This window comes from Triticum urartu, chromosome 2A (genome assembly GCF_056163025.1).
Source record: "Triticum urartu cultivar PI428250 chromosome 2A, HENAU_Tu73, whole genome shotgun sequence".
Taxonomy (NCBI): domain Eukaryota; kingdom Viridiplantae; phylum Streptophyta; class Magnoliopsida; order Poales; family Poaceae; genus Triticum; species Triticum urartu.
The window spans coordinates 662,705,318-662,777,406 of record NC_141874.1 but is presented as its reverse complement, the minus strand read 5'-3'; the positions used below and the strand labels follow the sequence as shown (position 1 = coordinate 662,777,406).

Here is a 72,089-nt window from a genome sequence, read left to right as displayed (position 1 = left end):
GAGTAGTGGAAGGAAATGAAAGTTTGGATTCAGTTGAGATTTCTTTTTAAAAGATTTGATTTGAATGAATTAGTGCATGATGTTGTTTTGAGGAAATGCTGATTTAATTGAGTTAATGCACGCTTCAAATAAGTCGGCTGTAAGACGCTCGCGGGTGTAATATAGTGTTGGTGGTAGTGAAGCGTGATTACCAACTCCCTCTTTTGGAGTAGACATACACGGAGTATCGTATAACTGTGTTGCTTAAATAGCCTAATACCATGATATGCAACCCTTGATACTCCAGTAAGAAATTCTGCCCTGTAACGTGAAGTTCTTAACCAGGCAGGACACAATAGCACGACACATGAAAATAACCCTCCGAGTCCGACCCATGTTTTCCTTGCTTCCTCCAAAAGAATTGGACAACTGACATTGGAGAGCCAGTTGGTTGGTTCGATATCATGTATCACAAGATTCCTAATGGGTGAACTTCAGTGTCGAAGACCCACTCATCGCAGTATAAAGTTGATGGATGGGAGAATGTATGTGCTTCCAATTCCTTATGATACTGGACGTGTCAATGGCCTCTAACTCTAACTGAAATTTCCAATACATCCCATTTCTAAAAAAAATTGTCCGCACCAAGTATCGGTGTTGCACTCATTGTGCTGGACATTTTTGCTCTCCTATTAGACTTCCTCATATTGACATTATGTGTGATTGCCTCACACTGCCACACGCCTGTAAAAAGAGAAGTGCCTCTACCATAGTTTCAAGCATTGCTTCTACTATAGGAGGAAGGTAGTTATTTATAGATTGGGTGTGAGTGCAGACTTCATTGCTTCATCAAACTCCACATGCCAGCTGCTGCCTCTTATTTTCCTTATTACCAGTGTGGCTATTGTTTTTGTTTGTTTGCAGAGAAGGTGTAGTTATTGCCGAGGAATTAACATCTATAAGGTGCATTAGGGCATCTCCAATGTATGCAGCATCAAACCATCCCAAACCTGGTCACCACCTTGACCATGGTATGAAAATATGGCCACGTTTTTCCTTTCAAAATATTCCAATGCACTATGGTTTATGGTTATGGACGCCCTTACAAATTTACATGTTAACAGCCCTGGGCCAAATGGCGTTAAAAATGAAATACAATACACAGATAGCCTTTGCAAATCGAGATTAATTTCCATCTTGGGATGCCCAAGCAGAAAAATAGACGCGCCACCAAACATGTGTATAAATCAACAAAATATTGAAACACAGGGATAGTAGAATTGTCAATTTATTTTTGACACTGACCCTCCTAAATAAGCACAATAATTCCTTCGGTTTTTTTATGGACGATCGCTTATTCATTTTAATTCCACATCGTTACTACATTCCACGAATATATTCTCACCAGGTAGCACAGAAAACGGTCTGCAAATACAGGCCCACATACTTTTTTTCTCTTAAATGCAGCCACTGTTTCCAAAAGTCCTAACAAAATGTAGATACTGAAAGGAAACACAACCCCTTTTATATATCATATAATCAAAACAATAAGGATACAACTCCAGGAGAGCCCCATGAAAGGAACAACCTATGGACACTAAGTTACATATGTGTTGCAAATCAACAACGCACGGAGCATAGGCAAGTTCGAAGATGAAAACTTCCATGGGGCTTCTGATCTTCGGTTATACTCTGAAGGTTCAGCATGCCCCAAATTATCCATGATGCTCTACCTACAATTTGTGTTGCCTAAATAGCCTAGTGCCGTGATTTGCAACCCTTGCCGCTGCAGGAAGAAATTCCCATCGTAACGTAACGTTCTCAACAAGGCAGGTCACAATCACACGGCGGATGCAAAAATCCTCTGCTCTGTTGTTCAGGCCTACCCCTGTTTCCCTTGCTTCCTACCGAACGGTCGGACCACTGGTGTTGCAGTTTCAATTGACTGGCCGTTGCTACCATGTGTTGGAACGATTCTCAAAGGGTGAGCTTCAGTGTTGAAGACCCACTCGTCGAAAGATACGACTGACGGAGGGGAGAACAGCAGATAGAGGTACTTGAGCGTCTCTGCTAGGAAGAAGGTCTGCATCTTGTCGTCCTTTTCACCACTATTCACCTGAGATCGAAACATTGCAGTAAGTTTTGTTAGTGTAAGGCAGGTGTTTCCAGTGGGGAAATTCAAGGATGGAAGGTGCCACTAAGAACTTACATCTCTTAGTCCCACATATCCAGATGCTATGCGGGAGTTCTTCTCAAATGCCTGGAATATGTCCCATCCCCAATCTTGGTATGTTTTGTTCCCCGTAAGGCGCCACAGGTACATGAGTGATTCCACAGTCTCGGGTCTCAGGATATTCCATGACGTGCCCACGTTCATATCCTATGAAGTTGGAAAGTACCACTAGTTGATGACATTGTTTTTAACAAAAGAGTTGATGCCATGGTACTGGATTGCTAGAAAGAAGATAAGGGCCCACACACTACCTGTCCAGCATGGAAATAATAATTCTCTCCAGCCAACTTTGTGGGAGTTGTTTGGTAGAAGTTATAACAGGTCCGAGCAAGCTATAAAGAGAATAGGAAAAGGAAATCAGATGGACAAACAGAACAAAACCATATGCAATAGTTAGAAATATTGGATACGGAAATGAGATTCCTTAAGAGGATTTACCTCTTCTGCCAGATTCATAATTTGTTTAGCTTTTTCAGGCCCATAACCAGAGGCTCCAAGTGCCAGCATACCAGGGGCGAAGCATGCAAGTTCATCCATCTGTGTCGGTCACAAGCTGAACCAGTCAGAACTTTAGAGAGACAATGCCAGATAAGCTTTAGAAAGCATCCTGCTGAAAATCAACAGAATGGAGATTCTTTACCTTGTGAGATAACGAGCCACCACTTTTCTCGCAGATATATGTGTAATTAGAGGGTGTAGTTTGCCTGGTCAAGCTTATTAAACCTTCCATTGATGTCTCCCACATTTGTCTGAGTTAAGCACCGCAAATGGAAATATTAATCACGTTACAAAGCAGAATAAATAGACTTTTCACTAAAAAATGATGAAAAGGATTATGATGAATTGTGAAGTCAAGCCCGCACCTGTAATGTTTTACGCTCTCGGTTTTATTCCCCTGAATCCAGACCTTGAGCAAGTACTCGTAGAAGCTGAAACGTGCATGCAAATATGAGTTATTTTTATCTTTTGGAGTCAATATCAACCGAACATGTGATAAAAAAAATTATCCATGGTCCAATAAGATAGATCAAACTTGCTTAACAATTTGCACAAAATATTACATGGTCGAATGGCAAAAATAGGGCACCACTATTTGAGGAAGAATACAATTTGGTTCAAATAGTAGGACAAATAGCATTACCTATCTCCCATAGCACCGAATGTTATTGTTGAGTATGATGCTTGTCCTGATTGAGGATTTATGTAGATAGGAAGTAAGCCGTCACTTGGATATATCTTCTGAAGCTGACGGATGACATTTTCTGCCTAGAATCATATTTTGGCAACAAACATGAGAGATCAATACTGAAAAAAAGAGGCCAAAAAAGAAGACATATAGGATGCATTTGAATGTATAAACATGCCAGACATACGTGGGAATTTTACTAGCAAAAAATAGCAGTAGATTGGCACTACGAATCCAAGAAGAGAACTTCCCACTCTTGATTGTGGCTGGTAGCTATGTTTTGCACAAAACTAGCTACAACACTTAGTAACAAAGAATTGTCCCAGCAAATTACATAAAATTGGTACGATGAGTGAAATACTAACCTTCAGCTGATATTTAGGATCTCCGGTTCTCTGGGACAAAGCTATAAATTCAAGCTGCTCCGTTCCAGAATCCGCAAGGATACTATCACCCTGCAGAAATAATAAAGCATATGATTCATTGTCCATTACAGAAAACAAAATAGGTTCAGGTGAAATGTGTCATAAAAAAGACAATATTTGATAGTAATTCTCAATGGCAAGTTGTGCCGCAGAGATCAACGCTCAGTAGCCTGTTAATGACTTGTGTATTTGAGCATTGAGGCTTGAGATGGATTTCTAAGCCTGGGTATAAAATTGAAGCTTACTGGTTTGCTGGTAAATAAACATGATTGTAATATTCGTGTGTTTGGAAGGAACTTGCAGCGGCAGTAGGTACTTAATGGAAAATAGAGCATCAGTTACTCACGTTGGTCCATCCAAAATTATGAGCTCGGCCATGAGCTAAGTTGATTGAATTATAAGGGATACCAGATGTTGTATCCCAGGCAGGTAACAATCGATCAGCGATATCCTTCGCCTTTTCTAGAAATACTTTGTCACCCGACATATCATATGCACTGAGGAGACCTCCAACAACCCTAAATACGAATATATAACAGAAGCTTAGACAGTTAAGCTAGTAAATCATAATGTGATATGGCTACATGGCATAGACCTATGCAGCCAAATATCTGCAAGAATACTATAACAAAGATAAACCTTGTAATGCAACCTTATGGTCGTTTCAAAAACGCTTGCGTCATAATCCTTGTCAAAGCTTAATGACTCTGCCACCCAGCTATTATCATGAAATGGACACAAGTCAGATCAGGAGTATGACATAAATCACAACAAAGTATTCAAATGGCTGCAAGGAATAGTATGATGTGAGATGATACAAAAGAAACGGAGACACTAAAGATCTAATACATTAATAAAATATTAGTCTTTTATTGCATGGATAGAACAGATGAAAGCCATGAAACCAATAGACTGCCCAACAAAAAGATAGTCAAGAAGACCCTTCGGATTATCCTGTAACATAGAGGGAATATATGGACAAAATACATAAATGCCCAATAAGCCTTGTAATAGCCATGCACCTAGACAAGCCCCCTTGACCACCCCTGAGGGCCATGAGAACTATGGAATTGCTAGAATCATATCCTATTAATTGGATTAGTCCAATGCATGTTTTTACATTAGGAAGTTCAAGGTAACATAGCCTAATTAGTTAAATGCATATCTTTATCTCCAGTGGACCAGATAGAAACTGTCTTAAAAGATTGGTAGCTTTAGATATCCTTGTTGGGTGGCCAGCTATACAAGCAGTGTTGTTATCTCTTGGCACCTCCTTATGGTGTGCCTTCCATCAACAGGCCGACAAGCCACTCGATACCAAGGTCATCCAATTCGAGTATATAATGAGCTTCATTTTCAAATTAGGGAATTCATATCTATACATCATGTAATAATAAAAGGAGATGACGGCACAGCTTCGTGTACAGAACTGAACTTTCATAAAAGCAAACTAAAATCAAATGCTAATTTTGGTAATGGATGAAACGAAAGAACCAGCTGCAGCATTTTGAAATCTCTGCATGGTTCAATACAAGTGGAACTCACTCTCTGGCCTTCTGAAACTCATCTCTTAGGCCCATTATATACAGTGTATCTAGCGAGTCCACAAGAGTTGCCCCGAGACCACCAAAGCTATTAACACCATTCTTTGATTGCGGCTGAAAAGGTGAAGAACGAAAACATTGTGGAGTTTTTCGAGACAAATTGAAAATGAAAACAAATTATAGAGCAGAATTACTAAAATACCTGAAGCTCATCCATTCCCCATGCATACTTTACATAGGAATTCCAGGCATGGAGCATAGCATCCTTAACCTTTTCCCTCCTTTCATTATTAATAGGATCAATCTCTACAAGATCTTTTCTGGGAATTTCAGTTGCTGGATTTTCCTCCAGTTGAACACCAGCCTTCCTTAACTACATAGACAGAAAATGCGCTAAATTTTCAAAGGAAAAAGAATAATGTTGATTAAAAGGAAGAAAGAAAGTAAACCAGCATGGAAGTTACAAATATTGCAATAGTACATACCTGACCATGCAACTGATTTATTTCATTTTGTAATTGGGAAATCTCAGACTGCAACACAGGAAAACAGAAATTAGATTAATACAGTAAATAAGGTTGAAAAACAAGCAATGAATAATGAAATATAAAATGACAGTCAATGCCTTTCTTCAAAAAAAAAAAAGAAGCTGAACTGCATGTCTACGGAGTACAGATGGTACCAATTAAATGAAGCGGCAAGAACACATTTATCAAGTGCATCCCAAAACCTCATCCTTATTCATTCACATTTAGCAGTCATAGTTATCATGCCAACAAGCACAATTCAACTTGGCCACATGCTGCTTTTGGATAGCGCTAATTATAGTGATGCTCAGGTTCTTAAGCTTTACATTTGACAAGGAACTCAAGTGATATAGGAATGTAAGAGGTATATGCATATTTAAGAAAGATTTATATTAGTCGAATTAAATCAAATAATATGTCACAACAGCCATACACACGCAACTCCCAACTATACCTACTGATCACAGTAACAGTGGCAATGAACTACAATAATCTAATGCCACACTATACCTTGCCATCCGTGATGACGTCAAATACATGAGCCGTTACGAAAATTTCTTGACTGAATACTATACCTTCATTCACTCTCACACAAGAAGGGCACTACAATAGAGAAAAGACCAAATAAATAGCATTTCTAACTAGCAGATGGGATATCAACCTTACATCCAATTCAGATTTCACTCATCCGGTTACTGAGAACTGGATCAACTTAACTAGCATATCTAACAAACGGTAGTATAAATAGTACAGCTCACGTGTCGCATACTCGCATCCACCAAATTATTTAATTACTCATAACAAGTCCCAATGAACATTTGTATCTTGCCAAGCTTAAACCAATATGAGTCTCTATATGACTATACTAACATAATAGGGCAATCAGAGTTACAGTCACTCCTCAGAATACAACAGCTATTCAATGAACAGTTTCACTACAAACCACAATCATAAAGTTGCATGTGCCATATATAATAATGTTCCAACTAGTATTATGTTCTCCAAATCTACACCATGTAGTAATTGAGAAACATGGCAAGGTCTGGATTATTTCCCCGGATTAACTAAAACAGTTAAGGTCTCCCCGCCTGAGAAAATTCTAAGCTGCTAAAGTACCTCACTGTACCCATATTCATCCCACTAATTCTAGGATTGTAAAGACGTACAATTCTTCGCCAAATTTACAGTCAAAGCTGGAAAGAAATCTAAACTAATACCAATAATCGTTACACACGTATAGTTGAGCTATAGCCTAGTGGCCCCTCATAAGATCCACTCGCTCAAAAGATCAAATCTCAGACAAAAGCGTCAAGATTCAACCGGACTGCCAGATCCTCGGCACAATCTCTCCCAAATGAACCCCAGATAGGCAGACAAGCCTAAACCCATTTATCCCGACGGCTCAAACCACAAGTCATCGCTAAACCCAGATCCAGCGCCCAACCAGCGCCGCGACGAATTCGAAGCTACTTGGCCGCAAGAACCAAATTCAATCAGATCCCCGCGGTTCCGACCCGGATCAGGGGAGAATTCTCCAGGGGCGAGACGGGGGGAGCGCACCTCGTACTCGCTGACGAGCGATTGGCGGTCCCAGAAGGCGAAGGTGGCGGCGACGAAGACGAAGAAGAGGAGCGCGAGGCGCTTGGGCCGCTTGAGGTAGTAGGCGGGGTTGAGGTACCGCCACGCCCCGGACGAGGAGGAGGACGACGACCGGCGAGCCATGGCGGAGGCCGCCTAGGGCGCTCCGGCGAGGAGGTCGTGGGGACCGAAGCTCGTCGCCGTCTCCCTCCGGTGACGTCGCCGGGGCCGCGCGCGTGTGCGTGCGGGTCGGTCGTGCTGTCCCCGCGTGGATGTGTGTGTTTCAGTGTTTACTCTGTCCGTCAGTGTTTGACAGTTTGAGGGTCTCGGCGGTCATCGCTCAATGTGGGCCCTACTCTACTTCCGGTAAATAACCACTTCAATCGAGAAAAATCGAGAAACAAAAAAGACAAAGCCCCCGAGCGCTCACAGCGATTTCGCACATCCGGCCGTTCATCTCGATTTTTGATGCGTTTTGGACCGTTCGATCTAACCTTCGGACAATCTGGACCGCCGGATCAAAACTGGATGCTTTAGCAATGAATAGTTCCTCTCGTTCGTGCCACTGCCTGTAAATTCATGCCCCGCCAAAGGTATTTCCGTCATTTCACATGGTTGGAAAAATATCCAATAACGACATGGGTGTGACCTAGCACTCCCTCACTCGCGCTCGCACTCTTCCTGTCGCGCCGCCGCCTCCGCTTGCCCTCACGCCCTTGTGTCGCCGCCTCCGCTCGCCCTTGCGTCGGCGCGTCTTCTCCTTGCGTGTGCGTGCTCGTCCCCTTTGCTCCTGCTTCCCTACCATTGCCCCGGCGCCTTCACCGGCTGTCGCGGATCCAGTACGAGGCAGGGAAGGACGTCGTCGCCCTGTCGCTTATGGCGGCACCCGGGTCGGGCCTGGGTTGTGCAGAAGGTCAGCACCTGCGGGCAAAAGCAGTGGGGTCTCCATGGAGGAAGGCTCGTTGTCCTGAGAAGTAGGAGTAAGGAGGTCGTGCTGCGGCGAATGGGGGCGAGGTCGGCCATGGAGGGAGGCTCGCCGACCGGAGCACCAGGAGCAACGAGGTTGAGGTGGTTCAGGTTTGCCTCTATCTTCTCCCCCTCTCCCTCTGTCCCCTCTCTTATTACCCCCTTTGTCTCGTGGATGAGGGCATCGGTGCACTGGGAGGAGTGGATCACTTCGCGCTCGGCTTTGTTGTCCCAAATGCTCATTCGCTACTCCCACTCCCAACGCCTCTCCCTTCCCTTGCTGTGGTTTTTTGTCTCATTGGTTTCTTTGATGGCTTTGATGCAGAGCTCAGATTCGAGGACGAGGCCATACTCATGCAGTCGATTAAGGTGACGTTTTCCATGGATTCTATATGTTTGCTAGGATCTTTGAGTGACAGTGCTTAAAGGAGGTTTTAGAAACAAAATCACGTTTGGACTAAATACCTAGGCACATATTCCCGAGTCTATTTAGTTGTCTCAGTAAGTCATTTGGTAAATTGTTTCTTTGTATTCATTATAGTTTGTCTGCAAGTGATGATGAGTAGAAGGCTCTGAACTTTGTTGGAAGTCAGCATACATCTATATATTTACATGAAAAAATGTGATATTTTGTTTGGGCATTGTCCTGATTTAGTCATCAGAAGTAGTGGGCAGCAAGAACTGAACATGCTGGTGCATGGTGGAGTCGTGCTAATGCATGGCGGAGTCGTGCTAATTCAGTAGTGGGCAGCAAGAACTGAATATATAGTGTTAGCATACATCATATTACTTAACAACTGCTTCTAGGGGCACATAGTTCCAAAGAAATAAACACAGATTACTGAGGAAACTTGTCCATAGTAAGACTAAAAGTGCTGAATCGCAAACTCACCCGCAGCCAATTTTGAATTCTTGCGATAATGTCTATTTTTGCTTTCTATTTGTTTTTTAGGTTCAGATTACGAATTCTTGCATGATGTACAAGTTCCGACCGAATAGTGCACCCTCAAAATTGTGTTTTGTTATGCACGATGCGAGATTTAGTAGCACCACACCTAGATTTTGAATGGCTCATAGGAAACTGTATATGGCTAACCTATTATATGGCATTCTTAATTTTGATCTATGTGCATTACTTCTAGATAAACTTCTATTGTGGCACCATCACATGGATCCAACCACACTAAAATATGATGATGGTCTTGCACAAAAAGAAGAACGGTGGTGTCGCATAAGCATGGCTCGACCTAGCCTTGATCATGGAACCCTCTCAGGTGTTCCTACTTCCTACTATCCATGCTCCCTGAAAACCCAACTTATTTCACCACCAGCTCCAAAGCAACGATAGAATCTAGGCATCGCCCTATATAATTTTATTGCATATTGCTCAACTCCTCCTTTCTGAATTTGCTGACAGGCGTGTGTGACTACACTTGCTATGCATATGTACTATAGACAAGTCGGTTATCCTACTGTAGTACTACCTTCCTCCGGGTTTTTAAGGCCCGCCGACCGATTCTCTAGGACCAAGGTGCCCTCTTTTTCTCCCCCAAAGCATGCAACCCTTCTCTGCCTTGCCCGCATGCATCCAATGAATATTGTGCATGCACCAACCTGTTTCTCTCTCTTGCATGCATGCATATGCATGCCCAATCAGCTCACCGGAGACGCCACAGATTACGAGAAAAACACAGCAGCTTTAAGGCACAGGCTTAGCAAATGCGGACGGGGCAAGATGGCTGACCGGACTTCTAATCCCGGACGGAGGTAGTATGCAGGTTTATGTTTTCCTTCCACATGCTCATTGAAATGTTCAATGCTCATCGAAATGTTCAATGATATGCCACTTGGAATTCGGCCCTCTTTAACCTATAAGCATCAACAAGGTCACATAGCCTTCAATATTTCACAAGATATTCTCATGCTTGCTCTAGGTTTTTTTTATTTGCAGTAGATCATTGGTCATGACTATATTGTATCAAAGGTAAGAATTCCTCGTCTAGATGTTTGCAAGTAAAAAATACATTTCCTCCCGATGAATTATCAGACAGACTATAATATCTTCTGAAGACTAATTTTGAACATTACATATACATAATTTCTTTTATGGAAAATATTCACATACAAGAAATGCTATTAAATTTTGGATATCCTTATGTTCCTAAGATTAGCTATTTGGGATCAAAGCGCCTTTCCACATTGTTTTTCTGATTTTTGTGATTTCTGATGTTCAGGTCGAGGCGAACTTGAAATGTGGCAACCTTTGTATGGCCAATGGTTTTGTAGACTTTGGCGTCCGTCGCCGGGTTTGTTCCGCCTCAACCAGGATCTTCTCGGCCCTGCTCTGATGTTGTGAAAACTCATGCATGCCAACAGCTGCCTCCATGCTCTAGTTGCCGCAACGTGCAGGTAGCCTCTCCGTTATTTTTTCTTGACCTTTGTGCTTGCTCTGCTAAAGTTTTACGCGTATGTTTGGCTGCTTGCTACTTGCAAAGAAGTTGTATGAATGGCAGCAGGGTGTAGCAACAACCAACATTAGGTCGACTCAATCCCAGCAGCAAATTTCTTTGTTGCTCTATTATATATTTATATTCAACCATATATATGTTTATATCTTGCTGGTGATGCATTTGTTTTCTAAATTGATATTTCAAAATAAGTGCATTGATCCTCGGTGGTAAGAAAATTTTACTACAAGTCCAGTTTATTTAGTGTTGCAGAAAAAGTTGACTACTGAATAGTGATGCATACTAGACACAACTTATTTGATTCCCATTGCCGTATATCAACCTAGCTGATCTAAAGATGACTATTGATGCTTGGGTCGGTCAAGCTTGTTGGGTAGTGATTACTGATGCTTTAGGCGGTTACCATGTTTGCTTAAAACATTGTTTTCTGGTTGAGTTGGCTAACTAACAGTATGTCATGTGTCAGTTCAAGAAGTTAGCTCAGGCTTATGAGGTTATGAATGATCCCGAGAAGCTGGGAGGTGGAGGAATGCATGATCCATTGAACATCTTCCGGTCATTCTGTGTATAAGATAGCTACATAATAGTCTTACTCCATGAATATGGTCATTTCGTGTAGATTTTGTCATATTGGAATTAAAAATGAACAAAACAATTGTTTTAGGATTGAGCGTTAATTCTCTATGATTTCACATGGATAATTGCATTTTGGGTACATATATACTTTCAGCGATGCCATAACTTTAGTTAACTCCACGTTATAATTTCAATGATGCTTTATGAGGATCTTAAGATTTGTCCGTGATGGTTATTTCTTACCGGTAATGTTCTTTTATTTACGTTCCAGATCATGGTCTTCTTATCAAGATCAAGAGGTGTTGAGAAGAAAATTCTTAGGATGGATTCGTACACTCTGCGTACATAGGGTAGTACTTTTGATATTTATGGACTACCTTGCTCCTATCTTGAATGGTCTATGCGGGCTTGCCCCCTGTCAGCAGGTGAATTCGGCATTTTACAAACTCGACTTGTGTGCTTCCATAATCGATAGTCCTAATTGATTGGGTGGAGAAACTGATTCATGTGTTGTATGGACCTCAGAGAATTATGGATATGGGTGACTACTTGACTCTTGCCTACCTTTTGGATGGTTGGTTTGCGTTGAGTGTGTTGTACTGTCCTTTGAAATTGCTAATTCCAAGACACACTTAGCCATTACATGCATTGTCCTAGCTGGAACATGACTTAGGACAGGTCATGCGTGGCAAGTTGCCCTTCCTATGTCATGAATCTTGACGCTTTGTACTGAATTTTGTGCAAACCAGTTATTTGTCTGGCTTGTGTTTTATTGTAAATCTTGATGCCTTATACTAAATCTACTGGACCACTCCTAGACACTACTAGATATTCTGCTTTATATTAAATATTGATGGTTTTTATTGAATCATATCCTACATTGTACTGTACTTTGATGATTTGTATTGGATTACAATTACATCCTTCAGTGATGAATACCAGGCGCTCGATTATTAAATCACTATACTTTAGACATGCCCTTTGTGCCATTTTGTGGTAATGACTAAATATGTCATGTTTGCCATACTTTTGGTATATATATGCTACCTTGCCCTTTGGTAATGCTATGTTTTTGGTGTATTTATTATACTGGTCTAATCCATTCTGAGTAATCACTTTGATTCCCTTTGGTAATAGAGAATATTTTCTTTAAGCTCTTGATTTAATTCCCTTTGGTAAGAGAATATTTTCTTTAAGCTCTTGATTTAATTCCCTTTGGTAACAGAGAATATTTTCTTTAAGCTCTTAATATATATCTTTGTAGTGTTTGTGATACTAGTCAATGTGTACGTGCAATGCACATTAATTTGCAAGTATATTAAGTACATGTGGATATTAAGTATAATATTATTTACGTGTTATTATGTGATTAGCACTATATTTGGCATGAAATTAATTGCACACTAAACGTGTTGAGCGCTCGACATTGAAGCAGTCTAGGTCATTGGATTGACATGATTTGATGGCCAAGATTAATTGGATCTGCCCCTTTAGGTCTTTTTATATTGGTATAGATATACCGAACATATTTATTTCAAGTGGTTATTCTAATTTCCTTTGGCTGTACTAAACGCTTTGTTATATTGAAGTTTTAGGCGCGCTTCCGATCTAGTATTGAAGAAGAGTAGCCAATAGTCCAATACCATGCCTTCGTCTCTTCTTTATGTTAATCTTAATACCATGCAAAAGAATGAAAAATCTTAATGCCCTTCTATTATTATTTTTAAACAGTACAATCGCAGATGGTCATATACATGCACATATACTCAATCCTATAAAGGCATGTATACACCCTATTCCTATGAACACTTTGAGATACTCATTCAGAGCAATATCTTGAGATTGAAAAAGTCACCACAGACGCTTCGTAGTCGACGGAAACATCACCTCCCACTTAACGAACATCGTCGGAAAGCCTACAACAGAGACAGGAAAATACCCTTCTACTTGGGGACAAAATTCACAGTGAAATCCGTGGTTCTTTGCAAGTCACTGGAGTGGATGAATATGTTATGGTCACGGGAATGTGACCGTCAAACGATCTTTTCCTTAGAGAAACTGCATACTATAATGTAACAACAGACAGAGTATAAATATAAATATATACATATACAAAATCTATCGATAGACTGAAAGAAAACCATAGCCATGAAAACTTTACAAAAATGACCTCCATAAAATGGTTAAAACAAAATGGTCATTCGGGGTCCCTGGAAACTACCGATCCTATGGCCGCCGCCAACTCCCAGCGTTGTCATGACACACACCGAAGGAGGAGGCAAGCCTCCAACAGCCCTAGATCCAAGCCATCACCATCAGCTTTTTATGGCTTTGAGAGTTGATGAACATGCTCGCTCCTTACAACAAGGCACATGTCGATGTGGCATGTCGGTTGATGATTGTCCTCATGCTAAGCCATATCTAGCTTCGCCGCTTCCCCTGTTAGAGACGAGAAGAACGCCGGGATCGCTCCCCATGGACCACCAATCTTGCTGCAGAGCTAACATCTTTTTCCAGTTGTCATTGGGTGTAACATATTAGAGTAATTCTACCTAAATAATAACTGTTATTTTTATTTTGCATCATCATGCCATAATTCAATTGTGCATTATTCTCAATTGCATCACAAAAATGTCAAACACACAAAACCTAATTATTTTACCATTTTATTTTATTAGGCTATGATCTACACCATTTTATTTTATTAGGTTTTAGGATGAGATAGAACCCCAAACTTTGAACATGGTCTTTCCACAATATCTGTGAGCCCCAAAATCATTTCACAAATTTTGAGCAAGCATATCAACTAGACATAATTCAAACCACCATTATGCCATTTCTACAATTTATTTTCAAAACAAACATCAAACCTTGTCCATAAACCCTAATTATTTTTTTGGAGCTTCGAAATATTCTAGAGAGATACCACATTAAAAAAATCAAATCTTTGGGAGTTCATTTAAACCTCCAAATAGTTGTAAGCAACCATAATTCTACATTCTGTAAAAAGAGAAAAAACGAGAGGAGGTGTACTTGGGTCGGCTTACCTGACTGTTCATCCTCCTTTTGTCATCTCCCTTGTCATCTTCTCCACAGAAAAAGAGAGAGGCGTACCCACCTTGCCCAAATCCCTAGCCCTAACCTCTTCATCCATCTGTTGCGACGGCACCACCATAACTATAACCCGCGAGTGAACCTAACCACCACCCTCGCCATGGCATGCACCAATAAGTAGCCAATGTCCTCCTCGACTCTGACGAAGTTGTCTAGAAGAAACGCGGAATCGTATATGATGTCTACACACGCGGAATCGCTACAAGCCCCTTGCATGTGCTATATTACTCCTCGATGTCTTCTTTTGGTTGTCAGCATCTCTCCTCCGATTTCCAATGACCTCGACCACCTTTGATCAAACTCAGTGCACCATCGTGTTTGTGGTATAACTCCGGCCAAAATTCCTCCCTTCTCATTCTTTTCTCCTACCATAGTGGCATGCGCCATGAGGGTTATAGGTAGTCGTGTCGGCAAGCCGATCGCCGCACATCAATACTTTCTCTGAGTCGTCTAAGCTCATGGGTTTGCTCAGAAGGTCTTGTAGATGCCTTAACACACCTTAGATCGGTTAACTACGAGCTCTTGCACACTGTTGCGCGAACACCGAGCGCCACCACTGCGGACCTCGTCATCGGCATGGATTTCGTCGTTGTAACGTCGTGTGTGTTTGAAAGGATTGAGATGGACCTAGAGGGGGCTAAATAGGTACAATTACAAATTTTAATTACTACCTATCAATTGTAGGCAATTATGTGGAATATAAAAGTGAACCTACCAATTGCCAAGGTGATTCTAGCGGTAGCAATATATTCAACAACAACTCGAGAGATGCAAGCAAGCACAATATGATATAAGTAAAGACAAGGAGACAAATAACCAGAAGTAAAGAGTTGGTATTAGGGATAGCCGAAACTCCTGAGACACAGATGTATCATGATGTTCACTTCCTTGGAGGAAAGGTAGTCACCGTTGGAGGGGCAAATGTTACCATGGAGGCACACCAACACCACGAAGACTCATCCCTATTTTCCTCTTGATATAACACCATGAAGGCAACTCTCAACCACTAGTGCACTACACCACAACACTTAATTGGGGGCAGTTAACTGCCGGGAAAAGTAGCTGAACAAGGGCAAATGAACTGCCGGGGCGTTTGTTACTGCCAGCAGAAGTACCTTGAGGCACAGAAACTGCCGTTAGAACCTGAGCAACGCGGGCACAAACCCTGCCGGTACATTTTAAGGCACACTATCTGCCGGGACAACTCAAACCTGGCCCATTTACTGCCGGGGACGCTCTTGGGCGCGAGACCGAAAATATAACGGGCCTGAGCGCGCGCTGGCGAGGGAAAGCACGCGAGAAATGAAATTTTCTGGCCCAAATGAATTATTAGACGCGCCGGCCCTCCACAGAGGCCGCAGCCGCCCCCAAATCAACGTCCCACTCCTACCCTCGACCAGATCGCATCTGCCGCCGGCCGCCCCCCCACCCAACCACAGCCGCCGTCGCCCCCCCACCACAGCTCTACCGTCGCCCCTACCCCGACCACCGCCGCTGTCGCCCCCAACCACCCCACAACAGCGCCGGCAAGCACCGCCGCCCCCAACCACCCCACTGCCGCCGGCCGTCCTCCACCCAGCCAGAGGCGTCGTCGCCCCCCACCACCGCAGCCCCGCCGTCGGCCCCTACCAACCCACCGCCACTGACCGCCCTCCACCCCGACCACTGCCGTCGTCGCCCCCAAGCACAGTTGGAAATATGCCCTAGAGGCAATAATAAATTGATTATTATTATATTTCCTTGTTCATGATAATCGTTTATTATCCATGCTAGAATTGTATTGATAGGAAACTCAGATACATGTGTGGATACATAGACAACACCATGTCCCTAGTAAGCCTCTAGTTGACTAGCTCGTTGATCAATAGATGGTTACGGTTTCCTGACCATGGACATAGGATGTCGTTGATAACGGGATCACATCATTAGGAGAATGATGTGATGGACAAGACCCAATCCTAAGCATAGCTCATAGATCGTGTAGTTCGTATGCTAAAACTTTTCTAATGTCAAGTATCATTTCCTTAGACCATGAGATCGTGCAACTCCCGGATACCGTAGGAGTACTTTGGGTGTGCCAAACGTCACAACGTAACTGGGTGGCTATAAAGGTACACTACGGGTATCTCCGAAAGTGTCTGTTGGGTTGGCACGAATCAAGACTGGGATTTGTCACTCCGTGTGACGGAGAGGTATCTCTGGGCCCACTCGGTAGGACATCATCATAATGTGCACAATGTGATCAAGGAGTTGATCACGGGATGATGTGTTACGGAACGAGTAAAGAGACTTGCCGGTAACGAGATTGAACAAGGTATCGGGATACCGACGATCGAATCTCGGGCAAGTGTCGTACCGATAGACAAAGGGAATTGTATACGGGATTGATTAAGTCCTTGACATCGTGGTTCATCCGATGAGATCATCGTGGAACATGTGGGAGCCAACATGGGTATCCAGATCCCGCTGTTGGTTATTGACCGGAGAACGTCTCGGTCATGTTTGCATGTCTCACGAACCCGTAGGGTCTACACACTTAAGGTTCGATGACGCTAGGGTTATAAAGGAAGTTTGTATGTGGTTACCGAATGTTGTTCGGAGTCCCTGATGAGATCCCGGACGTCACGAGGAGTTCCGGAATGGTCCGGAGGTAAAGATTTATATATGGGAAGTCCTATTTAGGCCATCGGGACAAGTTTCGGGGTCATCGGTATTGTACCGGGACCACCGGAAGGGTCCTGGGGGTCCACCGGGTGGGGCCACCTATCCCGGAGGGTCCCATGGGCTGAAGTGGGAAAGGGATCCAGCCCAAAGTGGGCTGGGGCGCCACTTTCCCCTAGGGCCCATGCGCCTAGTGTGGGGAAACCCTAAAGGAAGAGTCCTAGGAGGGGAAGGCACCTCCTAGGTGCCTTGGGGGGGAGGGAATCCTCCCTTGGCCGCCACCCCAAAGCCCATCTAGGGCTGCCGCCCCTCTAGGGGTGGGAACCCTAGAGGGGGCGCACCCTCCTCCCTCTCCCCTATATATAGTGAGGCCTGGGGCTGCCCATAACACGCGATCTGATCTCTGCTTGTTGGTGCAGCCCTCCCTCTCTTTCTCCTCATATCTCGCGGTGCTTGGCGAAGCCCTGCAGGATTGCCACGCTCCTCCATCACCACCACGCCGTTGTGCTGCTGCTGGATGGAGTCTTCCTCAACCTCTCCCTCTCTCCTTGCTGGATCAAGGCATGGGAGACGTCACCGGGCTGTACGTGTGTTGAACGCGGAGGTGCCGTCCGTTCGACACTAGGATCATCGGTGATTTGGATCACGACGAGTACGACTCCATCAACCCCGTTCTCTTGAACGCTTCCGCTTAGCGATCTACAAGGGTATGTAGATGCACTCTCCTTCCCCTCGTTGCTAGTCTCTCCATAGATTGATCTTGGTGACACGTAGGAAAAATTTGAATTTATGCTACGTTCCCCAACAGTGGCATCATGAGCTAGGTCTATGCGTAGTTTCTATGCACGAGTAGAACACAAAGTAGTTGTGGGCGTTGATTTTGTTCAATATGCTTACCGTTACTAGTCTTATCTTGATTCGGCGGCATCGTGGAATGAAGCGGCCCGGACCAACCTTACACGTATGCTTACGTGAGACTGGTTCCACCGACTGACATGCACTAGTTGCATAAGGTGGCTAGCGGGTGTCTGTCTCTCCCACTTTAGTCGGATCGAATTCGATGAAAAGGGTCCTTATGAAGGGTAAATAGCAATTGGCATATCACATTGTGGTTTTTGCATAGGTAAGAAACGTTCTTGATAGAAACCCATAGCAGCCACGTAAAACATGCAAACAACAATTAGAGGACGTCTAACTTGTTTTTGCAGGGTATGCTATGTGATGTGATATGGCCAAAAGGATGTGATGAATGATATATGTGATGTATGAGATTGATCATGTTCTTGTAATAGGAATCACGACTTGCATGTCAATGAGTATGACAACCGGCAGGAGCCATAGGAGTTGTCTTAATTTATTTATGACTTGCGTGTCAACATAAACGTCATGTAATTACTTTACTTTATTGCTAACCGTTAGCTATAGTAGTAGAAGTAATAGTTGACGTGACAACTTCATGAAGACACGATGATAGAGATCATGATGATGGAGATCATGGTGTCATGCCGGTGACAAGATGATCATGGAGCCCCAAGATGGAGATCAAAGGAGCTATATGATATTGGCCATATCATGTCACTATATTTGATTGCATGTGATGTTTATCATGTTTATACATCTTGTTTACTTAGAACGACGGTAGTAAATAAGATGATCCCTCACTAAAATTTCAAGAATGTGTTCTCCCCTAACTGTGCACCGTTGCTAAAGTTCGTCGTTTCGAAGCACCACGTGATGATCGGGTGTGATAGATCCTTACGTTTACAACGGGTGTAAGACAGTTTTACACATGCAAAACACTTAGGGTTAACTTGACGAGCCTAGCATGTGTATAGACATGGCCTCGGAACACAGAAGACCGAAAGGTCGAGCATGAGTCGTATAGAAGATACGATCAACATGAAGATGTTCACCGACGTTGACTAGTCCGTCTCACGTGATGATCGGACACGACCTAGTTGACTCGGATCATGTAATCACTTAGATGACTAGAGGGATGTCTATCTGAGTGGGAGTTCATAAGATGAACTTAATTATCCTGAACATAGTCAAAAGGTCTTCGCAAATTATGTCGTAGCTCGCGCTTCTGTTCTACTGTTTAGATATGTTCCTAGAGAAAATTTAGTTGAAAGTTGATAGTAGCAATTATGCGGACTAGGTCCATAAACTGAGGATTGTCCTCATTGCTTCATAGAAGGCTTATGTCCTTAATGCACCGCTCAGTGTGCTGAACCTTGAACGTTGTCTGTGGATGTTGCGAACATCTGACATACACATAACTACGTGATAGTTCAGTTGAATGGTTAAGAATTGAGGCACCAAAGACATTTTTGAAACATCGCAGAACATATGAGATGTTCCAAGGACTGAAATTGGGATTTCAGGCTTGTGCCCACGTCAAGAGGTATAAGACCTCCGACGATTTTCTTAGCCTGCAAACTAAGGGAGAAAAGCTCAATTGTTGAACTTGTGCTCAGATTGTCTGAGTACAACAATCACTTGAATCGAGTGGGAGTTGATCTTCCAGATGAAATAGTGATGGTTCTCCAAAGTCATTACCACCAAGCTGCTTGAGCTTCATGATGAACTATAATATATCAGGGACATATATGATGATCCTTGAGATATTCGCGATGTTTGACACCACAAAAGTAGAAATCAAGAAGGAGCATCAATTGTTGATGGTTGGTGAAACCACTAGTTTCAAGAAGGGCAAGGGCACGAAGGGATACTTCATGAAACGGCAATTCAGCTGCTGCTCTAGTGAAGAAACCCAAGGTTGAACCCAAACCCGAGACTGAGTGCTTCTGTAATAAGGGGAACAGCCACTGGAGCAGAATTACCCTAGATACTTGGTAGATGAGAAGGCTGGCAAGGTCGATAGAAGTATATTGGATATACATTGTGTTGATGTGTACTTTACTAGTACTCCTAGTAGAACCAGGGTATTAGATACCGGTTCGGTTGCTAAGTGTTAGTAACTCGAAATAAAAGCTACGGAATAAACGGAGACTAGCTAAAAGGTGAGATGACGATATGTGTTGGAAGTATTTCCAAGGTTGATCAAATATCGTACGCTCCCTCTACCATCGAGATTGGTGTTTGCGTTGAGCATAGACATGATTGGATTATGTCTATCGCAATACGGTTATTCATTTAAGGAGAATAATGGTTACTCTGTTTATTTGAATAATACCTTCAATGGTCTTGCACCTAAAATGAATGGTTTATTGAATCTCGATCGTAGTGATACACATGTTCATGCCAAAAGATAGTAATGATAGTACCACCTACTTGTGGCACTGCCACGTAAGTCATATCGGTATAAAACGCATGAAGAAGCTCCATCTTGATGGATCTTTGGACTCACTCGTTTTTGAAAGGTTTGAGACATGCGAACCATGTCTATTGGTGTATATGCATGAAGAAACTCCATGCAAATGGACCGTTTGGACTCACTTGATTTTGAATCACTTGAGACATGCAAATCATACCACATGGGCAAGATGACTGAAAGCCTCGTTTTTCAGTAAAATGGAACTAGAAAGCAACTTGTTGGAAGTAATACATTTTGATGTGTGCAGTCCAATGAGTGCTGAGGCGTGTAGTGGACATCGTTATGTTCTTACTTCACAGATGGTTTGAGTAGATGTTGAGTACATTTACTTGATGAATCACGAGTCTGAATTATTGAAAGGTTCAAGTAATTTCAGGGTGAAGTTGAAAGATCGTCGTGACAAGAGGATAAAAGATCTATGATATGATCATAGAGATGAATATCTGAATTACGAGTTTGGCACAGAATTAAGACATTGTGGAAATTGTTTCACAACTAATACAGCCTGGAACACCATAGTGTAATGGTGTGTCCGAACATCATAACTGCACCCTATTGGATATGATGCATGCCATGATGTCTCTTATCAAATTACTACAATAGTTTATGGGTTAGGCATTAGAGACAACCACATTCACTTTAAAAGGGGCACCACGTAATTCCGATGAGATGACACCGTATGAACTATGGTTTAGAGAAACCTAAGCTGTCATTTCTTAAAAGTTTGGGGCTGCGACGCTTATGTGAAAAAGTTTCAGGCTGATAAGCTCAAACCCAAAGCGGATAAATGCATCTTCATAGGACACCCAAAACAGTTGGGTATACCTCCTGTCTCAGATCCGAAAGCAATAGGGATTGTTTCTAGAATCGGGTCCTTTCTCGAGGAAAAGTTTCTCTCGAAAGAATTGAGTGGGAGGATGGTGGAGACTTGATGAGGTTATTGAACCGTCTCTTCAACTAGTGTGTGGCAGGGCACAGGAAGTTGTTCCTGTGGCACCTACACCAATTGAAGTGGAAGTTTATGATAGTGATCATGAAACTTCAGATCAAGTCACTACCAAACCTCGTAGGATGACAAGGATGCGTACTACTTCAGAGTGGTACGTAATCCTGTCTTGGAAGTCATGTTGCTAGACAACAATGAACCTACGAGCTATGGAGAAGCGATGGTGGGCCCGGATTCCGATAAATGGCTCGAGGCCATAAAATTCGAGAGAGGATTCATGTATGAAAACAAAGTGTAGACTTTGGCAGAACAGCTCGATGGTCGTAAGGCTGTTGAGTGCAGATGGATTTTAAAAGGAAGACGGACAATGATGGTAAATGTCACCATTAAGAAAGCTCGACTTGTCGTTAAGAAGTTTCCGACAAGTTCAAGGAGTTGACTACGGTGAGACTTTCTCACTCGTAGCGATGCTAAGAGTCTGTTGGAATTATATTAGCGATTACTGCATTATTTATGAAATCTTGCAGATAGGATGTCAAAACATTGTTTCTTCGACGATTTTCTTGAGGAAAGGTTGTATGTGATAAAACCGGAAGGTTTTTTCAATCCTGAAAGATGCTAATAAGTATGCAAAGCTCCAGCAATCCTTCTGAGGACTGGGGTAAGCATCTCGGAGTTGGAATGTATGCTTTGATGATGATGATCAAAGATTTTGGGTTTATACAAAGTTTATGAGAAACTTGTATTTCCAAAGAAGTGAGTGGGAGCACTATAGAATTTCTGATGAATATATGTTGTTGACATATTGTTGATCAGAAATGACGTAGAATTTCTAGAAAGCATATAGGGTTATTTGGAAAGTGTTTTTCAATGGAAAGCCTGGATTAAGCTACTTGAGCATTAAGCATCAAGATCTATAAGGATAGATCAAAACGCTTAATGGTACTTTCAAATGAGCACATACCTTGACATGATCTTGAAGGTGTTCAAGATGGATCAGTCAAAGAAGGAGTTCTTGCCTGAGTTGTAAGGTATGAAGTTAAGACTTAAAGCTCGACCACGGCAGAATAGAGAGAAAGGACGAAGGTCGTCCCCTATGCTTAAGACGTAGGCTCTACAGTATGCTATGCTGTGTACCACACCTGAAGTGTGCCTTGCCATGAGTCAGTCAAGGGGTACAAGAGTGATCCAAGAATGGATCACAGGACAGCGGTCAAAGTTATCCTTAGTAACTAGTGGACTAAGGAATTTTCTCGATTATGGAGGTGGTAAAAGAGTTCGTCGTAAAGGGTTACGCCGATGCAAACTTTAACACTAATCTAGATTATTCTGAGTAGTAAACTGGATTCGTATAGTAGAACAATTATTTGGAATAAGCTCCAAATAGAACGTGGTAGCTGCATCTAGGAGATGCCATAGAGATTTGCGAAGTACATACGGATCTGAATGTAGCAGACCCGTTGACTAAAACCTCTCTCACAAGCATAACATGATCAAACCCAGAACTCATCGAGTGTTAATCACATGGTAAATGTGAACTAGATTATTGACTCTAGTAAACTCTTTGGGTGTTAGTCACATGGGGATGTGACCTTGAGTGTTAATCACATATCGATGTGAACTAGATTATTGACTCTAGTGCAAGTGGGAGACTGTTGGAAATATGCCCTAGAGGCAATAATAAATTGATTATTATTATATTTCCTTGTTCATGATAATCGTTTATTATCCATGCTAGAATTGTATTGATAGGAAACTCAGATACATGTGTGGATACATAGACAACACCATGTCCCTAGTAAGCCTCTAGTTGACTAGCTCGTTGATCAATAGATGGTTACGGTTTCCTGACCATGGACATAGGATGTCGTTGATAACGGGATCACATCATTAGGAGAATGATGTGATGGACAAGACCCAATCCTAAGCATAGCTCATAGATCGTGTAGTTCGTATGCTAAAGCTTTTCTAATGTCAAGTATCATTTCCTTAGACCATGAGATTGTGAAACTCCCGGATACCGTAGGAGTACTTTGGGTGTGCCAAACGTCACAACGTAACTGGGTGGCTATAAAGGTACACTACGGGTATCTCCGAAAGTGTCTGTTGGGTTGGCACGAATCAAGACTGGGATTTGTCACTCCGTGTGACGGAGAGGTATCTCTGGGCCCACTCGGTAGGACATCATCATAATGTGCACAATGTGATCAAGGAGTTGATCACAGGATGATGTGTTACGGAACGAGTAAAGAGACTTGCCGGTAACGAGATTGAACAAGGTATCGGGATACCGACGATCGAATCTCGGGCAAGTGTCGTACCGATAGACAAAGGGAATTGTATACGGGATTGATTAAGTCCTTGACATCGTGGTTCATCCGATGAGATCATCGTGGAACATGTGGGAGCCAACATGGGTATCCAGATCCCGCTGTTGGTTATTGACCGGAGAACGTCTCGGTCATGTCTGCATGTCTCCCGAACCCGTAGGGTCTACACACTTAAGGTTCGATGACGCTAGGGTTATAAAGGAAGTTTGTATGTGGTTACCGAATGTTGTTCGGAGTCCCGGATGAGATCCCGGACGTCACGAGGAGTTCCGGAATGGTCCGGAGGTAAAGATTTATATATGGGAAGTCCTATTTCGGCCATCGGGACAAGTTTCGGGGTCATCGGTATTGTACCGGGACCACCGGAAGGGTCCCGGGGGTCCACCGGGTGGGGCCACCTATCCCGGAGGGTCCCATGGGCTGAAGTGGGAAAGGGATCCAGCCCAAAGTGGGCTGGGGCGCCACTTTCCCCTAGGGCCCATGCACCTAGTGTGGGGAAACCCTAAAGGAAGAGTCCTAGGAGGGGAAGGCACCTCCTAGGTGCCTTGGGGGGGAGGGAATCCTCCCTTGGCCGCCACCCCAAAGCCCATCTAGGCTGCCGCCCCTCTAGGGGTGGGAACCCTAGAGGGGGCGCACCCTCCTCCCTCTCCCCTATATATAGTGAGGCATGGGGCTGCCCATAACACGCGATCTGATCTCTGCCTGTTGGTGCAGCCCTCCCTCTCTTTCTCCTCATATCTCGCGGTGCTTGGTGAAGCCCTGCAGGATTGCCACGCTCCTCCATCACCACCACGCCGTTGTGCTGCTGCTGGATGGAGTCTTCCTCAACCTCTCCCTCTCTCCTTGCTGGATCAAGGCATGGGAGACGTCACCGGGCTGTACGTGTGTTGAACGCGGAGGTGCCGTCCGTTCGGCACTAGGATCATCGGTGATTTGGATCACGACGAGTACGACTCCATCAACCCCGTTCTCTTGAACGCTTCCGCTTAGCGATCTACAAGGGTATGTAGATGCACTCTCCTTCCCCTCGTTGCTAGTCTCTCCATAGATTGATCTTGGTGACACGTAGGAAAATTTTGAATTTATGCTACGTTCCCCAACAAGCACCCCACAGCAGCGCCGCCGAGCACCCAACTGACACGGCACTGCCGCTGAGCCACTCCACCGGCGACGACCCTCCTCCGCCGAACGCGTTCCCTCATGGCGACCCTACTTTGCGAGCCCCCCCGAGCAGGCCTCCTCCCTAGGTGTGTGGCCACAGAGCAGAATTGAGGGCGCAAAGATTGTTACCGACATGGCGCGCGCGACGAATACCTTGTTGCCTTCATATTCTGCTTTTGTCCTAGATGATGTTGTTGATGCTACTACTTTTCTTAATGATCCTCGTGCAGTCGATGGAGCCAGGAGTTCTTCAGATGGGATTGGTGAGTGCAATAGTGTTGGAGTGTGTGGACATTTTTTTCTCCAGGGAAGTCAAATCAGTGGTGGTTCTGTTGATTGCATTGATGTAATATTTGTATTCTCTGAAGGTGACGGTTCTGATTTAATCCCTTTGAACCCAAGTGAGGCTGATAGCCTAAATAAATGTTTGCTCTAAGTAACATAACATCTATAACTTTTGTATTTAGCCTTCTATTGCATCAGGGGCAAACAAGTGCTATCTTGTTTAAGTTTTACTTTCCTATATTGTAGAGTGCTTGATTGTAGGACTACACATGTTGAATCGTGATAACTATGGCATTAGGTTTCTCAAAGCCAAAGTTCAATTTTTACCACCCCACTGAGATTCTAGTGTAGTTCTGTTGGTGTTAGAAATATACCTCGTAGTAGGACATATATAGATGGAACACTCGTTCCTACAATTCAGCAACCAAAGTGTGTTCCTTTTCCTTCCACAGTTACTTGCTTATCTACTTGAAATCTAATCTTTCAATTATAATGTGCCATAAATTTTCTTTTAAGGAAAAATAATGGAAAAAGGGAAGAGATGAAGATGATGCTGAAGCATGAGTGCGAGAGAGGCTAGTAAAACTTAAAGCAAGGAATGGTGCGGACTTTGAATGTTTTGGGTCCTAAAAAATTCAAATATAAATGAAGATTCTGGAGGCTGAGCCAGTCAATGACAAACTAATAGGAGGAAGGTGATATAACATGCTTCTGTTTGGTTACTGCATCAATTATAAAACTGCATCTACTACTTCAGTTTTGAGGCACTTCATACACCATCTTGTTTTGTTATTTGTAGCGCACTGAATTAATGCCTACCGTTGAAGTAACTCGAGTTCTTAGGTCCAAAACGACTACAGATGTTGAGGACAAATACATGTGGATGGCCTTGAGGCGGTCTCCAAGCCTTCACAAACTTTCTGAGGGTAATCAATGAACGGTTCCTTTATGAAGAACTCCTACCGCTGATGAGTCCCAATTATATGATTATTTTATAAGTATTCTTGTGCCTACTCAGTAGGCTTTGTGGGATTTTACCACGTTCGCGCACTTTTTGCCGTTTTCCTCATATAACGCTTCTCTGAACTATATATTATTATATGGAAGAAATCTCAGAAGATGGTAGTGAAATCACATAATTAAAGTGATAATCACCTACCATATAAGAAGGAAGCAAATTGGGCGAAGAAGCAATTGTCGCAAGATCTCTAGGACAAAAGACGGTGTTCCATATGACTGCGCCCGCTCGTATGAGCAGTCGTATGGAGTGCCATCGCCGCCGCCTGGTCAACTATATTCAGCCCATGAAGACAGATCGTGGATCAGATGTCGGGAGACACCAGAAACTCATCTAGAAGTAGGAACCCTAGCCACCGGAGTAATCCGAAGAGAGGAACCGACAAGAGGGAGGCCATCGCCTCCACCATCTTCACCAAGAAGGCTCCAACATCATCCCCACTATCATCATCATCATCATTCACCAATGTAAGTGCATCAAGTAACCCCTTAGTGGTTTTGGAGACAAATGGGTTGAGGGACAAGCCTCCCAAGACGACACCTCCATGAAGGAAACGATGTGCATAGTGCCACTGCCGTCCAATCCAAGGCGGATTTAAGACTTTCGTCTGGGAGGGGGTTGAGGGTAGATAGGAGAGACCTTGGCTTCGCCTCCAAAGAGAATAAGGACGTCGAAAGATGTCGCCGCTGCCGGGCTGAACCAGTCGACCAAAGTTTCCTTTGGTCTCAATCCTACACCACCAACCTCGGTCTGCTCAGGATCCACAAAGTCAACCGGAACCTACAGAGAAGAGAGTGTCATGGGCTCAAGCTCAACCCTCCATATCTGGCAATGAGGGAGGTCGTGCTGCTCCGCGGTCGCCGTGTTGGCACCACATCACTGGCGTGGGCGAAGACACGGTCCATCTGCCCGAACACCGAGGAACCAAGGGACCGCTTGAGGGCGAGGTGGCAGCCACCAGCCTGTGTCGCCCGACGAGCCAGACTGGCCTTTTGCGACGTCGCCAGATGGGCGCCGCCGCACAGGCCGTCGTCTGCACCGGGCCGAGCACACACCTCCAAAGGTCTGTCCGCAGCCGTCCGCACTAGCCACTACCGTCGTCGGAGTTCTAGCCGGAGCCGCGCCGCGCCTCCGGGTGCAGTTGTCGCCCCACGTGGCGCAGCTCCACAAGAAAGGGAGCAAGTGGCCCTGCCGCTGCCTACGCCGGCCGGGGTTTGCCCGGTGGCGATAAGAAGGAGGTAGGGGAGAGCTGGCGGCGGCGCTAGACTCGCCCTCCTGCTCGTAGGTTAAAGATGAATACACATCAAGATGTCCAGATAAGGTGAAGGCATTGTAGAGGAGAGGAAGCAAGCAAAAAGGCCTGACTAAATTAACATGTCTTTACTTCTAGCTTAGATGTCGTTGAAATGAGAAGGAGAGTCAGTTACAGGATGTGCTGATCTGCGAGTAACATTAGGGAAGGCAACAACAAATCCTTCGGGTACACACCCAAAAGCTAAAGTGATGAACTAAAGAGAAAATACAGACTTGCCAAATGGGATATCATCTGTCGACCAAAGGACCAGGGGGGCCTTGGTATTGAGAATCTTGAAGTCAAAAATAGATGTCTTCTCAGTAAGTGGCTGTATAAATTATCAGTTGAGACTAAGGCCACGTGGGCGCAGATTCTACGTAGTAAGTATCTGCAGTCCAAGACTTTGTCCCAGGTGACAGTGAGACCGGCTGACTCGCCTTTTTGGAAGGGACTTATGAGAGTCAAAGTGGCCTTCTTTAATAGGACAAAGTTTATAGTCGGTAATGGCACCACCACTCGTTTCTGGGAGGATACTTGGCTTGGTGAAACGCCGCTGGCGCTTCAGTATCCGTCCCTGTATAGTATTGTTCAACGACGTGATGCTTTTGTTGCAACGATTTTGCAGTCCATTCCCCTTAATATTTAGTTTAGGAGGACGCTTGTTGGCAACCGGTGGGAAGCGTGGCTCCATTTGGTGAGTAGACTGATGGAGGTTCAGCTATCTCATCAGTCCAATCAGTTGTGCTGAAAACTTACTAGGTCTGGAGAGTTCACAGTTAAATCGATGTATATCGATGTCATTAACTCTAGTGCGATTCCTAGTTCCAAATATGTTTGAAAAGTCAAAGTTTCTTTGAAAATTAAAGTGTTTATGTGGTTTGTACATAAACAAGTCATTCTAACATAGGATAACTTGGTAAAGCGCAACTGGACAGGATCTACTAGGTGTAGTTTCTGTGATCGGGATGAAACTATCAAGCACTTATTCTTTGATTGCCCATTGGCCAAAGTGTTGTGGCACATGGTGCACATTGCCTTTAACATTTCTCCTTCGAATTCTGTTAGTACGTTATTTGGAACGTGGCTTGTTGGGATAGAGTCGGAAACAGCTAGACACATTCGCGTAGGAGTATGTGCTTTGTTGTGGGCAATTTGGAATTGCGGAAATGATTTGGCTTTTAACAGAACAACAAAAATTCATTTTTTGCAGGTTATTTTCCGGGCCACTGCGCTGATCCGTACGTGGTCGTTACTCACTCCGACGGAGGCCAGGGAGTGTTTGGTTACTGGATCTATCCGCTGAGAGAATGTAACTCAGGATATCTTCAATCGGTTTGGCTAGCAGTCATGTAATAGGATAGGCGATTAGTTTACCTATCTTTGTTATGCTAGCCGGTTGTGGCGTATTGGCATTTGTGTTTGGCGTTGTGGCTCTCCGTGAGCTTGCAGTTATTTTGATTTCAGATTGTAAGACCTTGTTGAACCTCTTTATTTATCTATAAAGGTGGTCGTATGCATCGTTCTGATGCAGAGGCCGGGGTGTTCTCCCTTTTCAAAAAAACACACACCCAAAAGCTAGCCATTTCTGATGGTTCAACAATCAAATATGCAAAGTAAAAACTACTACAACACCGGTTCACTTCTTGCCATGGCGCCTAGATTTTTTGGGTTTCTTCTTGTCTTTCTGCTTCTGCGCAGTCATTTTTGAAGCTTGGGCCACCGCCGCTTCTTCTTTGGCCAATGCCGATTCCACCGTCACGTTATTCCCTCCAGTTTCGGCTTTTTTGTATGAACATTCATTCAACCCATCAACTTTGCCAACGTGCTGTGGGGCAACAGCTGCAGCTGCCCTCCCCATGCAATCTTTTTTTACGGATGCCATTTCAGATTGGGAACAGCGGACAATCTTCCGTAGTTTGTTCTCACCATCTTTCCCACATAGATGAATAGAGGTCCTTGGCAGTCACACAAGCACTCTTCCCCAGCCTGCATTAACAAACAATGTGTAGGGACGGTGACTTTTGACCAAACCTCGCTTCGCTCCGCTCGGGGCAACGCGGGCGGCGACCCAACCCTAGCCACCGAACCCCCTCCGCCTCCCTCCCACTCGTCGCCGCCGCCAGAGGGGTTGCCGGCGAAGGCTGCGCGACTGCCAAGGAAGGCGGCGGCGAGGCCTTACTGCTTCGTCTTCTCGCGGAGGGCTTCGGAAGCCGAGGCGGCGGCCTCGGGCGGTGCCGCGACGCCGGCTCTGCGGCGAGCGGCGCTCGCTGGTGCTCCTCCTCCCCCTTGGCTGTGCGGGCAGCGAGCGGTGGAGGCGTCGGGCGCAGGTCGCGGCGGGTGGCCTGGTGCCCCTGGCTGTGAGTCAGATCTGGAGGTCCTTCCTCCCCCATCCTTCGCCTTTTCCCCACTGGATGTGGTCTGTGGTGATAGATGGTCACCGGATCCATGGAAGGTGGGGACGCCGGAGGTGCGAGATCGGTCCAAGAGAAATCTTTGGCCGGCTTTCCGGTCACGATGGCGGCAACGCCTGCTGGCGCCGTTCCCCTTCTCGGAGGTGCCATCGAGGTTCGATCCCCGCCCCCTCCCTTCTCATACCCGGGTGAAAACCTTAGCCAGTTCTGGGCTTGGCGGCAGCGGCGCGGCTTCCGCGCCGTCACCTTGCTGAAGGTGCCGTCTTGGGTGAGTTGGGGGTGTGCACTGGCGTTTCGATGCGGTTTTCCGGCGAGCAGCGACTCGGCAGTTGAAGGTAGCGCCGGGATGCCAATTTTCACAACATTAGCTCCTTGTATTTGTCTTGTAGACCGGCCGTGTGTGTGTGTTTGCTTGCCGGTGTGTCGGCGCCATTGCCATGGTTGGGGAGGGGATAGGGTTCCTCTCCCTGTGAGCAGCAACACGATGTTGGCGGTCTGGACATTAATTCATTGAGCATTGATCTTATCTCAGCTACAGTCGCTTATCATCTCTTCCATTTGTTCCATCGGCGTCCTCGTCCTTCAGCAGCTTCGTTTCTTCGTGTGTGACCCAGTGATCTGCGGTTGGGCTCTTCTCCTGGCGATCTTTGCTCAGTGGGCTGGTCATGCTGAGAATCTCCCAAGGTGCTCCAGAATATATATCGTTCCTTGCTCTAGGGTGAGTTGCTTCAATTTCCGACAGTCCGGCGCCCTTCGATCCAGGATGAGGGGCAGGGGTCCCCTTCAGAATTGGAGAGGGAAGGTTCAATGGCGGTGGTCTCCTTTTCGGAGTGGATGAGGGCGTGTTCATCTCCACTAGGCGGGTTCTCCTCTTGAAGTTCTCTCGCTGTCTTGCTTCGGTGTGTCATTCGCGTTGAAGGGCTCCCTCGGCATTAAGCTAGTTTTTCTGTAGTTTCTTCTTGTGCTTTCTGTTGAGGTGCTTGTAGGCTGCTTTTGTAGCACCTTGTATCTGCCGTTTTCAGTTTCTTTGTTTTTCTTTCTAATTGTAAGGGCAATTGTTTTTCCTGGCCGGTTGATGGCTTTGTTAATTCAAAGCCGGGCTCTGCTTGAGCCTTCGTTCTAAAAAAACAAACAATGTGCATGCTCAAATTTGAATCTTTTACGAGATATGTAACACATAGTCATTTACCTTTCACAGAAAGGTAGTATATATCATGCAAAAAAGGAGGGGCATTATTACAACATTACATTCACATTTGTCCTCTCAACTGAAATACTACATTATCATCTTAAACATTTGCTTACCTAGCAGAACGCTCTTCAAATTCATTGCAGATGTGTCTAACCTCTTCCAACAATTGTTCATCCATCTTTTTTGGAGGGCCTCTTTGCTCCACCCAGGAAAGGGCACTTCTGAGGAATTTGATAATAATCCATGCATCTTTCTGCAGAGCTTGACTTTTAGAATATACTAAAAAAACTTGGCATTTGTGGAGCATTGGAACAAACTGGAAGGTAACAAAACAAACATTGAAACATACGAAACTCACCTGGGAATGCTTGCTGACTCGAAATGCCTCCAATTTCTCCCAGAAGGGAATATTCTCATTACTTATGGTATTTGAGTCTTCTGGACAAAAACGGTCAACTACCTTCTCAATATCTTTCCAATCTGCTCTGCTAATTATGTCAGCATTTATGTCCCGAAAGATTGGCCGGACTTTGCTTGAATTCATAACTACCATGTGATTTTCAATTGCTGCGAGTGCATCAACAAATACCATTCTGAAGTTGCTAAGTGTTTGAGAACTCATTTGCAAAGAATGAAGAATCTTCTGAGAGAACCCCAAAGGTAAATCCTCAAAAACATGGTACATCCGAAGGAAATGTGTGACCTCATAGCAATCCCCCACCTTAAGATTTGGTGTAACAACATAAATATGAGGACTAATCTCTGAAGGACTCGGGCGTATGAACTAGTCGGGGTAGAAGTCTTCTGAAACCACTCTTTTATCATACACCTGTTTGACAAGAGATTCCTGACTGACTGGAATATGAAATGTCCTACTGATAATGGTATTTCTGATAATGGCATTTCTTCTAGAATCAAACCTGGCCTAGGGAACGTAAAGAGGTATGTTGCGCTGGTACAACACTTTAGCACCTTGACTAGAATAGATTTTGCGCAAAATACACAACAAGTCGGTAAAGAATACGATGAAGCTAAGAAACCAAGGAACTCTATGAGATCCACATAGCATACTGGGGATATGTAGTCCGGTTCAGCTGTCCAGTTTGCATTCATCGTAAATTCAAGGGCAAGCTTAAAGTTCAAGATCAAGGGGGGTCTGCCCATAAACCCACCAGCAAATGTAAACATCTTCAAAGGCTGAAATTTTTTTGCCCACTCAGATTCTTTGTCCATGTATTGCAGAAGTCTTGAAAACAACAGATCATCCGACTGACGTGATCTGCATGGTCCTACATGTAGCAGAAACATGGCAAGTCTTCCAAGATGCCCATGAGTCAGTTTCTTATTTGTTGGCCTGAGATATGCGCCAAGGGAATCAGTAATCAGAGCATATGCAGTTGGTAAGTCAAGCATAGACAAGAGGGGCTTCACTGTCCCATCCCTCCAAACATGAGAAAGGAACTCAAAGAAGCGCCTTTCGCACTGAACATAGAAGCTTCTTAACTTTATGGTACTTGGTTTGTCACTTTCTGACAGACCAAACTCTAGCCCCTTCAGAAACATTGCAACTTCATACATGATAAGGATAGTTCTCCCCAGGGCATATGAAGATGCTTGCTTCGGAGAAAATTGAATGCAAGATAACTAATCGAGCACAGTCAAACTAATTGAATGTAGCTCATGCATCCAGAAAGTCTGAACATATGAATGAAACTGGATAGAATCCATCCAACCTATGTTGCCATCGTGGTGCAAAAAGCCTATGAATTGGCCACCCAAGACTTGCCAATGATTTGGCGTGAAACTGAACTGAAGGAGTTGAGGTGGGCTGGGCGCACCAAAAAATTGATGCCCATCCAAATAGAATGCCAAGCCTAGTCAACGACCAAAATTTTGGATCGGCATCTGAGGGCTGCAATCCAAACAGCCCCTGCTAGGTCAGAAAGATAACTTGAGTTCATGTTACTAGGAACCAGATATCGGTCACTCGCACCATCTTTTATCAACCCAAAGTATCTAGCACAAAGATCATCATACGTAATTGCACAATCATTTGATTCTTGACCATCAGAGTGACGAAGATGAGACAGTACTTTAACTACGATTGACATCCAATAGTTCCATACATATAATAGAGTTTCAGGTGATATCTGGTTACAGGCCAGCATATCATTACGACACCTTTCATTTTGTGATCCTTCCGCTAACCCCAAATTGTATCCAGAAGCTTCAGACTGGAGATGAACACCAAGAAGAAAACAAGCACCAACAAGTTCTACTAACAAGTTTCCAGATTCTCGACCCATAAGGAAGGCACAACTTAAAATGGCAAGGGATTTAGGCTCACATTTCAGTGCACATGCTCCATACTTATCATAGCAGAAGCAGCAAGCGTGGACTTCATTTGCCATATCAATGGTCTTCACTGCAATTGTGTTAGACCAACTCATACTCCTATTTGAAGACCGCAGAGACTTGGTAACAACACCGCAGACAACAAAATCTGTAGCATCCGTAAATTGCCCCGTGAACTTAAGCATGTCTGCTCCTTGCAAGACATATGTACCATCCTTTTCTATTTCCTGCAGCTTCAAAAAAACAAGCCACTTCCATATTTAACTTGAGCAGTTCATCAACAAGATTCCTAGAGTTTAAAAATGCCTGAGCATGATCCATAGAACCAAAAGCCTTAATAAATGGCAGAATGTTCTTGATGTCTCCACCTCAAAATAAGAGTGTGGTTTTCTGTAGCTCAGACTACACGGTACCCCTTATCTTTGCCATCCATTTATGCATCAAGATCCGTGCAAACACATTTATCTTTTTTGTTTTTCTCAAACGACACAACATATGGACTTCAAATTTTACAGAACAACAATACATTCTAACTACAATATAGGAAAAAACTTTCAGATTTTTTCATGCATTTTAAATACTTGAAATAATATTTTTATTCAAAGAAAATCTCATTTTGTATATTTATATCAGACCAAAAAATCTAAAAGTTTTTTCACACATTGATGTTCTAATGTTTGTTTGGTCTGCAAAGTTTGAAGTTCATATGTTGTTTCATTTTCGAGAAACAAAAAAGAGAAATCTTGTTGTTGTTAGTTAGTTGGAGAGTACGGATCTCAAATCAAGGCTGGAGGGTTGAGGATAAGAGGTTCCATGTAGCCTGAGCTACAAAGAAACTTTGTATCAAAATAATGTTGGGCACAATTTTCTAGATACATCTTTCTAACTGCAGAAAGCTCGACAGACTCTGAATTCTCGACCAAACATTCCTCCTTCAACTGTTGTAGGAATTGCAACCCCGGAATGAATAATTTTCCTTTCAGGCACATGGAGAAACACTTGGTATAGCATTTAGCTTTCAAGTAAGCTTCAGCTGCCTGTAACCAGCATTCAGTCATGGCATGACAGTCACCAGCATCCTCAAGCCTGGAAGTACCACATTTCTGCATATAGACCATTCCTATTGCAAGGTAAACAATGTTTAGTTAGACAAGAGTTTGATAGAGTGTGAAGTAATGACTATCTGTGTTCCGTGTGAAGGCTGGAAAATAACATGTATGCAACAACACTACAAAAAAAAGACACATCCGTGACATTTTGGGCCGAACGAAATTTTTTTCTCATACATATGACACTTCTATGACGATAATTGTGACAAAACCCAGTATCATCATAGATGTGGTGGGATCCTACTTCTATGAAAAAAAATCATGACAGAAAATGGACTTTTCGTCCTGGGCGGGCCGGAGACGCAGCTGCATGACATTCTTTGGGCCGTCCATGACGGAAAAAACCATGGTAGAAGCGAGGGCGAGGAAAATTTCAGGGAGTTCCCGGTTACGGTGGGAGGTCGGGGCGGAGAGATGCGCATTTCTCTCGTACACGTACGCGCGGGTGTGCGAGGCGTTGGCTTTAACTGAACCCGAGCGAGGCGTTGGGCTCTAACTGAACCCGAGCGATTGCACTGCAGACTACGCGTTACTGAACCCGAGCGATCGATCGATGGGTGTTAACTGAACCCGGTCGAATGATTCCTTCGCTACTGCTGCTAACTGAAGCCGATCGATTGGATGAACAGTGAGTGTTGCAGGGGGGGTTGGATGAACAGTGAGCGGTGGCGTTGCCTCTGGATGAACAGGACCCCGTGGTGTGGAGGGCTGGATGAACAGTAGACGGTGGAGGGGTGCCCATGGAGGGGTGGTTGAACAGGACCCCGTGGTGTGGAGGGCTGGATGAATAGTAGACGGTGGAGGGGTGGTTGAACAGTAGCCGGTGGAGTAGCGCGCGGTGGAGGCTGGATGAACATGAGCCCGTGGAGGTTGGAGGAGGTCGACGGTAGCCCGTGGAGGTTGGAGCAGGTCGACGGTGGAGATGAACAGTATCCCGTGGAGTCCCGTTTTGCGGTACGCCACACCCCTCCCGATGAACAGGACCCCCCGTTTCGACCGTAGGAGGTCCGTTTCGTCCGTTTTGCAGTACGCCACACCCCTCCCGATCAACAGGACCCCCGTTTCGACCGTAGGAGGTCCGTTTCCTCCGTTTTGCGGTACGCCACACCCTCCCGATCAACAGGACCTCCGTTTCGACCGTAGGAGGTCCGTTTCCTCCGTTCTGCGGTACGCCAAGCCTCGTTTCCATCGCCTGTTCCGTCCAAGCCCTCCCGATGAACACGACCACACATTCCGTTCCGACCCAGCCGGTTGGCTCCCACGCGTTCCGTTGCCTCCCGATGAACACGACGCATTCCGTTGCCTCCTGATGAACACGACGCATTCCATTGCCTCCCCATGAACACGACGACGACGCTGTTTCTCTGTTCCGACCCAGCCATGTACACGAGCCCTGGCCGTACGTATGCGCGAGTAGGCGTTCGAGACCCTGCCCGTATGTACACATACGTGGCCGTATTTCTTTCTTGCACCCTGGCCGCTGTATGTATGTGTACATGCTACATGCGCGCCTCTACTACGACACGTGCGCGCATCTACATCGACCAGTATGTACGTACACGTTCGCGACTAGAATGACAACGCTACGTACGCTTCGACCAGGTGGGTCCCGGCTGTCAGGCACTTCCTTGCCTGCGAAGATGTAGCTGGTGGGTCCCAGCAGTCAGGGGGGCGAATCGTTTTTTTTTCCCGGATGCACTTCCTTGCGTGCGAAGGTGTAGCTGCTAGGTCACAGCAGTCAGGGGGGCGAATCGTTTTTTTGCCCGGACGCACTTCCTTGCGTGCGAAGGTGTAGCTGGTGGGTCCCAGCAGTCGGGGGTGAATTGTTTTTTTTTCCGGATGCACTTCCTTACGTGCGAAGATGTAGCTGGTGGGTCCCAGCAGTCAGGGGGCGAATCGTTTTTTTTCGGACGCACTTCCTTGCGTGCGAAGATGTAGCTCGTGGGTCCTAGTAGTCAGGGGGCAAATCATTTTTTTCACGAAATACGGTGGCCTTTCTGGTGGGTCCCCGCTATCAGGTGGAGGAATAATTATTTTGCGCGTAATAAGGAGGCACTTCCTTGCGGCTGCCGTGGACCCAGCTGTTAGCCTCTCCACGTACAGTCCACGTCCGATGGAAGTCGTTCCTTGACCACGTTGACCACGCCGCGCCGAGAGCACCAGGGCGGTGGACGACGGTGAGGCCTAGGAAGGGGACGACGCGGAGCCGGGGAAGACGCGACAGTGGATGCACACGCGGAGAGGAGTACGAGGGTTCACTGGTTCGGCTGCGCTGCCGTCGCCGCTGAATAACAGGGGGTGTGGGTGAGTGGAGGGATGGTCTGGCCAGCGGTGGGAGTAGTAGGGGGCGGTGAGGCCTCCGGGGCAGCACAGCCGACCACGGGAGGCAGGAGCAGGCGGCACGACCGGCGCTACTTTGGGCGGCTGGAACAAGAAGACCAGAGGTTGAAGAAGCACGACAGCCGTTGGATGGACATCGTACGGTCACTGCAGCTAGAATCATTTATATTGACTAAGTTGACAAAGTCCTTGGTACGTCAACTTAGTAGGCCCACAGGTCAGCTTCCGAAACGGTGCGCCCCAGATGTCAGGGGGAGGAATCATTTTTTGGGCGGGTGAAGCTAGAATATCTGAGATTGAAGAAGAAGCACGGCATCCGTTGGATGGACATCCAACGGCCACTTCTGCTAGAACCATGTGTTGACTATAAGTTGACAAAGCCTTGCATACGCGCCAACACTGTTTTTTAGGGGACGCATCAACTTAGTAAGGCCAGAAGTGTGTGGCAGAGAACTTATAGCCCATTTGAGATTTGTAAGAATGTGTAGCCCATTTTTGAATTCTAATGGAATTTACTACAGCCCATTTACAGTTTGTTAAAAGTACAGCCCATTTCAACCAACCGTTCAAAACAGAATTCAATAAAATTTCCCACATTTTGATGGGATCCGAAATATTTTTATCCCGAAATTTCTAGTCAGATTAAATACAATTTCAATATAAATTTATATTACGTAAAAATCCAACGAAACATTGTGCTCGCAACAATTAATGAAATTAAAATTTTCAATATCCAAAAATAATATTTTATAAAGTAATCACGTGTTTGGTGCATTTTTTTATAGTTACTGCCCAGTTTTTATAATTACATCCCATTTATTATTTCTTAAAGCCCATTTTCTTGTTAAGCCTAATGCATCCCTCCTAGGAAAGATTTGCAGCCCAGCGGGGCGGAGAATAACAGCTTGACCTTGTCTGGGTATTCCTAAAAAAAGTATAGCTAGGCTAGCCATTTTCAGCTTGAAAAAATTAATATTTGGGCTGGATATCTGGCCTGGGCTAGACGGGCCACAACCCACCCAGTTAATACCTGCAGCGATGTTTTCGTTGTTGTTCAGAGGAGAAAAATTAATATCTGGGCTAAACATCGAAAAACTCTAAAGTGCTCACATCTCAAAAACACAAATACTGCTTGAGCTGCTTGGTCCCAGCTGTCGGCCGCTTCTTGTACAATTCTCTCGTTTATTGACTACTACATAGGTTGACAATGGTGTGGGACCGTGATATCAGGAAACCAGAAGGAAGCAAAATAAATTATATATATATATATAATAAGGAGGCACTTGCGTACGTGAGGCTATGGACCTAGTGGGTCCCCATTGTCATCCTCTCCAAGTAAAGTCATCTCCTTGCCCGCGCGCGCTTTCTGCCCGGAACAGTCAGCGCCGCCCGCCCCGCTTTCCGGTGCAGGCGATTGCTCCACCTTCAAACGACACAAGTGTCGTCCGTCCGTCCATCTGTCGCCTACATTAATGATACGCGGTTGCCGAGGCGGTTACTCCGGCGCCACACGTCCGTCCCTCCGCCCGCCCACCATTGCTATATAAACTGCTGCGCCGGCCATAGCCGTAGTCATCCGCATCCGTTCCCTTTCTCTTGTCCACACCACTACTGCCCACCATGGCTTCCTCGCACTCTAGCGCTCTTCGGGACAGGCGGACGACGGACCACAAGGAGATGGCAGCCATTGCTGCCGACCGGCTGGCCGGCAGGCAGCCGGAGGACGACGACCCAATGGAGAACATGGTAGTCGATGATCCGGCGCCAACCCCCTCCTCCGCGCCATCCTCGCCGGTGCATTGCACCATGACCATCGGCGAGGCCCGTGCCTAATATATGGACAGGGTGAGGCAGATGCGTGAGGAGCAGTTCCGGGAGGCGCAGGCCGACACTGCCTACAACCACCATCTCCTCCAGGAGCACCTGCAGGCGGAGGAGAAGATCGCCGCGGAGCGGGCGGAGCAGGAGGCGCTGCTCGACTCGTACCGCTCCGCCCGCAAGGGCCGCCTCGAGCGCTGGCGGTACCGCATGCGGGAGGCAGAGGCTGCGGCCGCCTGATACGTCCATTTTGCATCATGCTTTTATATCAATATTTATTGCATTATGGGCTGTTATTTCACATTATGTCACAATACTTATGGATATTCTCTCTTATTTTACAAGGTTTACATAAGGAGGGAGAATGCCGGCAGCTGGAATTCTGGGCTGGAAAAGGAGCAAATATTAGAAACCTATTCTGCACAACTACAAAAGTCCTGAAACTCCATGGAACACCTTATAATAAATAATGAAAAAACCTCGCCAAAGATGAAGACCAGGGGGCCCACACCCTGCTCACGAGGGTGGGGGCGCGCCCCCCCTAGGGCGTGCCCCCTACCTCGTGGCCCCCCTGGTGGCTCTCCGATGACCATCTTCTGATATATGAAGTCTTTCCTCGAGCAAAAAAAGAAGAAGCAACCTTTCGAGATGAAACTCAGCCGCCACGAGGCGAAACCTTGGCAGATCCAATCTAGAGCTCCGGCAGAGCTGTTCTGCCGGGGAAACTTCCCTCCCGGAGGGGGAAATCATCGCCATCGTCATCACCAACGCTCCTCTCATCGGGAGAGGGCAATCTCCATCAACATCTTCATCAACACCATCTCATCTCAAAACCCTAGTTCATCTCTTGTATCCAATTCTTGTCTCCAAGTCCTGGATTGGTGCTAGTAGGTTGCTAGTAGTGTTAATTACTCCTTGTGGTTGATGCTAGTTGGTTTAATTGGTGGAAGATCATATGTTTAGATCCTATATGCATATTAATACCCCTCTGATTATGAACATGTTTATGCTTTGTGAGTAGTTGGGTTTGTTCCTGAGGACAAGGGAGAAGTCTTGCTATTAGTAGTCATGTGAATTTGGTATTCGTTCGATATTTTGATTAGATGTATGTTGTCTAGCCTCTAGTGGTGTTATGTGAACGTCGACTACATAACACTTCACCATTATTTGGGCCTAGAGGAAGGCATTGGGAAGTAATAAGTAGATGATGGGTTGCTAGAGTGACAGAAGCTTAAACCCTAGTTTATGTGTTGCTTCGTAAGGGGCTGATTTGGATCCATATGTTTCATGCTATGGTTAGGTTTATCGTAATACTTTTGTTGTAGTTGCGGATGCTTGCAATAGAGGTTAATCATAAGTGGGATGCTTGTTCAAGTAAGAACAGCACCCAAGCACCGGTCCACCCACATATCAAATTATCAAAGTACCGAACGCGAATCATATGAACGTGATGAAAACTATCTTGACGATATTCCCATGTGTCCTCGGGAGCGCTTTTCCTTATATAAGAGTTTGTCCAGGCTTGTCCTTTGCTACAAAAAGGATTGGGCCACCTTGCTGCACTTCATTTACTTTTGTTACTTGTTGCTCGTTACAACTTATCTTATCACAAAACTATTTGTTACCACTTATTTCAGTACTTGCAGAGAATACCTTGCTGGAAACCGCTTATCATTTCCTTCTGCTCCTCGTTGGTTTCGACACTCTTACTTATCGAAAGGACTACAATAGATCCCCTATACTAGTGGGTCATCAAGACTCTTTTCTGGCGCCGTTGCCATGGAGTGAAGCGCCTTTGGTAGGTGGAATTTGGTAAGGAAAAATTTATATAGTGTGCTGAAATTTACTGTCACTTGTTTACTATGGAAAGTAATCCTCTGAGGGGCTTGTTTGGGGTATCTTCACCCCGACCAGTAGAGCAAAGAGTTGCTCCTCAACCTACTGAACCTACTGAAAATGAAAATGAAAATGAAAATACTTGCTTTGAAGTTCCTTCGGGTATAATAGAAAAACTGCTAGCTAATACTTTTTTAGGAGATGGAACAAAACATCCTGATGAACATCTAATATATGTGGATGAAGTTTGTGGATTATTTAAGCTTGAAGGTGTACCTGGAGATGTTGTTAAGAAGAAGGTCTTCCCCTTATCTTTGAGGGGAGATGCATCGACATGGTATAGGCTATGTGATGATATGAGGTCTTGGAATTACAAACGATTGAAATTGGAATTTCATCAGAAGTTTTATCCTATGCATCTTGTTCATCGTGATCGCAATTATATATATAATTTTTGGCCTCGCGAAGGAGAAGGCATCGCTCAAGCTTGGGGGAGGCTTAAATCAATGTTATATTCATGCCCCAATCATGAGCTCTCAAGAGAAATGATTATTCAAAATTTTTATGCTCGGCTTTCTGGTAACAATCGCACCATGCTTGATACTTCTTGTGCTGGCTCTTTTATGATGAAGACTATTGAATTCAAATGGGGTTTATTGGAAAGAATCAAACACAACTCTGAAGATTGGGACCTCCACAATGGTAAGGAGTCAGGTATGACACTTAAGTTTGATTGTGTTAAATCTTTTATGGATACCGATATTTTCCGTAAGTTTGGCACTAAATATGGACTTGATTCTGAGATAGTAGCCTCTTTCCGTGAATCTTTTGCTACTTATGTTGATCTCCCCAAGGAGAAGTAGTTTAAATATCATCCTCCCATAGAAGTAAAAGTAGCTGCACCTATTAAAGTTGAAGAAAAGACAATCACTTATAATGATCCTATTGTTCCTACTTCTTATGTTGAGAAACCACCTTTCCCTGTTAGAATAAAGGATCATGCTAAAGCTTCAACTGTGGTTCGTCAAAGAAATATTAAAACATATACACCTCCTGAGCAAGTTAAAGTTGAACCTAATAATATAGATGGGCATGTTATTTACTTCTGTAATGAAACTGCTAGAATTGCTAAACCCCGTGATACAGATAAACCTAGACCTGTGGTAGGCATGCATGTTATTTCTGTCAAAATAGGAGATCATTGTTATCATGGCTTATGTGATATGGGTGCTAGTGCTAGTGCAATACCTATTGACTTATACAAAGAAATTATGCATGACATTGCACCTGTTGAGTTAGAAGAAATTGATGTCACTATTAAACTTGCTAATAGAGATACTATATCACCAATGAGAATTGTTAGAGATATTGAAGTCTTGTGTGGGAAAACTAAATATCCTGCTGATTTTCTTGTTCTTGGTTCCCCACAAGATAGGTTTTGTCCCATTATATTTGGTACACCCTTCTTGAATACTGTTAATGCTACCATAGATTGCACAAGGGATGTTGTTACCGTCGGCTTAGATGATATGACTCATGAGTTTAATTTCTCTAAATTTAGTAAACAACACCATGAAGAAGAATTGCCAAGTAAGGATGAGATTATTGGTCTTGCTTCTCTGTCGTACCTCCTAGTGATCCTTTAGAACAATATTTGCTAGACCATGAGAATGATATGTTTATGAATGAAATAAGGTAAATAGATGAAGTATTCTTTAAACAGGAACCCATTTTGAAACACAATTTGCATGTTGAAATCCTAGGGGATCCCCCTCCACCTAAGGGTAATACTATGTTTGAGCTTAAACTGTTGCTTGATAATCTTACATATGCTTATCTTGATGAAAAGAAGATATATCCTGTTATTATTAGTGCTAACCTTTCAGAGCATGAAGAAGAAAGATTATTGAAAACTCTGAAGAAGCACCGTGCTGCTATTGGATATACTCTTGATGATCTTAAGGGCATTAGTCCCACTCTATGTCAACATAAAATAAATTTGGAAGCAGATGACAAACCAGTTCGTGATCCTCAACGACGTCTGAATCCTAAAATGAAAGAAGTGGTAAGAAAAGAAATACTAAAGCTTCTGGAGGCAGGTATAATTTATCCCGTTGCTGATAGTCAGTGGGTAAGTCCTGTTCATTGTGTCCCTAAGAAGGGAGGTATTACTATTGTTCCTAATGATAAAGATGAATTGATTCCACAAAGAATTATTATAGGTTATAGGATGGTAATTGATTTCCGCAAATTAAATAAGGCTACTAAGAAAGATCATTAACCCTTACCTTTTATCGATCAAATGCTAGAAATATTATGCAAACATACACATTACTGCTTTCTAGATGGTTATTCTGGTTTCTCTTAAATACCTGTGTCAGCTAAAGATCAATCAAAGACTACTTTTGCTTGCCCTTTTGGTACTTTTGCTTATAGATGTATGTCTTTTGGTTTATGTAATGCACCTGCTACCTTTCAAAGATGCATAATGGCTATATTCTCTGACTTTTGTGAAAAGATTTGTGAGGTTTTCATGGATGACTTTTCCGTCTATGGATCTTCTTTTGATGATTGCTTGAGCAATCTTGATCGAGTTTTACAGAGATGTGAAGAAACTAATCTTGTCTTGAATTGGGAAAAGTGCCACTTTATGGTTAATGAAGGGATTGTCTTGGGGCATAAAGTTTCTGAAAGAGGTATTGAAGTTGATAAAGCCAAGGTTGATGCTATTGAAAAGATGCCATGTCCCAAGGACATCAAAGGTATATGAAGCTTCCTTGGTCACGCCGAATTTTATAGGAGGTTCATTAAGGACTTCTCAAAAATTTCTCGGCCTCTGACTAATTTATTACAAAAAGATATACCATTTGTCTTTGATGATGATTGTGTAGAAGCATTTGAAATACTTAAGAAAGAATTAGTCTCTGCACTTGTTGTTCAGCCACTTGATTGGAATTTACCCTTTGAAATTATGTGTGATGCTAGCGATTATGCTGTAGGTGCTGTTCTAGGGCAAAGAGTTGATAAGAATAAATGTTATCCATTATGCTAGTAAGACTCTAGACAATGCTCAAAGAAATTATGCAACTACTGAAAAAGAACTTTTAGCAGTTGTATTTGCTTGTGATAAGTTCAGATCTTATATTGTTGATTCTAAAGTAACTATCCACACTGATCATGCTGCTATTAAATATCTTATGGAGAAGAAAGATGCTAAACCTAGACTTATTAGATGGGTTCTCTTGCTACCAGAATTTGATTTGCATATTGTTGATAGAAAAGGAGCTGAGAACCCCGTTGCAGACAACTTATCTAGGTTAGAGAATGTTCTTGATGACCCACTACCTATTGATGATAGCTTTCCTGATGAACAATTAAATGTCATAAGTACTTCTCGTAGTACTCCTTGGTATGCTGATTATGCTAATTATATTGTTGCTAAATTCATACCACCTAGCTTCACATACCAACAAAAGAAAAAGTTCATCTATGATTTGAGACATTACTTTTGGGATGACCCACATCTTTATAAAGAAGGAGTAGATGGTGTCATTAGACGTTGTGTACCTGAGCATGAACATGAACAGATCCTACGCAAGTGCCACTCCGAAACTTATGGAGGACACCACGCGGGAGATAGAACTGCAATAAGGTATTGCAATCCGGTTTTTATTGGCCTACTCTCTTCAAGGATGCCTGTAAGTTTGTCCTATCTTGTGATGAATGTCAAAGAATTGGTAATATTAGTAGACGTCAAGAAATGCCTATGAATTATTCACTTGTTATTGAACCATTTGATGTTTGGGGCTTTGATTATATGGGACCCTTTCCTGCCTCTAATGGATATACACATATTTTAGTTGATGTTGATCACGTTACTAAGTGGGTAGAAGCTATTCCAACTAGTAGTGCTGATCGTAACACTTCTATTAAAATGCTTAAAGAAGTTATTTTTCCGAGGTTTGGAGTCCCTAGATATTTAATGACTAATGGTGGTTCACATTTTATTCATGGTTCTTTCCGTAAAATGCTTGCTAAATATGACGTCAATCATAGAATTGCATCTCATTATCATCCTCAGTCTAGTGGTCAAGTAGAATTGAGTAATAGAGAACTCAAATTAATTTTGCAAAAAGACTGTTAATAGGTCTAGAAAGAATTGGTCAAAGAAACTTGATGATGCATTATGGGCCTATAGAACTGCATATAAAAATCCTATGGATATGTCTCCGTATAAAATGGTATATGGAAAAGCATGTCACTTACCTCTCGAACTAGAACATAAGGCATATTGGGCTATTAAAGAGCTCAATTATGATTTCAAACTTGCCGGTGAAAAGAGGTTATTTGATATTAGCTCACTTGATGAATGGAGAACCCAAGCTTATGAAAATGCCAAGTTGTTTAAAGAAAAGGTTAAAAGATGGCATGACAAAAGGATACAAAAGCGTGAGTTTAATGTAGGTGATTATGTATTGCTATACAACTCTCGTTTAAGATTTTTTGCAGGAAAACTTCTCTCTAAATGGGAAGGCCCCTATGTTATCGAGGAGGTCTATCGTTCCGGTGCCATAAAAATCAACAACTTCGAAGGCACAAATCCGAAGGTGGTAAACGGTCAAAGAATCAAACATTATATCTCAGGTAATCCAATAAATGTTGAAACCAATATTATTGAAACCATAACCCCGGAGGAATACATAAGGGACACTTTCCAGAACGTTTCAGACTCCGAAAAGGAATAGGTATGTGGTACGGTAAGTAAACCGATTCCAAAACAGTTTTTAAGGCAATATTTCTCCGTTTTGGAATATTTAGAAAAATAGAAAAATAAGTAGCAGTCCGGGAAGGACACGAGGGCCCCACGAGAGTGGAGGGCGCGCCCTACCCCCTTGGGCGCCCCTACCTCGTGAGCACCCCGTGTGCCTTCCGGACTCCGTTTTCTTGCATGATACGTATTTTGGTCGGTAAAAAATCACTTTATATTCTACTAAAGGTTTTGACTCCCGTATCACGCAAATATCCTCTGTTCTTGTTTTGGGCTGTTCTCTGTCAGGGTTGTCAAGGCCAGGCATCATGTCGTCCCCCTCCTCCAACAACGGTGACAAAGATGCTTGGCTAATGAAGATAGAGCTGAAGAGGGAAGAGCCCATGGAGATCAACAAGGATGAAGGGATCAAGAAGGCCACGGAGAACCAAGCTCCGGCAACAGAAGACATCCTTCAACTTGATCACAATCTTCTTACCCCAACTGAGATCGAGGATTTCCAGATGATTGAGTTAACTTGTATTCAAAACAAGTATCTCACAAGTGAAAATATTTTGTTGAAGGAGCATATCTTTTCACTCAAGGGCATTATTCGCAAGCTAGAGGACCTCTTACGCTCGATGTGCGACTATCCATCACCTCCACCTTCTTCACCAACCAAGGAGATATAATCACATGCGTATGGGCACTCCCCTTGGCAACTGCCAAGCTTGGGGGAGGTGCCCCGGTATCGTATCACAATCACAACTCCTATCTTTACCGTTTTCCTTAGTTCGATCCTATTAGTAGTATTTTGACCTAGTAGAATAAAGTTTATGGCATGATCTAGTTTTGAGTTTTGCCCTATGATTTCTCTATGTAATCGAGTCCGTGAGCTATATAATAAAGATTAGTGTTGTGTCAAGGGATTGCTTATTTTTGCCATGATCCCAAATAAAAGAAAAGAAAAGAGAAAAAAATAAAAAGAAACAAAAGTTCATATTGATCTTATTGAGAGTAATGACTTCACATAGGAAGAGTATGATGATTTAAAAGTTGTTGGGAGTTGACAAACATAGTTTTGGTCATCGTTGCAATTAATAGGAAGTAATAAAGAAAGAGAGGTCTTCACATATAAATATATTATCATTAACATCTTTTATAATTGTGAGCACTCATTAAAATATGACATGCTAAAGAGTTGATATTGGACAAGGAAGACAACATGATGAGTTATGTTTTCTTATATCCGAGATAAAGTATGTTGTCATGGATCCTCCAACATGTTGAGCTTGCCTTTCCCCCTCTTGCTAGCCAAATTCTCAGCACCAAGTAGAAATACTACTTGTGCTTCCAAATACCCTTAAACCAGTTTTGCCATGAGAGTCCACCATATCTACCTATGGATTGAATAAGATCCTTCAAGTAAGTTATCATCGGTGCAAAGCAATAAAAATTGCTCTAAATATGTATGATTAGTGTGGGAGAAATAAGCTTTATGCGATCTTGTGATGTGGAAGTAATAAAAGCGACGAACTGCATAATAAAGGTTCAGATCACAAGGGGCAATATAAAGTGACGTTCTTTCGCATTAAGATTTCGTGCATCCAACCATAAAAGCGCATGGTAACCTCTGCTTCCCTCTGCGAAGGGCCTATCTTTTATTATTATATTCTACCTTATGCAAGAGTCATGGTGATCTTCACCTTTCCTTTTTACATTTTATCCTTTGGCAAGCACAGTGTGTTGGTAGATCCTGATAGATATATCTAATTGGATGTAGTGGGGCATGAGTTATTATTGTTGACATTACCCTCGAGGTAAAAGGTTGTGGGGCGAAACTATAAGCCCCTATCTTTCTCTGTGTCCGATTAAAACTCCGTAACCACAAGTATTGCGTGAGTGTTAGCAATTATGAAGGACTAGATGATAGTTGAGTATGTGGACTTGCTTTTTAGCTCTGACGTAGACTCTTTCTGATGTTATGATAAATTGCAATTGCTTCAATGACTGAGGTTATAGTTGTTGGTTCTCAATAAGGTTTCTGATTCATACTTTCGCATTGTGAATAGATCATCACTTGAACATAAGTAATCATATGAAATATCTATATATGTTGCTGTTACGAGAATAATCATGATGCCTTCATGTCCGTATTTTATTTTTATCGATGCCTCTACCTCTAAACATGGGGACATATTTATTGTTATCGGCTTTCGCTTGAGGACAAGCGAGGTCTAAGCTTGGGGGAGTTGATACGTCCATTTTGCATCATGCTTTTATATCAATATTTATTGCATCATGGGTTGTTATTTCACATTATGTCACAATACTTATGGCTATTCTCTCTTATTTTACAAGGTTTACATAAGGAGGGAGAATGCCGGCAGCTGGAATTCTGGGATGGAAAAGGAGCAAATATTAGAGACCTATTCTGCACAACTCCAAAACTCCTGAAACTCCACGGAACACCTTATAATAAATAATGAAAAATCCTCGCCAAAGATGAAGACCACGGGGCCCACACCCTGCTCATGAGGGTGGGGGGCGCCCCCCTAGGGCGCGCCCCCTACCTCGTGGGCCCCCTGGTGGCTCTCCGATGACCATCTTCTGATATATGAAGTCTTTCATCGAGAAAAAAAGAAGAAGCAACCTTTCGGGACGAAACTCCGCCGCCATGAGGCGAAACCTTGGCGGATCCAATCTAGAGCTCCGGCAGAGCTGTTCTGCTAGGGAAACTTCCCTCCCGGAGGGGGAAATCATAGCCATCGTCATCACCAACGCTCCTCTCATCGGGAGAGGGCAATCTCCATCAACATCTTCATCAGCACTATCTCATAGCAAAACCCTAGTTCATCTCTTGTATCCAATTCTTGTCTCCAAGTCCGGGATTGGTGCTAGTAGGTTGCTAGTAGTGTTAATTACTCCTTGTGGTTGATTCTAGTTGGTTTAATTGGTGGAAGATCATATGTTCAGATCCTATATGCATATTAATACCCCTCTGATTATGAACATGTTTATGCTTTGTGAGTAGTTGCGTTTGTTCCTGAGGACAAGGGAGAAGTCTTGCTATTAGTAGTCATGTGAATTTGGTATTCGTTCGATATTTTGATTAGATGTATGTTGTCTAGCCTCTAGTGGTGTTATGTGAACGTCGACTACATAACACTTCACCATTATTTGGGCCTAGAGGAAGGCATTGGGAAGTAATAAGTAGATGATGGGTTGCTAGAGTGACAGAAGCTTAAACCCTAGTTTATGCGTTGCTTCGTAAGGGGCTGATTTGGATCCATATGTTTCATGCTATGGTTAGGTTTACCTTAATACTTTTGTTGTAGTTGCGGATGCTTGCAATAGAGGTTAATCATAAGTGGGATGCTTGTTCAAGTAAGAACAGCACCCAAGCACCGGTCCACCCACATATCAAATTATCAAAGTACCGAATGCGAATCATATGAACATGATGAAAACTAGCTTGACGATATTCCCATGTGTCCTCGGGAGCACTTTTCCTTATATAAGAGTTTGTCTAGGCTTGTCCTTTGCTACAAAAAGGATTGGGCCACCTTGCTGCACTTTATTTACTTTTGTTACTTGTTGCTCGTTACAACTTATCTTATCACAAAACTATTTGTTACCACTTATTTCAGTACTTGCAGAGAATACCTTGCTGGAAACCGCTTATCATTTCCTTCTGCTCCTCGTTGGGTTTGACACTCTTACTTATCAAAAGGACTACGATAGATCCCCTATACTAGTGGGTCATCACCGCCTACAAAGAGGCTAGCAAAGAGGGCTATGAAGCGGGCGAGGCGCTATTTGGCAAGACCGAGGACGAGGCAGAGGACAATGCCGGCTCCGACGAGTCCCCGCTCCGCTGGCGTCGACGAGGCCCTGCTCTGCCGAGGCCCCGCGACGCCAACAACGAGGCAGAGGACACCGCCGGCTCCGCCGAGGCCCCGCCCCACCAACAACGAGGCAGAGGACATCACCGGCTCAGCCGAGGCCCCACCCTACCGGCAACGTGGGGGAGGATTTCCACCGCTTCGCTGAGGCGCCGCCCACCGGCAATGAGACAGAGGACATCGCCGGATCCGCCGAGGCCCCGCCCCACTGCCAACGAGGCCACGCCACACAAAAAACGAGGAAGAGTAGAACATGGTAGGTCGCCGCCGCTCGGGTCCAAGTAAGGCCACCGCTGCTACCCTCCGGTTGAAGCCAAGCTAGGCGGGTTGACCATTGACGGTCGGTTAGCTTCTTGGCGGCGACGTGGAGTCGGAGAGCTGTGCTGGAGAAGAATGCTACTTCTACTTAACTGCTGGTGCAGTTGGCTGACTGACGCGTGGGCCCAATAGGCCACATGTCAGTTACACAACTGCACCTGCAGTTAAGTCACTGAAGCTTCTGTTCGGCTCAGCGGGACACAGGTGGGTAGCTTCGGTTAATTAATTATACCTCTAGCGCACCCCTTTTTAGTTGAAGAATGTATGAAATGTAATGAAATCCGGCATGTTTATATGAAATCCGACCATGTATGAATGAATTTATTTCGATTAGTTCAAATTCTTGTATCACTGGCATTGGATGAACATGCAAAACAATACGTACTAGCATTATTCCCAGGGTGATCACCTCATTTGCAGCAGTTTCACATGTACTCCCTCCGATCCTTTCTAGTATGCATACAAGTTTTGTCTGCAGTCAAAGTATCTCTACTTTGACCAATCTTATACAAAAAAGTATGCACTTTCACAATGTGCGAAGTAAAAAGGAACAGAAGGAGTACAAAGAGTTTGAGCAGCTTTTTAGCGTTTTTGTACATTGCAATCAAACACACAGGCTTGGCAATTCATAGAGAACATTCAAAACAATCGATGATTATGCATCTCAGCGACTCACATGTCAGAGGCAATATTTACTTCACAACTAAAGAATAAAGAAAAAATTGATCGACGCTACTGATAGCAAAGGGCGTCCCATTCGAAAATATCAAACGCATGTCTTGCTAAAATCAATGAGCAAAATTTGACAAGGTTGTCCCATTCCAAAATATCAAATGCCTATGATTGTGGAATGGGCAGGGTTTGCCATCAGTTCGGACATTGACATGGCACCTCGTGCTAAATAAACTAGCTGTTCTTTTTGTGCAGTTCCACCAAAATCAACCAAATTCGCGCGTAGCTTGTATGATTTCGCCCTTATATGTTGCAACGCCTTGAACTTATCGACACCTACTTTCTTGTGGTGGAAATGAATGATTCGATGTATTCATGAACATTTTGTGCAGTTCCCATTGAAATCAAGTTGAGCACCCCTGTTTGCACAAATACAAAAAAGTGATTAGTATAAAGCAAACTGTACTATGAATTGACAGTTTCAACAGGCACATACATGGTCCATGTATAGCACACTTTTAGAAAAATGGAACTCACCAGAAAGAATCCTAGAACAACATTGTACTCACGCATCATAGCAAAAAAATGGAGATTTGTCAGTCCTTCTGAGCTGAAGTTAGTTTTGTCTTGTGGGGAGTAATGTAACCATCCTTCTACTGCTCCTTCTGATGAGAAGATAGACATGGCTTCTTCATCCTGGCATAATTGGAACTAGTCACTTCACGTACTCCATATTCTTCTTCAGAGGAAGATGATCCTGTTGTGGAAAGACAAGAGGACTACTAAATGCTAGCATCCCTGTTTGCTCGAAAAAAAGAAAAGGAAATATTTAAAACAACATAGATGAAGCACTTCTTAAGGACAATACCACTTTTTCATGACAGTATCTAAACAGTAGCACAACACCCATAGAGATAATTACATATTACATTAAGAGTGGCATCAAATCAGTGGCAAAACAATTGCTCGCTCCAGCCATAGCAATAAATTAAGATGCAAAACTATATCATTACTTGTGTCATCACAGTTCCAGTGCTTCATTACAGCACCGGGAGTTGATTTTTGTTTTTCTTCCGCTTGTTCTTCCCCTTCATCACTTGGTTCAATAACAGACAAGCTTCGCCTTCAATGTAAGATTTGGCATGTCAATTAGGGAGCAGAAGTATAGTACTAAACTTAATTTTCTGATGGAAGTGGCAACATACAGGCCAGCAGTTGTGAAATATCCTTATCTTACCTCGATGGGATATTACGGTGCACATACAGATTGGAAGTCTTGTCTCCATTTGTGCAGTTCACTAAAATCAAGCAACATTATCGTACAAGTAGCACAACATATGAAAGCACACTGCAGAATCATGTGAAAGAAGGCTAGTACTGACCTCTCATGATGCGGAATTCAAACAACTCACAAGAAGAAGATCTGAACCAAATTCGCCTTAACGGATAGGAAGTAAGATCTCCTCTTCTGCAGTTCCACTAAGATCAAGCAACGTTATCGGTGTGACATTTTGGTTGAACTGTACAAAACACTCTTAAAACAAAAGTGTTTTGTGCAGTGCAACAAAAGGTCACAATGGCAACGAGGTGAAGTAGATAACCCTGTTTACACAGAGGTGCAAAGGAAACAATTAGTGGTCAATAACGGTGGATGACACAGAAGCCAACAAAAAGAAGCATCTACCTTATCTAAATGGGAAAGAAAGTAAGATAGTAGCATTTCTCAAACGGTGGCATTGATTAATATTAACATAGAGATTATATTAACAATAAAATTCGTTAAACATGTAATTTGCTTTTAACTGTGGGATTGCATCAATTTTCCAGCGGCATTATTAGAGGGTGTTTGTTTACAGGGACATTTTGGTGTAGGGACTAAAAAAACTCTGTGTCAGTCCCATCTAAACCAAACAGGAGGGACTTTTAGGGACTAAAAGTGGGCATTTGGGACTAAAGAAAGAAGACCCCGAGGGAGTCTTTTTGGGAATTTTTCCAACACTTGCCCCTGCCACGCATCGCACCTTGTCTCTATTAGTTCATTACTAGGGGTAACATGGTCTTTTCGCATGTCATTTAATAACCTCCAGTCCATGTTTAGTCCCTGGAACCAAGCAGGTAGGGACTAGGGAGTTTTTAACCAAACAGGGCCTTAGATTAACAACAGCTAATGAGTTGCACGGGACAGTGGACGCACCAGCACCATGTGCATCTACCGATGTACTGTGGTCATGCACAGTCTATTGCAATAAAGAACAAACAACCAAGGAGCATATTTGTGTTGGTCCCAGTTTTGTTATCTTTACACATCTTTCCCTATGTGAGCGCACAAATCTAGTCCTCCTCAAACTCTACAGCCTTGTCCCTTTCTTTCCTTTTTGAACTAGTACTTTTGCCCCTTCCTTTCCTCTTTGAACCACGTCCTAGATTTATGCGATACAACTTTCCCCACTACTTTCCCCCATTCCTTTCCTCTTTGAACCACGTCCTAGATTCATGTTATACAACTTTCCCCCTTCATTTCCTCTTTGAACCGCGTCCTAGATTCATGCTATATACAACTTTTCCCACTACTTTCCCCCACTCCTTTCCTATTTGAACCACGTCCTAGATTCATGGTATACATGCAGCTAGAGCAATGCTTGTGGAGTAAGTAAATTATACCTTAAGGTTCTTGGGGCATGGTTCAGTTGGCGACGGGACGACGACGAAGAAGAAGGGGTCGGAGGCCCTCCCGCGCCGCCACTGGGTGGAAAGTGAATAGCTGCGCCGATAGTCCCTCGCCGATGGCGACAACGTTAAGCCTCCTTCCCTTCCCGGTGGACGGATCCTGCCGGCTCTTTGAGCAGCAGTGAGGGGAGAGAGAGGCCAACGAAGTCTTGTTTAGATCTGGAGAGGGCGAGAGAGTATGAAGAGAGAAACTACAAGCGCTGAGGCTCCAGCGGGAGAGGGCGAGAGAGTGTGAAGTGAGCAACTACAAGCGCTGAGGCTCCAGCGTGTATATATATACTGGAGAGAGAGTGTGAAGCGTGCAAACCCTAGAAAACATTTTGACCAGTCAAAGAATCGTCCTGGCACAAATTATGCTCAAGTGTAGTTATCGAACCCGAGACCTCAAGTTTGATGAGCGAACAGGCTAACCAGCTACACAACCCTCCCGTTATGTTCAACGAGAGGGAAATAACCTTTTATACATTCCTGCATTCATGTGACAAGCATGCCGTGTTTTTTTGTGTGTGTGGGAGTCATTGGGATTTCAATCATAATCATGTCATGTGGCTTTGGTGGTAAGACTATCCACAGTGGTGCAGAAATAATGCAGCCTTAGTCACCTTACCTCTCTCCACGTAGTATGTTGGGTCCCACCAGTCAGAGGGTGAAACAAACAAATTAATAAGAAAAATTAAAAGCGCCAGCGGTGAATCTTACCTCACACATCTCGCTACTGCTCGGGAACACTGTCCAATTGATCCCTCTGTTCTCTCACGTACTATTTTAAGTGAATCCTTATTATAACATGCACACAAATTTTGGGCACTTGTATTCGACTTAAGTCAGTGTGCCACCGTATCTCGTATACTTACTACTCCCTCCATCTAGGTGTAATAAGTCACATTAGAAGGTGCAACGGGACCAAGGTGCGTGCGTGTGCGTGTGTGTGTGTGTGTTTAACAACATGTGTGTGTTAGAGAGAGCGACAGATCGACCTACTCCTACAGAGAGTTGTTGTGCAGTGTACGATTTTAGCCGCGAGAGTTGGTGCATCCTCTCGTTTCCGGGCGTGTCTGGTAGGGACATGCGGACAGCTGCCACGCCCGCTCCTGACCAGCCTGGCCCACCCAAAGCCCCTCCATCGCCCGCGCGCGCTTCCCGCCCGAAACGGTCAGCGCCGCTCCAAAGAATCGGTGCCGCATTCATGCCCGGGCAGAACAGACGCGACCTCTCACTGGCGTAAGAGTGATGGTTGCTTCGTCCGTCCAACTTACTGCTGGGTCTATGTGATTTGACAGCTCATTGGTCTTTATTACTGAGGTGGTAGGACTGCTGGATGTCCCACTCTTTCGGCGAAAGGAGGTACTACTACTAGATTACAATTTTCTCCATTCTTACAGCGGAGGCGTGCAAGAGCAGTGAAAACACACAGGCTCAGTGATTACATGGCCCACTTCACACTATCACCGTGCGACACCTAACTCTTTACATAGTACTCCCTCCGTTCCTAAATATTACTAGATGAGTCCCCGCGCGTTGTCGCGGAACATCGGTATATCTCTCTGCGCAAAATTATCGATTTCATTGAACTAAAAAAACTATATAACCGCATGACAAATGTGGTAGCCAAACTAAATAAACTCCCATCATCATTTAGATCATCCCACGTAAGGAAAAAAGATCAGGCAATTCCTACTGCATAATGGGATTATATTTTTATTTTTGACATGTTAATGGGACTTAAAAGCTCACTTACATGCATGCTACCGGTGCATGCTTGCATGCAGACATGTTGATGTGATTTAAAACCCACTCACATGCATGTGCCACAGTATTTCTGCATGCTTGCATGTGGCTTAGTGCGGAGCCTCTCAACGTCTAGATCAGACGGCTATTATGGACTGATTTACTTCATCTAACGGCTACATCAATTTTGATGATGTGGCTCAAGGAGAGGATAGAGAATTCCTAGTAGTGGGGGCTAGCTATTACTAGCAGATAAGTCTTTGTAGAGATTCCACTACATACGGAACAAAATGAATGAATCTACACTTAAAATGCATATATATACATCCGCATGTGGTTCATGGTGAAATCTCTACAAAGACTTATATTTAGGAACGGAGGAAGTACTAGTATAGTACGTACTGTAATTTATCAGCGAATAAATTTGTACAATGCTATGAAGCTTCCAGCTTCTGTTACATGTATCTTGCGTCCAAGGTTGCCCGTTGCAACACTTCATCAAATACAAAGGAGACTAACATGCATGCTATTGCATCTCAATGATTGACAGATCATAGCAAATATGTACTCCCTCCGTTCCAAAATAAGTGTCTCAACTTTGTGCAAACTTTAGTACAAAGTTGTACTACTACTAAAGTTGACACTTATTTTGGAACAAAGGCAGCTAAAGAAAAAATGATCCATGCAGTCCCTAGCCCTTGAATCGTGAACCCTGACCAGGCTTCAATTTGCTGGCAACGTTCGAGCTTCCTAATAAATGAAGTTTGCAACCTTTTGACCATCGGATCATTTTGTGCAGTTTCACCAAAATCGAGATGAGCATCCCTGTGGCAAAAGAAATTGAAGACGCGTGATTAGAATAAGATTACCGGGACTAGTTGATGAGACATAAACTCATCACAAATACAGTATGTAGAAGCCAGTAGAGGTATGTGCGGGGCAAAGAAGTAGAGAAATATCCACAGGGAGTGATGTGGGCAGCTGGAGCAGTGGTGCAAGCCAACTGTAAAGGGAGTTGTACCTAAGGGACGTAGCTCAACCTTGAGGAGGGCGGTGGGAGGTGGCAACTGCCCACGTCGCAGTAGTGAGCAAGGGACGAAGGCAACCTCACCGGCTTTGTGAGAACGGCGGGACCCCTAATTGGGACATGCCGGCAATGGGTTTTCGCCGTCGGCGACGGCCACCGCATCTACACTAAGCATCCACCCCTTCCCCAAGCGGACGTGATCCACCGGGATGTTAGAGATGTGGCCACAGTCGTTTTGTGCGAGAGAGTGTGAAGAGAGCAACCCCAGCAAGCAACCGTGTAGGCTAGCCCGTCCTGACTATGTATATAGTGGAGCGGTTTCCTTTTCTCTCCATATGAACCTATCATATTGCGTACGTGCCACTGAAGAAAAAAACTTTATTTATAAATGACGCGGCACCTACTACTCGTTCTCCTATAACCTTGCGCTTGGCATCTCCAAAATATTAACCTTGCGATTGGCTCTTCGCCTCTTCGGGAAGTCGAGCAATAATGGTAGTGCAATATATATCGTTCTGGCTATATGAGACCGAATGAATTGATGCACGTCCACCACATGGGTGAGGGTCGAGGGGCGAGGGAGAGTGCTACATACGGAGCAAAATGAGTGAATCTACACTCTAAAATACGTCTATATACATCAGTGTTTGGAGTATGTACTAGTAGTTCATATTGAAATCTACTAAAGGACATATATATTCCAAACAATATGATATAATCTCTATAACCAAGGTAGTAGGGACGAGGAGTAAACAGAGGGAGTAGTAAATTTTTCTCCTCGTCCTGCGAGCCACCGCGCGCATGGGCGAGGGAGCGGGCGTAAGGCGGAGCAAGCTTCACCTCATCCTGCGAGCCACCGCGCCCGTGGGCGGGGGAGACGATGTACTAAGCAAGCTTCTCCTCGTTCTGCGAGTTGATGTGACACATCAAAAGTACTCCAGTGTATAATGCCTTGCCTCAAAGTAGGCCCCACATGGTTTGCCTCTTTTTTTAACATAACACGTCAAGTCGCAATTTGTTTATTCACCCGTGGTAGATGATCCTCCCTCCACCAAGTGGACAACCAGTACACGTGCCAAATTACCACGCGGGCTGCCTTTTTTGTACAGAAATGAGCTCCACCGTGTACCCGCGCGGGTGTGGTTGGGAAAGAGACGGGAGTACGTGCGCCGTGCATGCACCTCTTCTCTTTGTGCACACCCCCACCTACGTGGGTGTGTGTGAGAGATACAAACCGTGTTCGTGAGTGTTTTTTGTTTTGGGGTGGGGGTGGGGTGGGGGTTGATTTCGTAAATTATTTGTGGGAATATGTGTCGATGACATCTCAAACAAAATTTTGCATGCAATGTGTGTGAAATGGAGGCCTATCCATATCATACATAGAGGGTCAGGCAATCCACGAGAAGAGAGGGAGGGGTCATAGCTATCGATAGAGTCGAAGAGAGGATCAAGTGGGTGAGCGCGAGATCGATGAAGAGAGCCATCGAAATTGTGTGTGTGTGTGTGCAAGTCAAAGATATAGGGCGACTGGCCTACCGGAACATTAGAGGGCACATGTCAAGTTTGTGTGTGGCAGGGATACATGACTAGAGCGCTCGATGTATAGGTGTGTGTGGGGGAGGGGGTGGGGGGGAGGGGTAGGCAGAGGCCTAACTATAGAGGTAGAACGACTCGTATATGTGTTCAGAAGGAGAGACCCATCTATGTCTTGAGGAAGATCGGTCGACATCCATACATAACTGAAGGACGGGAAATATGATGGGATAGAGAGAGAGATAGAGGAGAGAGAGAGGGAGGGAGAGGGAGGGAGAGGGGTAGAGTGCTGGATGGGTGATGGAGTTGCTTCTCGAAGATGGTGGGAGAGGCCTACTAGACAAACTGAGGGTGGAACTGCAATGTTATCAATAAGAGTGGGGATGTGTTTCTGTGTGTGCCTGTGTGTGATAGATCTGTCGAGACGCATCCATGGATGATGAAGGGGAACCATGTGTTTGGTAAGCAAACCTAACTAGATCGGTAGATCAATTGTTGTTTGTCGGAGGAAGGGAGAAACACAACTAATGAGGTAGATCGATTGACGTGTGGGTAAAAACGAGTTATAAGGACCTAGCTTGCTATATGTATAGCGAGAGATCGGTCAGTGTACATCCATTTGTTAGAGGCAAATAAGGCCCAGCGAGACTGATAGACAGAGAGAATGAAGCTAGGAGGTGGTGCAAGAGGTCCAACTACTAGCTAGATAGGGGGAGGAGTGTGCGGTTGTGAGATTGATGAAAAGAGGGGCGAGAGTTTACACGTGTGTCTGACCATATGAGAGACACGAGGCAAGGACACATAAAGGAGGAGATTGAAGGTGTGTGTGTATGTTGTAGGCAGGCATCGCTGAAGAGGTTTATCGATCGGTGTGTGTCGGAAAGGAGTTGTGGAGACTCTGGGAGAACGACCTAAAGAAAAAAATGAATGTGCCCGGTGGATAGAATGCCGAGGGAGGGGGAGGGCGAGGAGGGTGTGTGCATGCATGAGAGAAAGTTAGTGGTAGCTACAAAGGTTAGAGGATTGTGTGGGTGTAAGAGACTAACAAAGATCATAATTTGATATGAAAGCGGATTCATATATTTGAATAGGAGATCATAGTGTTTTAAACATTGCATGCATGAATATAGCGGTGATACACGTGCTGTGCACATGTTATACCATAATGTGATAATCCATGGCGTTTGCAACTCACAGCTAAATGCCGAACAATCTAAACCATACTATACATCAAACAATCTCACATTTTATTTGAATTTGTGATAATGTGTGGCGTTTGCAGCTTACAACTAAATATTGAACAATCTAAACAATACTATATATCGAACATTCTCACATTTTTTTGAATTTGTGGTAATGTGTGGTGTTTGCAACTCACATCTAAATACTTGTAGGCGTAGGGGGCGGTGCACCATACATAATGTGATAAACACATTATACATATGAGACATGGTTTAGATTATGAAGATCTAGCTAGAGCTATAAATGTAATGTGATTTGAAATCAATATAAAGTGGATTCAAAAAATCTAGCTCGAGTTCATATAGTACACATAGTTCATATGTAACTCGAGATTAATCATGTGGTGTGCTGTGAAGATAATACAAAAACGATGGTTTAACTTGACAATAATGATGATTGTAGATCTTATTAAAATAGAGAAACGAATTCAAATGCTTTGACTTCACAACAATCATTACTGTAAGTATTATTCAAATAGAGAAACGAATTCAAATTTAGTTCATATTGAAGTGGTAGTATATATGTTTGGAATGCACTAACACGTTCATTTGAGTAGTAGGTTGCATGCATTATACACGTAGGGAAATATTTGAATTGAACATAACATGAATTCAAAGTTTTGAATGACATTTGTAGTGCGCATTGATTTGGTACAGTACACGTTAGGCTTGTCCGGAAATTTCAACCCGCGCCTTGTTAGCCCGAAATATTTAAGATATATCTTTGTCTCGTTGTGCTCCGACAACTCCCTCCATCTCAACCCGCGCCTTGCTATTCCGAAATTACAACGCGCGTGAAAACTCCCACCTCCTGTGAAATCCCGACACGCGATGCCCGTGGTACCCCTGAACCGAAAGAACCGCCTCAAATCGGTGGGGGTACTTTCGTAACTTACCCCACATTTCGGACAAGCACGTCTCTAAGCCATGGTTCCCCACTGCCATCCCATCCGCCCACCCATTCGTACACCGAGGCCGTGAAAACCCGCGACGAAAAACCACACCCTGCTCCGTCCGCCACCCAGCCGGAGCCTCTTCCCCGACGACATCGTCCACAGCAACACCTCGACGTCCCTCATCCACCGTACCGGATGAGGATCCGTCGTCGATCTCATCGTCCCGCCGGTTCAGCCACCCCGTCCTCCACCTCCAAGGAGCTGCCCCGGCGTTCCCCTCGTCTTTCGCGCCACCTCCATTCCCACACCACCTGCACCACCGGAAGAGCATCATCATCACCATTTCCTCGGATGAAGCTGTAGCCTAATCGGCGCCACCAAAGAGGTTGTACACTAATCGCCGCATTTTCTTCTTGATTCGATCTCACGGTGCTGCCGGCGCTCGCTCCCGAGCCGACACAGCGTGACTCCATCCACGGCTGTGTTGCCGGCCACTTCCTCCATGGCGTTGCTCCCTCGGCGGCGACATCCACATCAGTAGGAGCTGCTGCTACTTTAGCTCTCGCTCGCGCTGCTGCTCTGCTCTTGCTCTCGGTCCCCTGCCTGGTCTGCTCTTGCTATTGCTCTTGCTCGCGCTGCTGCTCTCGCTCTTGCTCTTGCTTGCGATGCTGCTCCAATTTAGCTACACTTCAGTCGACTGAATCGACTTTTGGGTCAGTCGATTTTTAGGGGGTGGGGGGGGGACTCGCCGGGGTGAAGGAAGAACCAGCCACAGCGGGGAGGGGGTGTAACACCCCGGATATGATTTTCCCAATATGTACTCCAACTCTTGCTATTTCCGGCGTTAAGTTATTTTATTTTCTCGGGTTCGGGTTTTTGTCTCCGTGTGTTGTTATCGTTGTCATGCATCTCATATCATGTCATCATGTGCATTGCATTTGCATACGTGTTCATCTCATGCATTCGAGCATTTTCCCCGTTGTCCGTTTTGCATTCCGGCGCTTCGTTCTCCTCCGGGGGTCATTTCTACCTTTCTTTCGTGTGTGGGGATTAAACATTTCCGGATTGGACCGAGACTTGCCAAGCGGCCTTGGTTTACTACCGGTAGACCGCCTATCAAGTTTCGTACCATTTGGACTTCGTTTGATGCTCCAATGGTTAACCGAGGGACCGAGAAGGCCTCGTGTGTGTTGCAGCCCAACACCCCTCCAAGTTGGCCCAAAACCCACCAAAACCTTCTCCATCATCTAGAGCGTTCGATCACGATCGCGTGGCCGAAAACCGCACCTCATTTGGACTCTCCTAGCTCCCTCTATGCCTATATATACCTCCCCCATTCGAAATCCCGGGTCATTCCACCCGAAACCCTAGATCTGACCCTCCGCGCGCCGGACATTGTCCGCCGGCGCCGGACACGCCGCCGCCAGCCATTCCCGCGCCGCCACGTGGCACCCCGCGCCGTCCCCGTCGCCGCGGCCCGGAGAGCCCGGATCGGGCCCTCCCGGCCCATCTCCCCGCGCGCCGACCGGATTCCGTGCCGCCGCCTGCTTCTTGCTCTGCCGCGCCGCCACCTTCGCCGGCCACGGCCACCGGCCGGCTCCGCCCCACGACGCCGGCGAGCTCCCGAGGCCGCCGCACGCCGTGCCGCCTCACCGGGGCTGCCCACCGGCCGACGCCGCCTCGCCTCCCCGCATCTTCTTCGACTCCAGCGACCGGAGCACCAGCTGGATCCGGCGAAGTCCCCATCTCCGGCGAGCTTCAAGTCCCTCTCCAGTGAACCTCGTAACCTGTGCGTCCAGATCTGGATACGGATCCCGTCTCGGTTGACTTTTATCCCCGAAACCCTAATATTTTTCCCTTGTTCGTTGTGCCGTAACTTTGCATCCGTAGCTCCCTTTTGGGCATATAGCATATCAAAATGTTCGTCTCAGAGAGCACATCATTTCATCTCATTGCATCATTTTCATTTGAGTTCATCTTGATGCCCGAAATGCTGTTAGAAGAGTGCTATTTGAGATAATTGTTAGATCTACTGCTCCAATTATATATTTGTTTTTTTTGCCATGATTATTGTGTGCATGATATGCCCCTGAGCTCTACATGAGTTTTGTTATATGTTTTGCCATCTATCCAGAGGTGCAATCCATGTATTTTTGTGATGTGTGTGGTGACTAGCACAAGCTTGCAAAGTGGTGCATTCGTTAATGCTGATTTTAGGGACTTAGCATTTCCACTAAGTCCTTGAGCTGTTTATCTCATTATGCCATATGTTCATGTTGATTCCTAGTGATCCGTGCCTCTTTTGAGGATGATCAGTAAGGATGTTTTGTTAATCTTGTAGTGCTATATCCATCCATGGCATTGTTTGCAATTATGGATCACCCTAGCTTGAGTCAATCGAGCTCTACTTTTGTCATTTCGTGAATCTGGGCAGATTGTCTACTTGTTAGCGATTTTGCCGAGGATATTGTAGTTGATCCGTGCATGATATGCTATTGTTCTTGCCATGTCTAGCTTGTATTTTGTGTATTATTGATGGTTGCATGCTTAGATTGTCATGACTTGCTCTGTAGTGAGTGCATCGAGCTCGTAAACATGCCTACTTGATATCTGTTTCAGCATGCTCCAGTTTTCACTAAGTCTGAGAACTGATTATGTTTTTGCCATGTTCACATGCTTGCAAATGTATTTTCTGATCCTTTTGGCTCAAGGCCACAAAGGGACTTTTGTTAATCTCTTTGAGTAGCTCCATGCCATGCTTTACCTTGCCATGTTAAGGTCCTGTAGCTTATAGTTTTCATGCTCCAAAGTGTGCTATCTGATCTGAAATTCCAGACAAGTGTTAATTTCACTGTCTGAAATCTGTTTACCAAATGCATTTTCGCCATGCTTGTTTGAACCTGTTAATGGATGAATTGGCCATATCTCAGTGCTAGTCTTTTGTTATGCATCATGAGTGGATCCCTGCCATGTATTTTGATGCCATGTTTGGGTGATCTAGCATGTTCATCTTGTTGCATTTAGATGACTACTTGCTGTAAATCGCAGAACGTGGTCATATTTGAATTGCTTGCCATTTCCAAACCGTAACTCCAATTCCGGCGTTCTTTATATCGTTTTCAAGCGATTTCATCTCACATTTCCACTGGCATACCTGGATTTCCAAGTTGATGCCAGGTTCATGCATGTCAAATCTTGCATATGCATCGCATATTGCATCCCGCATAGCATACCATCTTTGCATCATATTATTTGAGCTTTGCACGTGGTTGATTGCGTTCCGTTTGCTTGTTTGTCTTGTTTGGGTAGAGCCGGGAGACGAGTTCGCTAACGAGGAGCCCGTTGAGTTTGCTTTCGAGGATCCAGTCAACTCTGACAACTTTGCAGGCAAGATGATCATACCCTCGAAATCACTGCTATCTTTGCTTTGCTAGATGCTCGCTCTTTTGCTATGCCTATGCTACGATGCCTACCACTTGCTTATCATGCCTCCCAAATTGCCATGTCAAACCTCTAACCCACCATGTCCTAGCAAACCGTTGATTGGCTATGTTACCGCTTTGCTCAGCCCCTCTTACAGCGTTGCTAGTTGCAGGTGAAGATTGGAGACCGTTCCTTGTTGGAACATTATTTACTTGTTGGGATATCATTATATTGCCTTGTTATCTTAATGCATCTATATACTTGGTAAAGGGTGGAAGGCTCGGCCTCTCGCCTAGTGTTTTGTTCCACTCTTGCCGCCCTAGTTTCCGTCATACCGGTGTTATGTTCCCGGATTTTGCGTTCCTTACGTGGTTGGGTGATAATGGGAACCCCTTGATAGTTCGCCTTGATTAAAGCTTTTCCAGCAATGCCCAACCTTGGTTTTACCTTTTGCCACCTAGCCTCTTTTTCCCTTGGGTTTCTGGAGCCCGAGGGTCATCTTATTTAACCCCCCGGGCCAGTGCTCCTCTGAGTGTTGGTCCGACTGAGCTGCCTGCGGGGCCACCTCGGGGCAACTTGAGGGTTGGTTTTACTCGTAGCTAGTCTCATCTGAGTGTGCCCTGAGAACGAGATATGTGCAGCTCCTATCGGGATTTGTCGGCACATTCGGGCGGTGTTGCTGGATTTGTTTTAACTTGTCGAAGTGTCTTGTAGAACCGGGATACCGAGTCTGATCGGAATGTCTCGGGAGAAGGTCTATTCCTTCGGTGACCATGAGAGCTTGTCATGGGCTAAGTTGGGACTCCCCTGCAGGGATTTGATCTTTCGAAAGCCGTGCCTGCGGTTATGGGCAGATGGGAATTTGTTAATGTCCGGTTGTAGATAACTTGAACCTTAACTTAATTAAAATGAATCAACTGTGTGAGTTGCCGTGATGGCCTCTTCTCGGCGGAGTCCGGGAAGTGAACACGGTGTTGGAGTAATGCTTGCGCATGATGTTCTCTAGTTTCTCGTTCGCACTTTGCCTTCTCTCCTCGCTCTCTTTTGCGAACAGGTTAGCCACCATATATGCTAGTCGCTTGCTGCACCTCCACATATTTTACCTTGCCTTACCTATAAGCTTAAATAGTCTTGATCACGAGGGTGCGAGATTGCTGAGTCCCTGTGGCTCACAGATTACTTCCAAACCAAATGCAGGGCCTGATGATTCCGTTCCAGATGACGCGCTTGAGCTCAAGTGGGAGTTCGACGAGGACTCACGCCGTTACTACGTGTCTTTCCCTGATGATCAGTAGTGGCGCCCAGTTGGGGTGATCGGGACCGTGTCGCATGTTGGGTTTATCTTTCATTTTGGCGCCGTAGTCGGGCCATGAGTGTTTGATTGATGTAATGCTATTTATGTACTTTGATTGACGTGGCGGGTGTAAGCCAACTATGTATCTCCCCTTTATTATCTATCTTACATGGGATGTTGTGAAGATTGCCTAACTTGCGACTTAGCTTTCAATGCGGTTATGTCTCTAAGTCGTGCCTCGACACGTGGGAGCTATAGCCGCATTGAGGGCGTTACAAGTTGGTAATCAGAGCCTTCCCGGACCTTAGGAGCCCCCATTGCTTGATCGTTTTTAGCGGCCGAGTTGAGTCTAGAAAAATGTTTTGAGTCATTTAGGAATTATATATCGGAGAGTTTAGGAATTCTTTTTACTCCCCAGTCTCCTCATCGCTCTGGTAAGGCATCCTGCCGTAGAGTTTTGACTCTTCTCTTCTCAAATTTCACTAAATTTTTTTTTAGGATCACGCGGGTATCTTGGAATCGTTCCGATGGTTTTGTGACGAGAACATTGTTCTTGGTGCCTCCTGTCTTTAGGGGTTGTGGCAGTGTCCCGGGGAGTTGAGCTCCGAGGTGTTGTTTTCACAATTTTATCGTTGCAGTTCTGGAATACCTGAGTTTAGTACGCCGACATCGAAAATCTCTTTTATGCAGTTCATTGGTGAGATAACCTCGACGCCACCCAGTACTGGGGCGGGAGTTCGGGAGTATCGCCATAACTTGTATAACGGATGCTTTTCGAAGATTGAGGTAGATGGTTTCCGAAGTTTTTCTCGGTTATGTGTTGAAGGATGGATACAGCTAGATGTAGGATTTGCTAGATTTGGGTGAGATATTATGCTTCCCCTGTATCCCCAACACCTGATTGCATAACCGGAAAGGTTCGGGAGTTTCATAGGTGGGAATTCAAGTAGCTCTAGTTCTTCTTCCATGGATATTTGGTTTGAGATTGGGATTTCTTACCGAGTATTCGTTCTTGATCTGTACCTTGTTGATTTATTTCTCTACCTAAATTCTAAGTGGCTTCTCAATTTATGGATATGTGACCATTTCAAGTGGAATGCATTCGTTCTTATGTTCGGATGTGAAGACTATATGTTGCAATTTCAACCCCTTTGATTCAGCTTCATTTTATCTGTCAATGTGCTAACGGTTGTCACCCTCTTCAGGATGGCTCCCGCTAAGAGCACCAATCAGAATCAGAATCAGGATCCGCCACCACCTCCTCCTCCTCCGGAGGCATGGCAAGCTGTGATGGCTGCAACCAATGCAAACACACAGTTGATCATGCAAATTCTTCAAGAGCGCAATCAAGCGAACCAAGGCAACCAAGGCAACAATCAGAATCACTTTGCTACACTCAACCAGTTCCTTGCTAACGGGCCAAAGACTTTCAGCAATTGTGTTGAGGCAACTGATGCTGACGATTGGCTTGTGGATCTGTGCAAGCATTTCGAGTGCAGTAACGTCAGGCCTGAGGACTTTGTCAAGTTCGCTTCCTTCCAACTCAAAGATCAAGCTGCAGAATGGTTCCAGCAGTACAAGAATTACAGAGGAGGCCGTGCGATTACCTGGGATGAATTCCGTCAAGATTTCAGAGCTCACCATATCCCCCAGAGCGTGGTTGAAAGCAAGCGTGAGGAATTCCGCAACCTGAAGCAAGGCTCTTTGTCTGTCTATGACTACAACAACTTGTTTCAGAAGCTTGCCCGCTTTGCTAAGAAGGACGTACCTGATGAGAAGAGCATGAAATACCAGTTCAGGGGTGGTCTCAGAGAAGAAATTCAGCTAGCTCTTGTTCTCTTTGAGCCCTTGAGATACGACGAGTTCTACAACATGGCATTGAAGCAAGAGGCCGCTCAACTGAGGTGTGATGCTTCCAAGAAGCGAGTCAGAGACACTACTCCTTCTTCCTCTACTCAAGTGGCCAAGCAGCAGAAGTATTGGCTTCCTCCTCCTCCGTTTCGTCAGCCGTATCAGAAGAGCAAAGGTGGCAGTGGATCTTCCCACCCACCCAACCCTGGCTTTCAGAACAAGACTTCGTCTCAAGCTCCAAGACCGAGTGCTCCGTATCACCGTCCGCTTTCAGAGGTCACGTGCAACAAGTGCCAATAGAAGGGTCACTATGCCAACAAATGCTTCAATCAGAGGCGTCTTCCTCCTCCTCCTCCTCCTCCTCCTGTGAGATCGGCAAGTACAGTTGTTGTCAAGCATAATCCCAAGCACGCCAAGGTCAACTTGATGAACGCAGCTCAGGCAGAGGACTCGTCAGATGTCATCATGGGTAACCTTCCTGTTAATGATGTTCCCGCAAAAGTACTTTTTGACTCTGGTGCATCGCATTCCTTCATGTCATTTCCATTTGCATCGGAGAACAATTTTAGTGTTGGAAATATGCCCTAGAGGCAATAATAAAATGATTATTATATTTCCTTGTTCATGATAATTGTCTATTATTCATGTTTTAATTGTATTATCCGGAAATCATAATACATGTGTGAATACATAGACCACAATGTGTCCCTAGTGAGCCTCTAGTTGACTAGCTCGTTGATCAACAGATAGTCATAGTTTCCTGGCTATGGACATGGGGATGTCATTGATAACGGGATCACATAATTAGGAGAATGATGTGATGGACAAGACCCAATCCTAAACATAGCACAAGATCGTATAGTTCGTTTGCTAGAGTTTTTCCAATGTCAAGTATCTTTTCCTTAGACCATGAGATCGTGTAACTCCCGGATACCGTAGGAGTGCTCTGGGTATACCAAACATCACAACGTAACTGGGTGACTATAAAGGTATACTACGGGTATCTCCGAAAGTGTCTGTTGGGTTGACACGGATCAAGACTGGGATTTGTCACCCCGTATGACGGAGAGGTATCTCTGGGCCCACTCGGTAATGCATCGTCATAATGAGCTCAAAGTGACCAAGTGTCTGGTCACGGGATCATGCATTACGGTACGAGTAAAGTGACTTGCCGGTAACGAGATTGAACGAGGTATTGGGATACTGACGATCGAATCTCGGGCAAGTAACGTACCGATTGACAAAGGGAATTGTATACGGGGTTGCTTGAATACTCGACATCGTGGTTCATCCGATGAGATCATCGAGGAGCATGTGGGAGCCAACATGGGTATCCAGATCCCGCTGTTGGTTATTGACCGGAGAGCCGTCTCGGTCATGTCTACATGTCTCCCGAACCCGTAGGGTCTACACACTTAAGGTTCGGTGACGCTAGGGTTGTAGAGATATGAATATGCAGTAACTCAAAAGTTGTTCGGAGTCCCGAATGAGATCCTGGACGTCACGAGGAGTTCCGGAATGGTCCGGAGGTGAAGAATTATATATAGGAAGTGCAGTTTCGGCCATCGGGAGAGTTTCGGGGGTCACCGGTATTGTACCGGGACCACCGGAAGGGTCCCGGGGGTCCACCGGGTGGGGCCACCCATCCTGGAGGGCCCCATGGGCCAAAGTGGGGAGGGGAACCAGCCCATAGTGGGCTGGTGCGCCCCCCTTGGCCCACCCCATGCGCCTAGGGTTGGGAACCCTAGGGTGGGGGGGCGCCCCACCTGGCTTGGGGGGCACTCCACCCCTTGGCCGCCGCCCCCCTAGGAGATCCCATCTCCTAGGGCCGGCGCACCCCCCTAGGGGGCCTATATAAAGGGGGGGAGGGAGGGGGCAGCCACACTTTTGAGTCTTGGCGCCTCCCTCTCCCCTGCTACACCTCTCCCTCTCGCAGTATATGGCGAAGCCCTGCTGCGGTGACGCCCTGCATCCACCACCACACCGTCGTGCTGCTGGATCTTCATCAACCTCTCCTTCCCCCTTGCTGGATCAAGAAGGAGGAGATGTCACGCTGACCGTACGTGTGTTGAACACGGAGGTGCCGTCCGTTCGGCGCTAGGATCTCCGGTGATTTGGATCACGTCGAGTACGACTTCCTCATCCCCGTTCTTTGAACGCTTCCGCGCGTGATCTACAAAGGTATGTAGATGCAATCCGGTCACTCGTTGCTAGATGAACTCATAGATGGATCTTGGTGAAACCGTAGGAAATTTTTTGTTTTCTGCAACGTTCCCCAACAGTGGCATCATGAGCTAGGTCTATGCGTAGTTCCCCAACGTTCCCCAACTTTCTTGCCGCTACTAGTCTTATTTTGCTTTAGCGGTATTGTGGGATGAAGCGGCCCGGACCGACCTTACACGTACGCTTACGTGAGACTGGTTCCACCGATTGACATGCACTAATTGCATAAGGTGGCTAGCGGGTGTCTGTCTCTCCCACTTTAGTTGGAGCGGATTCGATGAAAAGGGTCCTTATGAAGGGTAAATAGAAGTTGACAAATCACGTTGTGGCTATTACGTAGGTAAGAAAACGTTCTTGCTAGAACCCTTTTGCAGCCACGTAAAACTTGCAACAACAATTAGAGGACGTCTAACTTGTTTTTGCAGTAAGTGCTTTGTGATGTGATATGGCCAAAGTTGTGATGAATGATGAATGATATATATGTGATGTATGAGATCATGTTCTTGTAATAGGAATCATGACTTGCATGTCGATGAGTATGACAACCGGCAGGAGCCATAGGAGTTGTCTTTATTTTTTGTATGACCTGCGTGTCATTGAGAAACGCCATGTAAATTACTTTACTTTATTGCTAAACGTGTTAGCCATAGTAGTAGAAGTAATAGTTGGCGAGCAACTTCATGGAGACACGATGATGGAGATCATGGTGTCATGCCGGTGACAAGATGATCATGGAGCCCCAAGATGGAGATCAAAGGAGCTATGTGATATTGGCCATATCATGTCACTATTATTATTTGATTGCATGTGATGTTTATCATGTTTTTGCATCTTGTTTACTTAGAACGGCGGTAGTAAATAAGATGATCCCTCATAATAATTTCAAGAAAGTGTTCCCCCTAACTGTGCACCATTGCGACCGTTCGTTGTTTCGAAGCACCACGTGATGATCGGGTGTGATAGATTCCAACGTTCACATACAATGGGTGTAAGACAGATTTACACATGCAAACACTTAGGTTGACTTGACGAGCCTAGCATGTACAGACATGGCCTCGGAACACAGAAGACCGAAAGGTCGAGCATGAGTCGTATAGAAGATATGATCAACATGAAGATGTTCACCGATGTTGACTAGTCCGTCTCACATGATGATCGGACACGGCCTAGTTAAACTCGGATCATGTTATACTTAGATGACTGAGGGATGCCTATCTAAGTGGGAGTTCATTATATAATTTGATTAGATGAACTTAATTATCATGAACTTAGTCTAAAATCTTTACAATATGTCTTGTAGATCGAATGGCCAACGTTGTCCTCAACTTCAACGCGTTCCTAGAGAAAACCAAGCTGAAAGACGATGGCAGCAACTATACGGACTGGGTCCGGAACCTGAGGATCATCCTCATAGCTGCCAAGAAAGAATATGTCCTACAAGCACCGCTAGGTGACGCACCCGTCCCATAGAACCAAGACGTTATGAACGCTTGGCAGACACGTGCTGATGATTACTCCCTCGTTCAGTGCGGCATGCTTTACAGCTTAGAACCGGGGCTCCAAAAGCGTTTTGAGCGACACGGAGCATATGAGATGTTTGAAGAGCTGAAAATGGTTTTCCAAGCTCATGCCCGGGTCGAGAGATATGAAGTCTCCGACAAGTTCTTCAGCTGTAAGATGGAGGAAAATAGTTCTGTCAGTGAGCACATACTCACAATGTCTGGGTTACATAACCGCTTGACTCAGCTGGGAGTTAATCTCCCGGATGACGCGGTCATTGACAGAATCCTCCTGTCGCTTCCACCAAGCTACAAGAGCTTTGTGATGAACTTCAATATGCAGGGGATGGAAAAGACCATTCCTGAAGTATTTGCAATGCTGAAATCAGCAGAGGTAGAAGTCAAAAAGGAACACCAAGTGTTGATGGTGAATAAAACCACTAAGTTCAAGAAAGGCAAGGGTAAGAAGAACTTCAAGAAGGACGGCAAGGGAGTTGCCGCGCCCGATAAGCAAGCTGCCGGGAAGAAGCCAAAGAATGGACCCAAGCCCGAGACTAAGTGTTTTTATTGCAAGGGAAGTGGTCACTGGAAGCGGAACTGCCCCAAATACTTAGAGGACAAGAAGGCCGGCAAAACGAAAGGTATATGTGATATACATGTAATTGATGTGTACCTTACCAGTACTTGTAGTAGCTCCTGGGTATTTGATACCGGTGTAGTTGCTCACATTTGTAACTCAAAGTAGGAGCTGCGGAATAAACGGAGACTGGCGAAGGACGAGGTGACGATGCGCGTCGGGAATGGTTCCAAGGTCGATGTGATCGCCGTCGGAATGCTACCTCTACATTTACCTACGGGATTAGTTTTAAACCTCAATAATTGTTATTTAGTACCAGCTTTGAGCATGAACATTGCATCAGGATCTCGTTTAATTCGAGATGGCTACTCATTTAAATCCGAGAATAAAGGTTGTTCTATTTATATGAGAGATATGTTTTATGGTCATGCTCCTATGGTGAATGGTTTATTCTTAATGAATCTCGAGCGTAATGCTACACATATTCATAGTGTGAATACCAAAAGATGTAAGGTTGATAATGATAGTCCCACATACTTGTGGCACTGCCGCCTTGGTCACATAGGTGTCAAACGCATGAAGAAGCTCCATGCAGATGGACTTTTAGAGTCTCTTGATTACGAATCATTTGACACGTGCGAACCATGCCTCATGGGTAAGATGACCAAGACTCTGTTCTCAGGAACAATGGAGCGAGCAACCAACCTATTGGAAATCATACATACTGATGTGTGCGGTCCAATGAGTGTTGAGGCTCGTGGTGGCTATCGTTATGTTCTCACCCTCACTGATGACTTGAGTAGATATGGGTATATCTACTTAATGAAACACAAGTCTGAAACCTTTGAAAAGTTCAACGAATTTCAGAGTGAGGTTGAGAATCAACGTGATAGAAGAATCAAGTTTTTGCGATCAGATCGTGGAGGAGAATACTTGAGTCACGAATTTGGTACACACTTAAGAAAATGTGGAATAGTTTCACAACTCACGCCGCCTGGAACACCTCAGCGTAATGGTGTGTCCGAACGTCGTAATCGCACTCTATTGGATATGGTGCGATCTATGATGTCTCTTACCGATTTACCGCTGCCATTTTGGGGCTATGCTTTAGAGACTGCCGCATTCACTTTAAATAGGGCTCCATCGAAATCCGTTGAGACGACACCGTATGAATTATGGTTTGGGAAGAAGCCTAAGCTGTTGTTTCTAAAAGTCTGGGGATGCGATGCTTATGTCAAGAAACTTCAACTTGAAAAGCTCGAACCCAAGTCGGATAAATGCGTCTTCATAGGATACCCTAAAGAAACTATTGGGTATACCTTCTACCTCAGATCCGAAGGCAAGATCTTTGTTGCCAAGAATGGATCCTTTCTAGAGAAGGAGTTTCTCTCGAAAGAAGTAAGTGGGAGGAAAGTAGAACTTGATGAAGTATTACCTCTTGAACCGGAAAGTGGCGCAACTCAGGAAAATGTTCCTGTGGTGCCTGCACCAATTAGAGAGGAAGTTAATGATGATGATCAAGATACTTCTGATCAAGCTCCTACTGAACTTCGAATGTCCACAAGGACACGTTCCGCACCAGAGTGGTACGGCAACCCTGTCTTGGAAATCATGTTGTTAGACAACGGTGAACCTTCGAACTATGAAGAAGCGATGGCGGGCCCGGATTCCGACAAATGGCTGGAAGCCATGAAATTCGAGATAGGATCCATGTATGAAAACGAAGTATGGACTTTGAC

The 72,089-nt window shown here is 44.7% G+C and overlaps 1 protein-coding gene, 1 long non-coding RNA gene and 1 pseudogene across 4 annotated transcripts; 1 reads left to right on the top strand and 2 right to left on the bottom strand.

Annotated features, from left to right (window-relative positions):
• Positions 1 to 1,482: 1,482 nt before the first annotated feature.
• LOC125539559 (mannosyl-oligosaccharide 1,2-alpha-mannosidase MNS1) lies at positions 1,483 to 7,779 on the bottom strand. 2 transcript variants are annotated; one of them, XM_048703044.2, is made up of 15 exons: positions 7,455 to 7,779; positions 6,405 to 6,497; positions 5,853 to 5,900; positions 5,570 to 5,740; positions 5,369 to 5,481; positions 4,476 to 4,541; positions 4,170 to 4,341; positions 3,764 to 3,853; positions 3,354 to 3,478; positions 3,076 to 3,141; positions 2,853 to 2,961; positions 2,651 to 2,749; positions 2,464 to 2,544; positions 2,189 to 2,359; positions 1,483 to 2,095 (listed from the first exon to the last, which is right to left on the bottom strand). In XM_048703044.2, the coding sequence occupies exons 1-15, from the start codon at positions 7,614 to 7,616 to the stop codon at positions 1,862 to 1,864; spliced, it is 1,800 nt and encodes a 599-aa protein (XP_048559001.1). In that variant the 5' UTR covers positions 7,617 to 7,779; the 3' UTR covers positions 1,483 to 1,861. The 2 variants fall into 2 exon arrangements, with proteins under 2 accessions (XP_048559001.1, XP_048559003.1); XM_048703046.2 differs by lacking the exon at positions 6,405 to 6,497 and having other exon boundaries at positions 7,455 to 7,778.
• A 17,190-nt stretch (positions 7,780 to 24,969) lies between these two features.
• On the top strand, positions 24,970 to 29,167 carry LOC147986514 (uncharacterized). Of its 2 annotated transcripts, XR_015615213.1 has the most exons (4): positions 24,970 to 25,117; positions 25,262 to 25,294; positions 25,833 to 26,801; positions 28,839 to 29,167. It is a non-coding gene; the product is annotated as an uncharacterized LOC147986514 (long non-coding RNA). The 2 variants fall into 2 exon arrangements; XR_015615212.1 differs by lacking the exon at positions 24,970 to 25,117 and having other exon boundaries at positions 25,125 to 25,294.
• A 2,848-nt stretch (positions 29,168 to 32,015) lies between these two features.
• Positions 32,016 to 61,229, bottom strand: LOC147986513 (uncharacterized; annotated as a pseudogene).
• Between the last annotated feature and the right edge of the window lie 10,860 nt (positions 61,230 to 72,089).

What these genes read in the sequence shown, in the direction of transcription:
- LOC125539559 (XM_048703044.2), bottom strand. Translation starts at nt 7,616, where the DNA reads ATGGCTCGCCGGTCGTCGTCCTCCTCCTCGTCCGGGGCGTGGCGGTAC. An exon ending in GTTTTTGAAACGACCATAAG is followed by an intron (nt 4,342 to 4,475) that starts GTTGCATTACAA and finishes ATTCGTATTTAG; the next exon opens with GGTTGTTGGAGGTCTCCTCA. An exon ending in GATATGTGGGACTAAGAGAT is followed by an intron (nt 2,096 to 2,188) that starts GTAAGTTCTTAG and finishes TTTCGATCTCAG; the next exon opens with GTGAATAGTGGTGAAAAGGA.